Source organism: Ovis canadensis, chromosome 8 (assembly GCF_042477335.2).
Source record: "Ovis canadensis isolate MfBH-ARS-UI-01 breed Bighorn chromosome 8, ARS-UI_OviCan_v2, whole genome shotgun sequence".
NCBI lineage: Eukaryota > Metazoa > Chordata > Mammalia > Artiodactyla > Bovidae > Ovis > Ovis canadensis.
In genome coordinates, this window is record NC_091252.1 from 6328717 (window position 1) to 6398679 (window position 69963).

A 69963-nucleotide genomic window follows, 5' to 3' on the forward strand; every position below is an offset into this window, starting at 1 on the left:
CGAGTTCCTCGGGGGCCTCTCGGGATTCCTCTCCCGTCGATGCCGGGGCCTAAGACCTTGTGTGGAGTCGGGGCCGGAACCTGAGGTTTCTCTCCAGTGCTGACATGGATCTAGGGGTACTTCTGGAGTCTCCCAGGGGAGTCAGTCCTCGTCTCGAATGCGGGCATGCACTTGCGCTTTCCTCCAGAGCGGTAGCAGCAGTGTCACGCAGTCCGCCGCGTGGATCAAAGGATCTATGGTTTTCCCTCGAGTCTTTCCCACGAGGCTTTCCCACAGGGCTGTCCCACGTGCACACGTGGTGGGAGTCGATCCTCGGCTTGAACGTCAAGGCAGTGCAGGGAAAACAGGTTCCTCTGGAATGGACTGACACATCTGGGGAACTCTTGGAATGGTGGCACGACCCTGGAGTTCCTCTCGCCTTTCCTGTGGAGAGCGCCTCCTCTTGAGATGCGACGGGAACGCCGGGAATTCTTTCCCTACGAAACAGGGAAAGGATCCCTCATCTCGAGCGAGGAGGCGGAAACGGGGCTCCCCTGGATGTGTGCGGGACCCCACGTGCTTCCTCTCGAGTGCAGACGGGTATGTCGGGGAACTTCTTGAGTTGCAGCAAGGGTGTGAAGGACCCTTTGGAAATTCCAGTGGTTAGATGTGATTGGCCTCGAGAAGCCTCAGCGGAAATGGGCCTCATCTCGCCTGGGGGGCAAAACCTCCTGGATTTTCTCGAGTTGCGGCAGGTGCTCTCGACTTACGACGGTTACCTCGGGGACCCGCTCTGGTGGCCTCAGGAAAGGCCAGTCCCCATGCGAGTTCCTCGGGGGCCTCTCGGGATTCCTCTCCCGTCGATGCCGGGGCCTAAGACCTTGTGTGGAGTCGGGGCCGGAACCTGAGGATTCCTCTCCAGTGCTGACATGGATCTTGGGGTACTTCTGGAGTCTCCCCAGGGGAGTCAGTCCTCGTCTCGAATGCGGGCATGCACTTGCGCTTTCCTCCAGAGCGGTAGCAGCCGTGTCACGCAGTCCGCCGCGTGGATCAAAGGATCTATGGTTTTCCCTCGAGTGTTTCCCACGAGGCTTTCCCACGAGGCTTTCCCACAGGGCTGTCCCACGTGCACACGTGGTGGGAGTCGATCCTCGACTTGAACGTCAAGGCAGTGCAGGGAAAACAGGTTCCTCTGGAATGAACTGACACAACTGGGGGTCTCTTGGAATGGTGTCACGACCCTGGAGTTCCTCTCGCCTTTCCTGTGGAGAGCGCCTCCTCTTGAGATGCGACGGGAACGCCGGGAATTCTTTCCCTACGAATCAGGGAAAGGATCCCTCATCTCGAGCTAGGAGGCGGAAACGGGGCTCCCCTGGATGTGTGCGGGACCCCACGTTCTTCCTCTCGAGTGCAGACGGGTATGTCGGGAAACTTCTTGAGTTGCAGCAACGGTGTGAAGGACCCTTTGGAAGTTCCAGTGGTTAGATGTGATTGGCCTCGAGAAGCCTCAGCGGAAATGGGCCTCATCTCGCCTGGGGGGCAAAACCTCCTGGATTTTCTCGAGTTGCGGCAGGTGCTCTCTACTTACGACTGGGACCTCAGGTACCCGCTCTGGTGGCCTCAGGAAAGGCCAGTCCCCATGCGAGTTCCTCGGGGGCCTCTCAGGATTCCACTCCGTCGATGCCGGGGCTTAAGACCTTGTGTGGAGTCGGGGCCGGAACCTGAGGATTCCTCTCCAGTGCTGACATGGATCTTGGGGTACTTCTGGAGTCTCCCCAGGGGAGTCAGTCCTCGTCTCGAATGCGGGCATGCACTTGCGCTTTCCTCCAGAGCGGCAGCAGCAGTGTCACGCAGTCCGCCGCGTGGATCAAAGGATCTGTGGTTTTCCCTCGAGTCTTTCCCACGAGGCTTTCCCACGAGGCTTTCCCACAGGGCTGTCCCACGTGCACACCTGGTGGGAGTCGATCCTCGGCTTGAACGTCAAGGCAGTGAAGGGAAAACAGATTCCTCTGGAATGGACTGACACATCTGGGGGACTCTTGGTATGGTGTCACGACCCTGGAGTTCCTCTCGCTTTTCCTGTGGAGAGCGCCTCCTCTTGAGATGCGACGGGAAAGCCGGGAATTCTTTCCCTACGAAACAGGGAAAGGATCCCTCATCTCGAGCTAGGAGGCGGAAACGGTGCTCCCCTGGATGTGTGTGGGACTCCACGTGCTTCCTCTCGATTGGAGACGGGTATGTCGGGGACCTTCTTGAGTTGCAGCAAGGGAGTGAAGGACCCTTTGGAAGTTCCAGTGGTTAGATGTGATTGGCCTCGAGAAGCTTCAGCGGAAATGGGCCTCATCTCGCCTGGAGGGCAAAACCTCCTGGATTTTCTCGAGTTGCGGCAGGTGCTCTCGACTTACGACGAGGACCTCAGGGACCCGCTCTGGTGGCCTCAGGAAAGGCCAGTCCCCATGCGAGTTCCTCGGGGGCCTCTCGGGATTCCTGTCCCGTCGATGCCGGGCCTAAGACCTTGTGTGGAGTCGGGGCCGGAACCTGAGGATTCCTCTTCAGTGCTGACATGGATCTTGGGGTACTTCTGGAGTCTCCCCAGGGGAGTCAGTCCTCGTCTCGAATGCGGGCATGCACTTGCGCTTTCCTCCAGAGCGGTAGCAGCAGTGTCACGCAGTCCGCCGCGTGGATCAAAGGATGTATGCTTTTCCCTCGAGTCTTTCCCACGAGGCTTTCCCACGAGGCTTTCCCATAGGGCTGTCTCACGTGCACACGTGGTGGGAGTCGATCCTCGGCTTGAACGTCAAGGCAGTGCAGGGAAAACAGGTTCCTCTGGAATGGACTGACACATCTGGGGGACTCTTGGAATGGTGGCACGACCCTGGAGTTCCTCTCGCCTTTCCTGTGGAGAGCGCCTCCTCTTGAGATGCGACGGGAACGCCGGGAATTCTTTCCCTACGAAACAGGGAAAGGATCCCTCATCTCGAGCTAGGAGGCGCAAACGGGGCTCCCCTGGATGTGTGCGGGACACCACATGCTTCCTCTCGAGTGGAGACGGGTATGTCGGGGAACTTCTTGAGTTGCAGCAAGGGTGTGAAGGACCCTTTGGAAGTTCCAGTGGTTAGATGTGATTGGCCTCGAGAAGCCTCAGCGGAAATGGGCCTCATCTCGCCTGGAGGGCAAAACCTCCTGGATTTTCTCGAGTTGCGGCAGGTGCTCTCGACTTACGACGGGGACCTCAGGGACCCGCTCTGGTGGCCTCAGGAAAGGCCAGTCCCCATGCGAGTTCCTCCGGGGCATCTTGGCATTCCTCTCCCGTTGATGCCGGGGCCTAAGACCTTGTGTGGAGTCGGGGCCGGAACCTGAGGATTCCTCTCCAGTGCTGACATGGATCTTGGGGTAATTCTGGAGTCTCCCCAGGGGAGTCAGTCCTTGTCTCGAATGCGGGCATGCACTTGCGCTTTCCTCCAGAGCGGCAGCAGCAGTGTCACGCAGTCCGCCGCGTGGATCAAAGGATCTGTGGTTGTCCCTCGAGTCTTTCCCACGAGGCTTTCCCACGAGGCTTTCCCACAGGGCTGTCCCACGTGCACACCTGGTGGGAGTCGAACCTCGGCTTGAACCTCAAGGCAGTGAAGGGAAAACAGGTTCCTCTGGAATGGACTGACACATCTGGGGGACTCTTGGAATGGTGTCACGACCTTGGAGTTCCTCTCCCCTTACCTGTGGAGAGCGCCTCCTCTTGAGATGCGACGGGAACGCCGGGAATTCTTTCCCTACGAAACAGGGAAAGGATCCCTCATCTCGAGCTAGGAGGCGGAAACGGTGCTCCCCTGGATGTGTGCGGGACCCCACGTGCTTCCTCTCGAGTGGAGACGCGTATGTCGGGGACCTTCTTGAGTTGCAGCAAGGGTGTGAAGGACCCTTTGGAAGTTCCAGTGGTTACATGTGATTGGCCTCGAGAAGCCTCATCGGAAATGGGCCTCATCTCGCCTGGAGGGCAAAACCTCCTGGATTTTCTCGAGTTGCGGCAGGTGCTCTCGACTTACGACGAGGACCTCAGGGACCCGCTCTGGTGGCCTCAGGAAAGGCCAGTCCCCATGCGAGTTCCTCTGGGGATTCCTCTCCCGTCGATGCCGCGGCCTAAGACCTTGTGTGGAGTAGGGGCCGGAACCTGAGGATTCCTCTCCAGTGCTGACATGGATCTTGGGGTACTTCTGGAGTCTCCCCAGGGGAGTCAGTCCTCCTCTCGAATGCGGGCATGCACTTGCGCTTTCCTCCAGAGCGGTAGCAGCAGTGTCACGCAGTCCGCCGCGTGGATCAAAGGATGTATGGTTTTCCCTCGAGTCTTTCCCACGAGGCTTTCCCACGAGGCTTTCCCACAGGGCTGTCCCACGTGCACACGTGGTGGGAGTCGATCCTCGCCTTGAACGTCAAGGCAGTGCAGGGAAAACAGGTTCCTCTGGAATGGACTGACACATCTGGGGGACTCTTGGAATGGTGGCACGACCCTGGAGTTCCTCTCGCCTTTCCTGTGGAGAGCGCCTCCTCTTGAGATGCGACGGGAACGCCGGGAATTCTTTCCCTACGAAACAGGGAAAGGATCCCTCATCTCGAGCTAGGAGGCTGAAACGGGGCTCCCCTGGATGTGTGCGGGACCCACGTGCTTCCTCTCGAGTGGAGACGGGTATGTCGGGGAACTTCTTGAGTTGCAGCAAGGGTGTGAAGGACCCTTTGGAAGTTCCAGTGGTTTGACGTGATTAGCCACGAGAAGCCTCAGCGGAAATGGGCCTCATCTCGCCTGGAGGGCAAAACCTCCTGGATTTTCTCGAGTTGCGGCAGGTGCTCTCGACTTACGACGGGGACCTCAGGGACCCGGTCTGGTGGCCTCAGGAAAGGCCAGTCCCCATGCGAGTTCCTCGGGGGCCTCTCGGGATTCCTCTCCCGTCGATGCCGGGGCCTAAGACCTTGTGTGGAGTCGGGGCCGGAACCTGAGGTTTCTCTCCAGTGCTGACATGGATCTAGGGGTACTTCTGGAGTCTCCCAGGGGAGTCAGTCCTCGTCTCGAATGCGGGCATGCACTTGCGCTTTCCTCCAGAGCGGTAGCAGCAGTGTCACGCAGTCCGCCGCGTGGATCAAAGGATCTATGGATTTCCCTCGAGTCTTTCCCACGAGGCTTTCCCACAGGGCTGTCCCACGTGCACACGTGGTGGGAGTCGATCCTCGGCTTGAACGTCAAGGCAGTGCAGGGAAAACAGGTTCCTCTGGAATGGACTGACACATCTGGGGAACTCTTGGAATGGTGGCACGACCCTGGAGTTCCTCTCGCCTTTCCTGTGGAGAGCGCCTCCTCTTGAGATGCGACGGGAACGCCGGGAATTCTTTCCCTACGAAACAGGGAAAGGATCCCTCATCTCGAGCGAGGAGGCGGAAACGGGGCTCCCCTGGATGTGTGCGGGACCCCACGTGCTTCCTCTCGAGTGCAGACGGGTATGTCGGGGAACTTCTTGAGTTGCAGCAAGGGTGTGAAGGACCCTTTGGAAATTCCAGTGGTTAGATGTGATTGGCCTCGAGAAGCCTCAGCGGAAATGGGCCTCATCTCGCCTGGGGGGCAAAACCTCCTGGATTTTCTCGAGTTGCGGCAGGTGCTCTCGACTTACGACGGTGACCTCGGGGACCCGCTCTGGTGGCCTCAGGAAAGGCCAGTCCCCATGCGAGTTCCTCGGGGGCCTCTCGGGATTCCTCTCCCGTCGATGCCGGGGCCTAAGACCTTGTGTGGAGTCGGGGCCGGAACCTGAGGATTCCTCTCCAGTGCTGACATGGATCTTGGGGTACTTCTGGAGTCTCCCCAGGGGAGTCAGTCCTCGTCTCGAATGCGGGCATGCACTTGCGCTTTCCTCCAGAGCGGTAGCAGCCGTGTCACGCAGTCCGCCGCGTGGATCAAAGGATCTATGGTTTTCCCTCGAGTGTTTCCCACGAGGCTTTCCCACGAGGCTTTCCCACAGGGCTGTCCCACTTGCACACGTGGTGGGAGTCGATCCTCGACTTGAACGTCAAGGCAGTGCAGGGAAAACAGGTTCCTCTGGAATGAACTGACACAACTGGGGGTCTCTTGGAATGGTGTCACGACCCTGGAGTTCCTCTCGCCTTTCCTGTGGAGAGCGCCTCCTCTTGAGATGCGACGGGAACGCCGGGAATTCTGTCCCTACGACACAGGGAAAGGATCCCTCATCTCGAGCTAGGAGGCGGAAACGGGGCTCCCCTGGATGTGTGCGGGACCCCACGTTCTTCCTCTCGAGTGCAGACGGGTATGTCGGGAAACTTCTTGAGTTGCAGCAACGGTGTGAAGGACCCTTTGGAAGTTCCAGTGGTTAGATGTGATTGGCCTCGAGAAGCCTCAGCGGAAATGGGCCTCATCTCGCCTGGGGGGCAAAACCTCCTGGATTTTCTCGAGTTGCGGCAGGTGCTCTCTACTTACGACTGGGACCTCAGGTACCCGCTCTGGTGGCCTCAGGAAAGGCCAGTCCCCATGCGAGTTCCTCGGGGGCCTCTCAGGATTCCACTCCGTCGATGCCGGGGCTTAAGACCTTGTGTGGAGTCGGGGCCGGAACCTGAGGATTCCTCTCCAGTGCTGACATGGATCTTGGGGTACTTCTGGAGTCTCCCCAGGGGAGTCAGTCCTCGTCTCGAATGCGGGCATGCACTTGCGCTTTCCTCCAGAACGGTAGCAGCAGTGTCACGCAGTCCGCCGCGTGGATCAAAGGACCTATGGTTTTCCCTCGAGTCTTTCCCACGAGGCTTTCCCACGAGGCTTTCCCACAGGGCTGTCCCACGTGCACACGTGGTGGGAGTCGATCCTCGGCTTGAACGTCAAGGCAGTGCAGGGAAAACAGGTTCCTCTGGAATGGACTGACACATCTGGGGGACTCTTGGAATGATGACATGACCCTGGAGTTTCTCTCGCCTTTCCTGTGGAGAGCGCCTCCTCTTGAGATGCGACGGGAACGCCGGGAATTCTTTCCCTACGAAACAGGGAAAGGATCCCTCATCTCGAGCTAGGAGGCTGAAACGGGGCTCCCCTGGATGTGTGCGGGACCCACGTGCTTCCTCTCGAGTGGAGACGGGTATGTCGGGGAACTTCTTGAGTTGCAGCAAGGGTGTGAAGGACCCTTTGGAAGTTCCAGTGGTTTGACGTGATTAGCCACGAGAAGCCTCAGCGGAAATGGGCCTCATCTCGCCTGGAGGGCAAAACCTCCTGGATTTTCTCGAGTTGCGGCAGGTGCTCTCGACTTACGACGGGGACCTCAGGGACCCGGTCTGGTGGCCTCAGGAAAGGCCAGTCCCCATGCGAGTTCCTCGGGGGCCTCTCGGGATTCCTCTCCCGTCGATGCCGGGGCCTAAGACCTTGTGTGGAGTCGGGGCCGGAACCTGAGGTTTCTCTCCAGTGCTGACATGGATCTAGGGGTACTTCTGGAGTCTCCCAGGGGAGTCAGTCCTCGTCTCGAATGCGGGCATGCACTTGCGCTTTCCTCCAGAGCGGTAGCAGCAGTGTCACGCAGTCCGCCGCGTGGATCAAAGGATCTATGGTTTTCCCTCGAGTCTTTCCCACGAGGCTTTCCCACAGGGCTGTCCCACGTGCACACGTGGTGGGAGTCGATCCTCGGCTTGAACGTCAAGGCAGTGCAGGGAAAACAGGTTCCTCTGGAATGGACTGACACATCTGGGGAACTCTTGGAATGGTGGCACGACCCTGGAGTTCCTCTCGCCTTTCCTGTGGAGAGCGCCTCCTCTTGAGATGCGACGGGAACGCCGGGAATTCTTTCCCTACGAAACAGGGAAAGGATCCCTCATCTCGAGCGAGGAGGCGGAAACGGGGCTCCCCTGGATGTGTGCGGGACCCCACGTGCTTCCTCTCGAGTGCAGACGGGTATGTCGGGGAACTTCTTGAGTTGCAGCAAGGGTGTGAAGGACCCTTTGGAAATTCCAGTGGTTAGATGTGATTGGCCTCGAGAAGCCTCAGCGGAAATGGGCCTCATCTCGCCTGGGGGGCAAAACCTCCTGGATTTTCTCGAGTTGCGGCAGGTGCTCTCGACTTACGACGGTGACCTCGGGGACCCGCTCTGGTGGCCTCAGGAAAGGCCAGTCCCCATGCGAGTTCCTCGGGGGCCTCTCGGGATTCCTCTCCCGTCGATGCCGGGGCCTAAGACCTTGTGTGGAGTCGGGGCCGGAACCTGAGGATTCCTCTCCAGTGCTGACATGGATCTTGGGGTACTTCTGGAGTCTCCCCAGGGGAGTCAGTCCTCGTCTCGAATGCGGGCATGCACTTGCGCTTTCCTCCAGAGCGGTAGAAGCCGTGTCACGCAGTCCGCCGCGTGGATCAAAGGATCTATGGTTTTCCCTCGAGTGTTTCCCACGAGGCTTTCCCACGAGGCTTTCCCACAGGGCTGTCCCACGTGCACACGTGGTGGGAGTCGATCCTCGACTTGAACGTCAAGGCAGTGCAGGGAAAACAGGTTCCTCTGGAATGAACTGACACAACTGGGGGTCTCTTGGAATGGTGTCACGACCCTGGAGTTCCTCTCGCCTTTCCTGTGGAGAGCGCCTCCTCTTGAGATGCGACGGGAACGCCGGGAATTCTTTCCCTACGAAACAGGGAAAGGATCCCTCATCTCGAGCTAGGAGGCGGAAACGGGGCTCCCCTGGATGTGTGCGGGACCCCACGTTCTTCCTCTCGAGTGCAGACGGGTATGTCGGGAAACTTCTTGAGTTGCAGCAACGGTGTGAAGGACCCTTTGGAAGTTCCAGTGGTTAGATGTGATTGGCCTCGAGAAGCCTCAGCGGAAATGGGCCTCATCTCGCCTGGGGGGCAAAACCTCCTGGATTTTCTCGAGTTGCGGCAGGTGCTCTCTACTTACGACTGGGACCTCAGGTACCCGCTCTGGTGGCCTCAGGAAAGGCCAGTCCCCATGCGAGTTCCTCGGGGGCCTCTCAGGATTCCACTCCGTCGATGCCGGGGCTTAAGACCTTGTGTGGAGTCGGGGCCGGAACCTGAGGATTCCTCTCCAGTGCTGACATGGATCTTGGGGTACTTCTGGAGTCTCCCCAGGGGAGTCAGTCCTCGTCTCGAATGCGGGCATGCACTTGCGCTTTCCTCCAGAGCGGCAGCAGCAGTGTCACGCAGTCCGCCGCGTGGATCAAAGGATCTGTGGTTTTCCCTCGAGTCTTTCCCACGAGGCTTTCCCACGAGGCTTTCCCACAGGGCTGTCCCACGTGCACACCTGGTGGGAGTCGATCCTCGGCTTGAACGTCAAGGCAGTGAAGGGAAAACAGATTCCTCTGGAATGGACTGACACATCTGGGGGACTCTTGGTATGGTGTCACGACCCTGGAGTTCCTCTCGCTTTTCCTGTGGAGAGCGCCTCCTCTTGAGATGCGACGGGAAAGCCGGGAATTCTTTCCCTACGAAACAGGGAAAGGATCCCTCATCTCGAGCTAGGAGGCGGAAACGGTGCTCCCCTGGATGTGTGTGGGACTCCACGTGCTTCCTCTCGATTGGAGACGGGTATGTCGGGGACCTTCTTGAGTTGCAGCAAGGGAGTGAAGGACCCTTTGGAAGTTCCAGTGGTTAGATGTGATTGGCCTCGAGAAGCTTCAGCGGAAATGGGCCTCATCTCGCCTGGAGGGCAAAACCTCCTGGATTTTCTCGAGTTGCGGCAGGTGCTCTCGACTTACGACGAGGACCTCAGGGACCCGCTCTGGTGGCCTCAGGAAAGGCCAGTCCCCATGCGAGTTCCTCGGGGGCCTCTCGGGATTCCTGTCCCGTCGATGCCGGGCCTAAGACCTTGTGTGGAGTCGGGGCCGGAACCTGAGGATTCCTCTTCAGTGCTGACATGGATCTTGGGGTACTTCTGGAGTCTCCCCAGGGGAGTCAGTCCTCGTCTCGAATGCGGGCATGCACTTGCGCTTTCCTCCAGAGAGGTAGCAGCAGTGTCACGCAGTCCGCCGCGTGGATCAAAGGATGTATGCTTTTCCCTCGAGTCTTTCCCACGAGGCTTTCCCACGAGGCTTTCCCATAGGGCTGTCCCACGTGCACACGTGGTGGGAGTCGATCCTCGGCTTGAACGTCAAGGCAGTGCAGGGAAAACAGGTTCCTCTGGAATGGACTGACACATCTGGGGGACTCTTGGAATGGTGGCACGACCCTGGAGTTCCTCTCGCCTTTCCTGTGGAGAGCGCCTCCTCTTGAGATGCGACGGGAACGCCGGGAATTCTTTCCCTACGAAACAGGGAAAGGATCCCTCATCTCGAGCTAGGAGGCGCAAACGGGGCTCCCCTGGATGTGTGCGGGACACCACATGCTTCCTCTCGAGTGGAGACGGGTATGTCGGGGAACTTCTTGAGTTGCAGCAAGGGTGTGAAGGACCCTTTGGAAGTTCCAGTGGTTAGATGTGATTGGCCTCGAGAAGCCTCAGCGGAAATGGGCCTCATCTCGCCTGGAGGGCAAAACCTCCTGGATTTTCTCGAGTTGCGGCAGGTGCTCTCGACTTACGACGGGGACCTCAGGGACCCGCTCTGGTGGCCTCAGGAAAGGCCAGTCCCCATGCGAGTTCCTCCGGGGCATCTTGGCATTCCTCTCCCGTTGATGCCGGGGCCTAAGACCTTGTGTGGAGTCGGGGCCGGAACCTGAGGATTCCTCTCCAGTGCTGACATGGATCTTGGGGTAATTCTGGAGTCTCCCCAGGGGAGTCAGTCCTCGTCTCGAATGCGGGCATGCACTTGCGCTTTCCTCCAGAGCGGCAGCAGCAGTGTCACGCAGTCCGCCGCGTGGATCAAAGGATCTGTGGTTTTCCCTCGAGTCTTTCCCACGAGGCTTTCCCACGAGGCTTTCCCACAGGGCTGTCCCACGTGCACACCTGGTGGGAGTCGAACCTCGGCTTGAACCTCAAGGCAGTGAAGGGAAAACAGGTTCCTCTGGAATGGACTGACACATCTGGGGGACTCTTGGAATGGTGTCACGACCTTGGAGTTCCTCTCCCCTTACCTGTGGAGAGCGCCTCCTCTTGAGATGCGACGGGAACGCCGGGAATTCTTTCCCTACGAAACAGGGAAAGGATCCCTCATCTCGAGCTAGGAGGCGGAAACGGTGCTCCCCTGGATGTGTGCGGGACCCCACGTGCTTCCTCTCGAGTGGAGACGCGTATGTCGGGGACCTTCTTGAGTTGCAGCAAGGGTGTGAAGGACCCTTTGGAAGTTCCAGTGGTTACATGTGATTGGCCTCGAGAAGCCTCATCGGAAATGGGCCTCATCTCGCCTGGAGGGCAAAACCTCCTGGATTTTCTCGAGTTGCGGCAGGTGCTCTCGACTTACGACGAGGACCTCAGGGACCCGCTCTGGTGGCCTCAGGAAAGGCCAGTCCCCATGCGAGTTCCTCTGGGGATTCCTCTCCCGTCGATGCCGCGGCCTAAGACCTTGTGTGGAGTAGGGGCCGGAACCTGAGGATTCCTCTCCAGTGCTGACATGGATCTTGGGGTACTTCTGGAGTCTCCCCAGGGGAGTCAGTCCTCCTCTCGAATGCGGGCATGCACTTGCGCTTTCCTCCAGAGCGGTAGCAGCAGTGTCACGCAGTCCGCCGCGTGGATCAAAGGATGTATGGTTTTCCCTCGAGTCTTTCCCACGAGGCTTTCCCACGAGGCTTTCCCACAGGGCTGTCCCACGTGCACACGTGGTGGGAGTCGATCCTCGCCTTGAACGTCAAGGCAGTGCAGGGAAAACAGGTTCCTCTGGAATGGACTGACACATCTGGGGGACTCTTGGAATGGTGGCACGACCCTGGAGTTCCTCTCGCCTTTCCTGTGGAGAGCGCCTCCTCTTGAGATGCGACGGGAACGCCGGGAATTCTTTCCCTACGAAACAGGGAAAGGATCCCTCATCTCGAGCTAGGAGGCTGAAACGGGGCTCCCCTGGATGTGTGCGGGACCCACGTGCTTCCTCTCGAGTGGAGACGGGTATGTCGGGGAACTTCTTGAGTTGCAGCAAGGGTGTGAAGGACCCTTTGGAAGTTCCAGTGGTTTGACGTGATTAGCCACGAGAAGCCTCAGCGGAAATGGGCCTCATCTCGCCTGGAGGGCAAAACCTCCTGGATTTTCTCGAGTTGCGGCAGGTGCTCTCGACTTACGACGGGGACCTCAGGGACCCGCGCTGGTGGCCTCAGGAAAGGCCAGTCCCCATGCGAGTTTCTCGGGGGCCTCTCGGGATTCCACTCCCGTTGATGCCGGGGCCTAAGACCTTGTGTGGCGTCGGGGCTGGAACCTGAGGATTCCTCTCCAGTGCTGACATGGATCTTGGGGTACTTCTGGAGTCTCCCCAGGGGAGTCAGTCCTCGTCTCGAATGCGGGCATGCACTTGCGCTTTCCTCGAGAGCGGCAGCAGCAGTGTCACCCAGTCCGCCGCATGGATCAAAGGATCTGTGGTTTTCCCTCGAGTCTTTCCCACGAGGCTTTCCCACGAGGCTTTCCCACAGGGCTGTCCCACGTGCACACCTGGTGGGAGTCGATCCTCGGCTTGAACGTCAAGGCAGTGAAGGGAAAACAGGTTCCTCTGGAATGGACTGACACATCTGGGGGTCTCTTGGAATGGTGTCACGACCCTGGAGTTCCTCTCGCCTTTCCTGTGGAGAGTGCCTCGTCTTGAGATGCGACGGGAACGCCGGGAATTCTTTCCCTACGAAACAGGGAAAGGATCCCTCATCTCGAGCTAGGAGGCGGAAACGGGGCTCCCCTGGATGTGTGCTGGACACCACGTGCTTCCTCTCGAGTGGAGACGGGTATGTCGGGGAACTTCTTGAGTTGCAGCAATGGTGTGAAGGACCCTTTGGAAGTTCCAGTGGTTAGATGTGATTGGCCTCGAGAAGCCTCAGCGGAAATTTGCCTCATCTCGCCTGGAGGGCAAAAACTCCTGGATTTTCTCGAGTTGCGGCAGGTGCTCTCTACTTACGACTGGGACCTCAGGTACCCGCTCTGGTGGCCTCAGGAAAGGCCAGTCCCCATGCGAGTTCCTCGGGGGCCTCTCAGGATTCCACTCCGTCGATGCCGGGGCTTAAGACCTTGTGTGGAGTCGGGGCCGGAACCTGAGGATTCCTCTCCAGTGCTGACATGGATCTTGGGGTACTTCTGGAGTCTCCCCAGGGGAGTCAGTCCTCGTCTCGAATGCGGGCATGCACTTGCGCTTTCCTCCAGAGCGGTAGCAGCCGTGTCACGCAGTCCGCCGCGTGGATCAAAGGATCTATGGTTTTCCCTCGAGTGTTTCCCACGAGGCTTTCCCACGAGGCTTTCCCACAGGGCTGTCCCACGTGCACACGTGGTGGGAGTCGATCCTCGACTTGAACGTCAAGGCAGTGCAGGGAAAACAGGTTCCTCTGGAATGAACTGACACAACTGGGGGTCTCTTGGAATGGTGTCACGACCCTGGAGTTCCTCTCGCCTTTCCTGTGGAGAGCGCCTCCTCTTGAGATGCGACGGGAACGCCGGGAATTCTTTCCCTACGAAACAGGGAAAGGATCCCTCATCTCGAGCTAGGAGGCGGAAACGGGGCTCCCCTGGATGTGTGCGGGACCCCACGTTCTTCCTCTCGAGTGCAGACGGGTATGTCGGGAAACTTCTTGAGTTGCAGCAACGGTGTGAAGGACCCTTTGGAAGTTCCAGTGGTTAGATGTGATTGGCCTCGAGAAGCCTCAGCGGAAATGGGCCTCATCTCGCCTGGGGGGCAAAACCTCCTGGATTTTCTCGAGTTGCGGCAGGTGCTCTCTACTTACGACTGGGACCTCAGGTACCCGCTCTGGTGGCCTCAGGAAAGGCCAGTCCCCATGCGAGTTCCTCGGGGGCCTCTCAGGATTCCACTCCGTCGATGCCGGGGCTTAAGACCTTGTGTGGAGTCGGGGCCGGAACCTGAGGATTCCTCTCCAGTGCTGACATGGATCTTGGGGTACTTCTGGAGTCTCCCCAGGGGAGTCAGTCCTCGTCTCGAATGCGGGCATGCACTTGCGCTTTCCTCCAGAGCGGCAGCAGCAGTGTCACGCAGTCCGCCGCGTGGATCAAAGGATCTGTGGTTTTCCCTCGAGTCTTTCCCACGAGGCTTTCCCACGAGGCTTTCCCACAGGGCTGTCCCACGTGCACACCTGGTGGGAGTCGATCCTCGGCTTGAACGTCAAGGCAGTGAAGGGAAAACAGATTCCTCTGGAATGGACTGACACATCTGGGGGACTCTTGGTATGGTGTCACGACCCTGGAGTTCCTCTCGCTTTTCCTGTGGAGAGCGCCTCCTCTTGAGATGCGACGGGAAAGCCGGGAATTCTTTCCCTACGAAACAGGGAAAGGATCCCTCATCTCGAGCTAGGAGGCGGAAACGGTGCTCCCCTGGATGTGTGTGGGACTCCACGTGCTTCCTCTCGATTGGAGACGGGTATGTCGGGGACCTTCTTGAGTTGCAGCAAGGGAGTGAAGGACCCTTTGGAAGTTCCAGTGGTTAGATGTGATTGGCCTCGAGAAGCTTCAGCGGAAATGGGCCTCATCTCGCCTGGAGGGCAAAACCTCCTGGATTTTCTCGAGTTGCGGCAGGTGCTCTCGACTTACGACGAGGACCTCAGGGACCCGCTCTGGTGGCCTCAGGAAAGGCCAGTCCCCATGCGAGTTCCTCGGGGGCCTCTCGGGATTCCTGTCCCGTCGATGCCGGGCCTAAGACCTTGTGTGGAGTCGGGGCCGGAACCTGAGGATTCCTCTTCAGTGCTGACATGGATCTTGGGGTACTTCTGGAGTCTCCCCAGGGGAGTCAGTCCTCGTCTCGAATGCGGGCATGCACTTGCGCTTTCCTCCAGAGCGGTAGCAGCAGTGTCACGCAGTCCGCCGCGTGGATCAAAGGATGTATGCTTTTCCCTCGAGTCTTTCCCACGAGGCTTTCCCACGAGGCTTTCCCATAGGGCTGTCCCACGTGCACACGTGGTGGGAGTCGATCCTCGGCTTGAACGTCAAGGCAGTGCAGGGAAAACAGGTTCCTCTGGAATGGACTGACACATCTGGGGGACTCTTGGAATGGTGGCACGACCCTGGAGTTCCTCTCGCCTTTCCTGTGGAGAGCGCCTCCTCTTGAGATGCGACGGGAACGCCGGGAATTCTTTCCCTACGAAACAGGGAAAGGATCCCTCATCTCGAGCTAGGAGGCGCAAACGGGGCTCCCCTGGATGTGTGCGGGACACCACATGCTTCCTCTCGAGTGGAGACGGGTATGTCGGGGAACTTCTTGAGTTGCAGCAAGGGTGTGAAGGACCCTTTGGAAGTTCCAGTGGTTAGATGTGATTGGCCTCGAGAAGCCTCAGCGGAAATGGGCCTCATCTCGCCTGGAGGGCAAAACCTCCTGGATTTTCTCGAGTTGCGGCAGGTGCTCTCGACTTACGACGGGGACCTCAGGGACCCGCTCTGGTGGCCTCAGGAAAGGCCAGTCCCCATGCGAGTTCCTCCGGGGCATCTTGGCATTCCTCTCCCGTTGATGCCGGGGCCTAAGACCTTGTGTGGAGTCGGGGCCGGAACCTGAGGATTCCTCTCCAGTGCTGACATGGATCTTGGGGTAATTCTGGAGTCTCCCCAGGGGAGTCAGTCCTCGTCTCGAATGCGGGCATGCACTTGCGCTTTCCTCCAGAGCGGCAGCAGCAGTGTCACGCAGTCCGCCGCGTGGATCAAAGGATCTGTGGTTTTCCCTCGAGTCTTTCCCACGAGGCTTTCCCACGAGGCTTTCCCACAGGGCTGTCCCACGTGCACACCTGGTGGGAGTCGAACCTCGGCTTGAACCTCAAGGCAGTGAAGGGAAAACAGGTTCCTCTGGAATGGACTGACACATCTGGGGGACTCGTGGAATGGTGTCACGACCTTGGAGTTCCTCTCCCCTTACCTGTGGAGAGCGCCTCCTCTTGAGATGCGACGGGAACGCCGGGAATTCTTTCCCTACGAAACAGGGAAAGGATCCCTCATCTCGAGCTAGGAGGCGGAAACGGTGCTCCCCTGGATGTGTGCGGGACCCCACGTGCTTCCTCTCGAGTGGAGACGCGTATGTCGGGGACCTTCTTGAGTTGCAGCAAGGGTGTGAAGGACCCTTTGGAAGTTCCAGTGGTTACATGTGATTGGCCTCGAGAAGCCTCATCGGAAATGGGCCTCATCTCGCCTGGAGGGCAAAACCTCCTGGATTTTCTCGAGTTGCGGCAGGTGCTCTCGACTTACGACGAGGACCTCAGGGACCCGCTCTGGTGGCCTCAGGAAAGGCCAGTCCCCATGCGAGTTCCTCTGGGGATTCCTCTCCCGTCGATGCCGCGGCCTAAGACCTTGTGTGGAGTAGGGGCCGGAACCTGAGGATTCCTCTCCAGTGCTGACATGGATCTTGGGGTACTTCTGGAGTCTCCCCAGGGGAGTCAGTCCTCCTCTCGAATGCGGGCATGCACTTGCGCTTTCCTCCAGAGCGGTAGCAGCAGTGTCACGCAGTCCGCCGCGTGGATCAAAGGATGTATGGTTTTCCCTCGAGTCTTTCCCACGAGGCTTTCCCACGAGGCTTTCCCACAGGGCTGTCCCACGTGCACACGTGGTGGGAGTCGATCCTCGCCTTGAACGTCAAGGCAGTGCAGGGAAAACAGGTTCCTCTGGAATGGACTGACACATCTGGGGGACTCTTGGAATGGTGGCACGACCCTGGAGTTCCTCTCGCCTTTCCTGTGGAGAGCGCCTCCTCTTGAGATGCGACGGGAACGCCGGGAATTCTTTCCCTACGAAACAGGGAAAGGATCCCTCATCTCGAGCTAGGAGGCTGAAACGGGGCTCCCCTGGATGTGTGCGGGACCCACGTGCTTCCTCTCGAGTGGAGACGGGTATGTCGGGGAACTTCTTGAGTTGCAGCAAGGGTGTGAAGGACCCTTTGGAAGTTCCAGTGGTTTGACGTGATTAGCCACGAGAAGCCTCAGCGGAAATGGGCCTCATCTCGCCTGGAGGGCAAAACCTCCTGGATTTTCTCGAGTTGCGGCAGGTGCTCTCGACTTACGACGGGGACCTCAGGGACCCGCGCTGGTGGCCTCAGGAAAGGCCAGTCCCCATGCGAGTTTCTCGGGGGCCTCTCGGGATTCCACTCCCGTTGATGCCGGGGCCTAAGACCTTGTGTGGCGTCGGGGCTGGAACCTGAGGATTCCTCTCCAGTGCTGACATGGATCTTGGGGTACTTCTGGAGTCTCCCCAGGGGAGTCAGTCCTCGTCTCGAATGCGGGCATGCACTTGCGCTTTCCTCGAGAGCGGCAGCAGCAGTGTCACCCAGTCCGCCGCATGGATCAAAGGATCTGTGGTTTTCCCTCGAGTCTTTCCCACGAGGCTTTCCCACGAGGCTTTCCCACAGGGCTGTCCCACGTGCACACCTGGTGGGAGTCGATCCTCGGCTTGAACGTCAAGGCAGTGAAGGGAAAACAGGTTCCTCTGGAATGGACTGACACATCTGGGGGTCTCTTGGAATGGTGTCACGACCCTGGAGTTCCTCTCGCCTTTCCTGTGGAGAGTGCCTCGTCTTGAGATGCGACGGGAACGCCGGGAATTCTTTCCCTACGAAACAGGGAAAGGATCCCTCATCTCGAGCTAGGAGGCGGAAACGGGGCTCCCCTGGATGTGTGCTGGACACCACGTGCTTCCTCTCGAGTGGAGACGGGTATGTCGGGGAACTTCTTGAGTTGCAGCAATGGTGTGAAGGACCCTTTGGAAGTTCCAGTGGTTAGATGTGATTGGCCTCGAGAAGCCTCAGCGGAAATTTGCCTCATCTCGCCTGGAGGGCAAAAACTCCTGGATTTTCTCGAGTTGCGGCAGGTGCTCTCTACTTACGACTGGGACCTCAGGTACCCGCTCTGGTGGCCTCAGGAAAGGCCAGTCCCCATGCGAGTTCCTCGGGGGCCTCTCAGGATTCCACTCCGTCGATGCCGGGGCTTAAGACCTTGTGTGGAGTCGGGGCCGGAACCTGAGGATTCCTCTCCAGTGCTGACATGGATCTTGGGGTACTTCTGGAGTCTCCCCAGGGGAGTCAGTCCTCGTCTCGAATGCGGGCATGCACTTGCGCTTTCCTCCAGAGCGGCAGCAGCAGTGTCACGCAGTCCGCCGCGTGGATCAAAGGATCTGTGGTTTTCCCTCGAGTATTTCCCACGAGGCTTTCCCACGAGGCTTTCCCACAGGGCTGTCCCACGTGCACACCTGGTGGGAGTCGATCCTCGGCTTGAACGTCAAGGCAGTGAAGGGAAAACAGATTCCTCTGGAATGGACTGACACATCTGGGGGACTCTTGGTATGGTGTCACGACCCTGGAGTTCCTCTCGCTTTTCCTGTGGAGAGCGCCTCCTCTTGAGATGCGACGGGAAAGCCGGGAATTCTTTCCCTACGAAACAGGGAAAGGATCCCTCATCTCGAGCTAGGAGGCGGAAACGGTGCTCCCCTGGATGTGTGTGGGACTCCACGTGCTTCCTCTTGATTGGAGACGGGTATGTCGGGGACCTTCTTGAGTTGCAGCAAGGGAGTGAAGGACCCTTTGGAAGTTCCAGTGGTTAGATGTGATTGGCCTCGAGAAGCTTCAGCGGAAATGGGCCTCATCTCGCCTGGAGGGCAAAACCTCCTGGATTTTCTCGAGTTGCGGCAGGTGCTCTCGACTTACGACGAGGACCTCCGGGACCCGCTCTGGTGGCCTCAGGAAAGGCCAGTCCCCATGCGAGTTCCTCGGGGGCCTCTCGGGATTCCTGTCCCGTCGATGCCGGGCCTAAGACCTTGTGTGGAGTCGGGGCCGGAACCTGAGGATTCCTCTCCAGTGCTGACATGGATCTTGGGGTACTTCTGGAGTCTCCCCAGGGGAGTCAGTCCTCGTCTCGAATGCGGGCATGCACTTGCGCTTTCCTCCAGAGCGGTAGCAGCAGTGTCACGCAGTCCGCCGCGTGGATCAAAGGATCTATGGTTTTCCCTCGAGTCTTTCCCACGAGGCTTTCCCACGAGGCTTTCCCACAGGGCTGTCCCACGTGCACACGTGGTGGGAGTCGATCCTCGGCTTGAACGTCAAGGCAGTGCAGGGAAAACAGGTTCCTCTGGAATGGACTGACACATCTGGGGGACTCTTGGAATGATGACATGACCCTGGAGTTTCTCTCGCCTTTCCTGTGGAGAGCGCCTCCTCTTGAGATGCGACGGGAACGCCGGGAATTCTTTCCCTACGAAACAGGGAAAGGATCCCTCATCTCGAGCTAGGAGGCGGAACCCGGGCTCCCCTGGATGTGTGTGGGACACCACGTGCTTCCTCTCGAGTGCAGACGGGTATGTCGGGGAACTTCTTGAGTTGCAGCAATGGTGTGAAGGACCCTTTGGAAGTTCCAGTGGTTAGATGTGATTGGCCTCGAGAAGCCTCAGCGGAAATGGGCCTCATCTCGCCTGGAGGTGAAAACCTCCTGGATTTACTCGAGTTGCAGCAGGTGCTCTCGACTTACGACGGGGACCTCAGGGACGCGCTCTGGTGGCCTCAGGAAAGGCCAGTCCCCATGCGAGTTCCTCGGGGGCGTCTCGGGATTCCTCTCCCGTCGATGCCGGGGACTAAGACCTTGTGTGGAGTCGGGGCCGGAACCTGAGGATTCCTCTCCAGTGCTGACATGGATCTTGGGGTACTTCTGGAGTCTCCCCAGGGGAGTCAGTCCTCGTCTCGAATGCGGGCATGCACTTGCGCTTCCTCCAGAGCGGTAGCAGCAGTGTCACGCAGTCCGCCGCGTGGATCAAAGGATCTATGGTTTTCCCTCGAGTCTTTCCCACGAGGCTTTCCCACGAGGCTTTCCCACAGGGCTGTCCCACGTGCACACGTGGTGGGAGTCGATCCTCGGCTTGAACGTCAAGGCAGTGCAGGGAAAACAGGTTCCTCTGGAATGGACTGACACATCTGGGGGACTCTTGGAATGGTGGCATGACCCTGGAGTTCCTCTCGCCTTTCCTGTGGAGAGCGCCTCCTCTTGAGATGCGACGGGAACGCCGGGAATTCTTTCCCTATGAAACAGGGAAAGGATCCCTCATCTCGAGCTAGGAGGCGTAAACTGGGCTCCCCTGGATGTGTGCGGGACACCACGTGCTTCCTCTCGAGTGGAGACGGGTATGTCGGGGAACTTCTTGAGTTGCAGCAACGGTGTGAAGGACCCTTTGGAAGTTCCAGTGGTTAGATGTGATTGGCCTCGAGAAGCCTCAGCGGAAATGGGCCTCATCTCGCCTGGAGGGCAAAACCTCCTGGATTTTCTCGAGTTGCGGCAGGTGCTCTCGACTTACGACGGGGACCTCAGGGACCCGGTCTGGTGGCCTCAGGAAAGGCCAGTCCCCATGCGAGTTCCTCGGGGGCCTCTCGGGATTCCTCTCCCGTCGATGCCGGGGCCTAAGACCTTGTGTGGAGTCGGGGCCGGAACCTGAGGTTTCTCTCCAGTGCTGACATGGATCTAGGGGTACTTCTGGAGTCTCCCCAGGGGAGTCAGTCCTCGTCTCGAATGCGGGCATGCACTTGCGCTTTCCTCCAGAGCGGTAGCAGCAGTGTCACGCAGTCCGCCGCGTGGATCAAAGGATCTATGGTTTTCCCTCGAGTCTTTCCCACGAGGCTTTCCCACAGGGCTGTCCCACGTGCACACGTGGTGGGAGTCGATCCTCGGCTTGAACGTCAAGGCAGTGCAGGGAAAACAGGTTCCTCTGGAATGGACTGACACATCTGGGGAACTCTTGGAATGGTGGCACGACCCTGGAGTTCCTCTCGCCTTTCCTGTGGAGAGCGCCTCCTCTTGAGATGCGACGGGAACGCCGGGAATTCTTTCCCTACGAAACAGGGAAAGGATCCCTCATCTCGAGCGAGGAGGCGGAAACGGGGCTCCCCTGGATGTGTGCGGGACCCCACGTGCTTCCTCTCGAGTGCAGACGGGTATGTCGGGGAACTTCTTGAGTTGCAGCAAGGGTGTGAAGGACCCTTTGGAAATTCCAGTGGTTAGATGTGATTGGCCTCGAGAAGCCTCAGCGGAAATGGGCCTCATCTCGCCTGGGGGGCAAAACCTCCTGGATTTTCTCGAGTTGCGGCAGGTGCTCTCGACTTACGACGGTGACCTCGGGGACCCGCTCTGGTGGCCTCAGGAAAGGCCAGTCCCCATGCGAGTTCCTCGGGGGCCTCTCGGGATTCCTCTCCCGTCGATGCCGGGGCCTAAGACCTTGTGTGGAGTCGGGGCCGGAACCTGAGGATTCCTCTCCAGTGCTGACATGGATCTTGGGGTACTTCTGGAGTCTCCCCAGGGGAGTCAGTCCTCGTCTCGAATGCGAGCATGCACTTGCGCTTTCCTCCAGAGCGGTAGCAGCCGTGTCACGCAGTCCGCCGCGTGGATCAAAGGATCTATGGTTTTCCCTCGAGTGTTTCCCACGAGGCTTTCCCACGAGGCTTTCCCACAGGGCTGTCCCACGTGCACACGTGGTGGGAGTCGATCCTCGACTTGAACGTCAAGGCAGTGCAGGGAAAACAGGTTCCTCTGGAATGAACTGACACAACTGGGGGTCTCTTGGAATGGTGTCACGACCCTGGAGTTCCTCTCGCCTTTCCTGTGGAGAGCGCCTCCTCTTGAGATGCGACGGGAACGCCGGGAATTCTTTCCCTACGAAACAGGGAAAGGATCCCTCATCTCGAGCTAGGAGGCGGAAACGGGGCTCCCCTGGATGTGTGCGGGACCCCACGTGCTTCCTCTCGAGTGCAGACGGGTATGTCGGGAAACTTCTTGAGTTGCAGCAACGGTGTGAAGGACCCTTTGGAAGTTCCAGTGGTTAGATGTGATTGGCCTCGAGAAGCCTCAGCGGAAATGGGCCTCATCTCGCCTGGGGGGCAAAACCTCCTGGATTTTCTCGAGTTGCGGCAGGTGCTCTCTACTTACGACTGGGACCTCAGGTACCCGCTCTGGTGGCCTCAGGAAAGGCCAGTCCCCATGCGAGTTCCTCGGGGGCCTCTCAGGATTCCACTCCGTCGATGCCGGGGCTTAAGACCTTGTGTGGAGTCGGGGCCGGAACCTGAGGATTCCTCTCCAGTGCTGACATGGATCTTGGGGTACTTCTGGAGTCTCCCCAGGGGAGTCAGTCCTCGTCTCGAATGCGGGCATGCACTTGCGCTTTCCTCCAGAGCGGCAGCAGCAGTGTCACGCAGTCCGCCGCGTGGATCAAAGGATCTGTGGTTTTCCCTCGAGTCTTTCCCACGAGGCTTTCCCACGAGGCTTTCCCACAGGGCTGTCCCACGTGCACACCTGGTGGGAGTCGATCCTCGGCTTGAACGTCAAGGCAGTGAAGGGAAAACAGATTCCTCTGGAATGGACTGACACATCTGGGGGACTCTTGGTATGGTGTCACGACCCTGGAGTTCCTCTCGCTTTTCCTGTGGAGAGCGCCTCCTCTTGAGATGCGACGGGAAAGCCGGGAATTCTTTCCCTACGAAACAGGGAAAGGATCCCTCATCTCGAGCTAGGAGGCGGAAACGGTGCTCCCCTGGATGTGTGTGGGACTCCACGTGCTTCCTCTCGATTGGAGACGGGTATGTCGGGGACCTTCTTGAGTTGCAGCAAGGGAGTGAAGGACCCTTTGGAAGTTCCAGTGGTTAGATGTGATTGGCCTCGAGAAGCTTCAGCGGAAATGGGCCTCATCTCGCCTGGAGGGCAAAACCTCCTGGATTTTCTCGAGTTGCGGCAGGTGCTCTCGACTTACGACGAGGACCTCAGGGACCCGCTCTGGTGGCCTCAGGAAAGGCCAGTCCCCATGCGAGTTCCTCGGGGGCCTCTCGGGATTCCTGTCCCGTCGATGCCGGGCCTAAGACCTTGTGTGGAGTCGGGGCCGGAACCTGAGGATTCCTCTTCAGTGCTGACATGGATCTTGGGGTACTTCTGGAGTCTCCCCAGGGGAGTCAGTCCTCGTCTCGAATGCGGGCATGCACTTGCGCTTTCCTCCAGAGCGGTAGCAGCAGTGTCACGCAGTCCGCCGCGTGGATCAAAGGATGTATGCTTTTCCCTCGAGTCTTTCCCACGAGGCTTTCCCACGAGGCTTTCCCATAGGGCTGTCCCACGTGCACACGTGGTGGGAGTCGATCCTCGGCTTGAACGTCAAGGCAGTGCAGGGAAAACAGGTTCCTCTGGAATGGACTGACACATCTGGGGGACTCTTGGAATGGTGGCACGACCCTGGAGTTCCTCTCGCCTTTCCTGTGGAGAGCGCCTCCTCTTGAGATGCGACGGGAACGCCGGGAATTCTTTCCCTACGAAACAGGGAAAGGATCCCTCATCTCGAGCTAGGAGGCGCAAACGGGGCTCCCCTGGATGTGTGCGGGACACCACATGCTTCCTCTCGAGTGGAGACGGGTATGTCGGGGAACTTCTTGAGTTGCAGCAAGGGTGTGAAGGACCCTTTGGAAGTTCCAGTGGTTAGATGTGATTGGCCTCGAGAAGCCTCAGCGGAAATGGGCCTCATCTCGCCTGGAGGGCAAAACCTCCTGGATTTTCTCGAGTTGCGGCAGGTGCTCTCGACTTACGACGGGGACCTCAGGGACCCGCTCTGGTGGCCTCAGGAAAGGCCAGTCCCCATGCGAGTTCCTCCGGGGCATCTCGGCATTCCTCTCCCGTCGATGCCGGGGCCTAAGACCTTTAGTGGAGTCGGGGCCGGAACCTGAGGATTCCTCTCCAGTGCTGACATGGATCTTGGGGTACTTCTGGAGTCTCCCCAGGGGAGTCAGTCCTCGTCTCGAATGCGGGCATGCACTTGCGCTTTCCTCCAGAGCGGCAGCAGCAGTGTCACGCAGTCCGCCGCGTGGATCAAAGGATCTGTGGTTTTCCCTCGAGTCTTTCCCACGAGGCTTTCCCACGAGGCTTTCCCACAGGGCTGTCCCACGTGCACACCTGGTGGGAGTCGAACCTCGGCTTAAACGTCAAAGCAGTGAAGGGAAAACAGGTTCCTCTGGAATGGACTGACACATCTGGGGGACTCTTGGAATGGTGTCACGACCTTGGAGTTCCTCTCCCCTTTCCTGTGGAGAGCGCCTCCTCTTGAGATGCGACGGGAACGCCGGGAATTCTTTCCCTACGAAACAGGGAAAGGATCCCTCATCTCGAGCTAGGAGGCGGAAACGGGGCTCCCCTGGATGTGTGCGGGACCCCACGTGCTTCCTCTCGAGTGGAGACGCGTATGTCGGGGACCTTCTTGAGTTGCAGCAAGGGTGTGAAGGACCCTTTGGAAGTTCCAGTGGTTACATGTGATTGGCCTCGAGAAGCCTCAGCGGAAATGGGCCTCATCTCGCCTGGAGGGCAAAACCTCCTGGATTTTCTCGAGTTGCGGCAGGTGCTCCCGACTTACGACGAGGACCTCAGGGACCCGCTCTGGTGGCCTCAGGAAAGGCCAGTCCCCATGCGAGTTCCTCTGGGGATTCCTCTCCCGTCGATGCCGGGGCCTAAGACCTTGTGTGGAGTAGGGGCCGGAACCTGAGGATTCCTCTCCAGTGCTGACATGGATCTTGGGGTACTTCTGGAGTCTCCCCAGGGGAGTCAGTCCTCCTCTCGAATGCGGGCATGCACTTGCGCTTTCCTCCAGAGCGGTAGCAGCAGTGTCACGCAGTCCGCCGCGAGGATCAAAGGATGTATGGTTTTCCCTCGAGTCTTTCCCACGAGGCTTTCCCACGAGGCTTTCCCACAGGGCTGTCGCACGTGCACACGTGGTGGGAGTCGATCCTCGGCTTGAACGTCAAGGCAGTGCAGGGAAAACAGGTTCCTCTGGAATGGACTGACACATCTGGGGGACTCTTGGAATGGTGGCACGACCCTGGAGTTCCTCTCGCCTTTCCTGTGGAGAGCGCCTCCTCTTGAGATGCGACGGGAACGCCGGGAATTCTTTCCCTACGAAACAGGGAAAGGATCCCTCATCTCGAGCTATGAGGCGCAAACGGGGCTCCCCTGGATGTGTGCGGGACACCACATGCTTCCTCTCGAGTGGAGACGGGTATGTCGGGGAACTTCTTGAGTTGCAGCAAGGGTGTGAAGGACCCTTTGGAAGTTCCAGTGGTTAGATGTGATTGGCCTCGAGAAGCCTCAGCGGAAATGGGCCTCATCTCGCCTGGAGGGCAAAACCTCCTGGATTTTCTCGAGTTGCGGCAGGTGCTCTCGACTTACGACGGGGACCTCAGGGACCCGCTCTGGTGGCCTCAGGAAAGGCCAGTCCCCATGCGAGTTCCTCCGGGGCATCTCGGCATTCCTCTCCCGTCGATGCTGGGGCCTAAGACCTTGTGTGGAGTCGGGGCCGGAACCTGTGGATTCCTCTCCAGTGCTGACATGGAACTTGGGGTACTTCTGGAGTCTCCCCAGGGGAGTCAGTCCTCGTCTCGAATGCGGGCATGCACTTGCGCTTTCCTCCAGAGCGGCAGCAGCAGTGTCACCCAGTCCGCCGCATGGATCAAAGGATCTGTGGTTTTCCCTCGAGTCTTTCCCACGAGGCTTTCCCACGAGGCTTTCCCACAGGGCTGTCCCACGTGCACACCTGGTGGGAGTCGATCCTCGGCTTGAACGTCAAGGCAGTGAAGGGAAAACAGGTTCCTCTGGAATGGACTGACACATCTGGGGGACTCTTGGAATGGTGTCACGACCCTGGAGTTCCTCTCGCCTTTCCTGTGGAGAGTGCCTCCTCTTGAGATGCGACGGGAACGCCGGGAATTCTTTCCCTACGAAACAGGGAAAGGATCCCTCATCTCGAGCTAGGAGGCGGAAACGGGGCTCCCCTGGATGTGTGCGGGAACCCACTTGCTTCCTCTCGAGTGGAGACGGGTATGTCGGGGAACTTCTTGAGTTGCAGCAATGGTGTGAAGGACCCTTTGGAAGTTCCAGTGGTTAGATGTGATTGGCCTCGAGAAGCCTCAGCGGAAATGGGCCTCATCTCGCCTGGAGGGCTAAACCTCCTGGATTTTCTCAAGTTGCGGCAGGTGCTCTCCACTTACGACGGGGACCTCAGGGACCCGCTCTGGTGGCCTCAGGAAAGGCCAGTCCCCATGCGAGTTCCTTGGGGGCCTCTCGGGATTCCTCTCCCGTCGATGCCGGGCCTAAGACCTTGTGTGGAGTCGGGGCCGGAACCTCAGGATTCCTCTTCAGTGCTGACATGGATCTTGGGGTACTTCTGGAGTCTCCCCAGGGGAGTCATTCCTCGTCTCGAATGTGGGCATGCACTTGCGCTTTCCTCCAGAGCGGTAGCAGCAGTGTCACGCAGTCCGCCGCGTGGATCAAAGGATCTATGGTTTTCCCTCGAGTCTTTCCCACGAGGCTTTCCCACGAGGCTTTCCCACAGGGCTGTCCCACGTGCACACGTGGTGGGAATCGATCCTCCGCATGAACGTCAAGGCAGTGCAGGGAAAACAGGTTCCTCTGGAATGGACTGACACATCTGGGGGACTCTTGGAATGGTGGCACGACCCAGGAGTTCCTCTCGCCTTTCCTGTGGAGAGCGCCTCCTCTTGAGATGCGACGGGAACGCCGGGAATTCTTTCCCTACGAAACAGGGAAAGGATCCCTCATCTCGAGCTAGGAGGCGGAAACGGGGCTCCCCTGGATGGGTGCGGGACCCCACCTGCTTCCTCTCGAGTGGAGACGGGTATGTCGGGGAACTTCTTGAGTTGCAGCAATGGTGTGAAGGATCCTTTGGAAGTTCCAGTGGTTAGATGTGATTGGCCTAGAGAAGCCTCAGCGGAAATGGGCCTCATCTCGCCTGGAGGGCAAAACCTCCTGGATTTTCTCGAGTTGCGGCAGGTGCTCTCGACTTACGACGGGGACCTCAGGGACCCGCTCTTGTGGCCTCAGGAAAGGCCAGTCCCCATGCGAGTTCCTCGGGGGCCTCTCGGGATTCCTCTCCCGTCGATGCCGGGGCCTAAGACCTTGTGTGGAGTCGGGGCCGGAACCTGAGGATTCCTCTCCAGTGCTGACATGTATCTTGGGGTACTTCTGGAGTCTCCCCAGGGGAGTCAGTCCTCGTCTCGATTGCGGGCATGCACTTGCGCTTTCCTCCAGAGCGGTAGCAGCAGTGTCACGCAGTCCGCCGCGTGGATCAAAGGATCTATGGTTTTCCCTCGAGTCTTTCCCACGAGGCTTTCCCACGACGCTTTCCCACAGGGCTGTCCCACGTGCACACGTGGTGGGAGTCGATCCTCGGCTTGAACGTCAAGGCAGTGCAGGGAAAACAGGTTCCTCTGGAATGGACTGACACATCTGGGGGACTCTTGGAATGGTGGCATGACCCTGGAGTTCCTCTCGCCTTTCCTGTGGAGAGCGCCTCCTCTTGAGATGCGACGGGAACGCCGGGAATTCTTTCCCTACGAAACAGGGAAAGGATCCCTCATCTCGAGCTAGGAGGCGGAAACGGGGCTCCCCTGGATGTGTGCGGGACCCCACGTGCTTCCTCTCGAGTGGAGACGGGTATGTCGCGGAACTGCTTGAGTTGCAGCAAGGGTGTGAAGGACCCTTTGGAAGTTCCAGGGGTTAGATGTGATTAGCCTCGAGAAACCTCAGCGGAAATGGGCCTCATCTCGCCAGGAGGGCAAAACCTCCTGGATTTTCTCGAGTTGCGGCAGGTGCTCTCGACTTACGACGGGGACCTCAGGGACATGCTCTTGTGGCCTCAGGAAAGGCCAGTCCCCATGCGAGTTCCTCGGGGGCCTCTCGGTATTCCTCTCCCGTCGATGCCAGGGCCTAAGACCTTGTCTGGAGTCGGGGCCGGAACCTGAGGATTCCTCTCCAGTGGTTACATGGATCTTGGGGTACTTCTGGAGTCTCCCCAGGGGAGTCAGTCCTCGTCTCGAATGCGGGCATGCACCTGCGCTTTCCTCCAGAGAGGTAGCAGCAGTGTCACGCAGTCTGCCGCGTGGATCAAAGGATCTATGGTTTTCCCTCGAGTCTTTCCCACGAGGCTTTCCCACGAGGCTTTCCCACGAGGCTTTCCCACAAGGCTGTCCCACGTGCACACGTGGTGGGAGTCGATCCTCGGCTTGAACGTCAAGGCAGTGCAGGGAAAACAGGTTCCTCTGGAATGGACTGACACATCTGGGGGACTCTTGGAATGGTGGCACGACCCTGGAGTTCCTCTCCCCTTTCCTGTGGAGAGCGCCTCCTCTTGAGATGCGAAGGGAACGCCGGGAATTCTTTCCCTACGAAACAGGGAAAGGATCCCTCATCTCGAGCTAGGAGGCGGAAACAGGGCTCACCTGGATGTGTGCGGGACCCACGTGCTTCGTCTCGAGTGGAGACGGGTATGTCGGGGAACTTCTTGAGTTGCAGCAAGGGTGTGAATGACCCTTTGGAAGTTCCAGTGGTTAGACGTGATTGGCCTCGAGAAGCCTCAGCGGAAATGGGCCTCATCTCGCCTGGAGGGCAAAACCTCCTGGATTTTCTCGAGTTGCGGCAGGTGCTCTCGACTTACGACGGGGACCTCAGGGACCCGCTCTGGTGGCCTCAGGAAAGGCCAGTCCCCATGCGAGTTCCTCGGGGGCCTCTCGGCATTCCTCTCCCGTCGATGCTGGGGCCTAAGACCTTGTGTGGAGTCGGGGCCGGAACCTGAGGATTCCTCTCCAGTGCTGACATGGATCTTGGGGTACTTCTGGAGTCTCCCCAGGGGAGTCAGTCCTCGTCTCGAATGCGGGCATGCACTTGCGCTTTCCTCCACAGCGGTAGCAGCAGTGTCCCGCAGTCCGCCGCGTGGATCAAAGGATCTATGGTTTTCCCTCGAGTCTTTCCCACGAGTCTTTCCCACGAGGCTTTCCCACAGGGCTGTCCCACGTGCACACGTGGTGGGAGTCGATCCTCGGCTTGAACGTCAAGGCAGTGCAGGGAAAACAGGTTCCTCTGGAATGGACTGACACATCTGGGGGTCTCTTGGAATGGTGGCATGACCCTGGAGTTCCTCTCGCCTTTCCTGTGGAGAGCGCCTTCTCTTGAGATGCGACGGGAACGCCGGGAATTCTTTCCCTACGAAACAGGGAAAGGATCCCTCATCTCGAGCTAGGAGGCGGAAACGGGGCTCCCCTGGATGTGTGCGGGACCCTCGTGCTTCCTCTCGAGTGGAGACGGGTATGTCGGGGAACTTCTTGAGTTGCAGCAAGGGTGTGAAGGACCCTTTGGAAGTTCCAGTGGTTAGATGTGATTGGCCTCGAGAAGGCTAGGCGGAAATGGGCCTCATCTCGCCTGGAGGCCAAAACCTCCTGGATTTTCTCGAGTTGCGGCAGGTGCTCTCGACTTAGGACGGGGACCTCAGGGACCCGCTCTGGTGGCCTCAGGAAAGGCCAGTCCCCATGCGAGTTCCTCGGGGGCCTCTCGGCATTCCTCTCCCGTCGATGCCGGGGCCTAAGACCTTGTGTGGAGTCGGGGCCGGAACCTGAGGATTCCTCTCCAGTGCTGACATGGATCTTGGGGTACTTATGGAGTCTCCCCAGGGGAGTCAGTCCTCGTCTCGAATGCGGACATGCACTTGCGCTTTCCTCCACAGCGGTAGCAGCAGTGTTACGCAGTCCGCCGCGTGGATCAAAGGATCTATGGTTTTCCCTCGAGTCTTTCCCACGAGGCTTTCCTACGAGGCTTTCCCACAGGGCTGTCCCACGTGCACACGTGGTGGGAGTCGATCCTCGGCTTGAACGTCAAGGCAGTGCAGGGAAAACAGGTTCCTCTGGAATGGACTGACACATCTGGGGGACTCTTGGAATGGTGGCACGACCCTGGAGTTCCTCTCGCCTTTCCTGTGGAGAGCGCCTCCTCTTGAGATGCGACGGGAACGCCGGGAATTCTTTCCCTACGAAACAGGGAAAGGATCCCTCATCTCGAGCTAGGAGGCGGAAACGGGGCTCCCCTGGATGTGTGCGGGACCCCACGTGCTTCCTCTTGAGTGGAGACGGGTATGTCGGGGAACTTCTTGAGTTGCAGCAAGGGTGTGAAGGACCCTTTGGAAGTTCCAGTGGTTAGATGTGATTGGCCTCGTGAAGCCTCAGCGGAAATGGGCCTCATCTCCCCTGGAGGGCAAAACCTCCTGAATTTTCTCGAGTTGCGCCAGGTGCTCTCGACTTACGACGGGGACCTCAGGGACCCGCTCTGGTGGCCTCAGGAAAAGCCAGTCCCCATGTGAGTTCCTCGGGGGCGTCTCGGGATTCCTCTGCCGTCGATGCCCGGGCCTAAGACCTTGTGTGGAGTCGGGGCCGGAACCTGAGGATTCCTCTCCAGTGCTGACATGGATCTTGGGGTACTTCTGGAGTCTCCCCAGGGGAGTCAGTCCTCCTCTCGAATGCGGGCATGCACTTGCGCTTTCCTCCAGAGCGGTAGCAGCAGTGCCACGCAGTCCGCCGCGTGGATCAAAGGATCTATGGTTTTCCCTCGAGTCTTTCCCACGAGGCTTTCCCACGAGGCTTTCCCACAGGGTTGTCCCACGTGCACACGTGGTGGGAGTCGATCCTCGGCTTGAACATAAATGCAGTGCAGGGAAAACAGGTTCCTCTGGAATGGACTGACACATCTGGGGGACTCTTGGAATGGTGGCACGACCCTGGAGTTCCTCTCGCCTTTCCTGTGGAGAGCGCCTCCTCTTGAGATGCGACGGGAACGCCGGGAATTCTTTCCCTACGAAACAGGGAAAGGATCCCTCATCTCGAGCTAGGAGGCTGAAACAGGGCTCCCCTGGATGTGTGCGGGAGCCACGTGCTTCGTCTCGAGTGGAGACGGGTATGTCGGGGAACTTCTTGAGTTGCAGCAAGGGTGTGAATGACCCTTTGGAAGTTCCAGTGGTTAGACGTGATTGGCCTCGAGAAGCCTCAGCGGAAATGGGCCTCATCTCGCCTGGAGGGCAAAACCTCCAGGATTTTCTCGAGTTGCGGCAGGTGCTCTCGACTTACGACGGGGACCTCAGGGACCCGCTCTGGTGGCCTCAGGAAAGGCCAGTCCCCATGCGAGTTCCTCGGGGGCCTCTCGGGATTCCTCTCCCGTCGATGCTGGGGCCTAAGACCTTGTGTGGAGTCGGGGCCGGAACCTGAGGATTCCTCTCCAGTGCTGACATGGATCTTGGGGTACTTCTGGAGTCTCCCCAGGGGAGTCATTGCTCGTCTCGAATGCGGGCATGCACTTGCGCTTTCCTCCAGAGCGGTAGCAGCAGTGTCACGCAGTCCGCCGCGTGGATCAAAGGATGTATGGTTTTCCCTCGAGTCTTTCCCACGAGGCTTTCCCACGAGGCTTTCCCACAGGGCTGTCCCACGTGCACACGTGGTGGGAGTCGATCCTCGGCTTGAACGTCAAGGCAGTGCAGGGAAAACAGGTTCCTCTGGAATGGACTGACACATCTGGGGGTCTCTTGGAATGGTGGCATGACCCTGGAGTTCCTCTCGCCTTTCCTGTGGAGAGCGCCTCCTCTTGAGATGCGACGGAAACGCCGGGAATTCTTTCCCTACGAAACAGGGAAAGGATCCCTCATCTCGAGCTAGGAGGCGGAAACGGGGCTCCCCTGGATGTGTGCGGGACACCACGTGCTTCCTCTCGAGTGCAGACGGGTATGTCGGGGAACTTCTTGAGTTGCAGCAAGGGTGTGAAGGACCCTTTGGAAGTTCCAGTGGTTAGATGTGATTGGCCTCGAGAAGCCTCAGCGGAAATGGGCCTCATCTCGCCTGGAGGGCAAAACCTCCTGGATTTTCTCGAGTGGCGGCAGGTGCTCTCGACTTACGACGGGGACCTCAGGGACCCTCTCTGGTGGCCTCAGGAAAGGCCAGTACCCATGCGAGTTCCTCGGGGGCCTCTTGGGATTCCTCTCCCGTCGATGCCGGGGCCTAAGACCTTGTGTGGAGTCGGGGCTGGAACCTGAGGATTCCTCTCCAGTGCTGACATGGATCTTGGGGTACTTCTGGAGTCTCCCCAGGGGAGTCAGTCCTCTTCTCGAATGCGGGCATGCACTTGCGCTTTCCTCCAGAGCTGTAGCAGCAGTGCCACGCAGTCCGCCGCGTGGATCAAAGGATATATGGTTTTCCCTCGAGTCTTTCCCACGAGGCTTTCCCACGAGGCTTTCCCACAGGGCTGTCCCACGTGCACACGTGATGGGAGTCGATCCTCGGCTTGAACGTCAAGGCAGTGCAGGGAAAACAGGTTCCTCTGGAATGGACTGACACATCTGGGGGACTCTTGGAATGGTGGCACGATCCTGGAGTTCCTCTCGCCTTTCCTGTGGAGAGCGCCTCCTCTTGAGATGCGACGGGAACGCCGGGAATTCTTTCCCTACGAAACAGGGAAAGGATCCCTCATCTCGAGCTAGGAGGCGGAAACGGGGCTCCCCTGGATGTGTGCGGGACACCACGTGCTTCCTCTCGAGTGGAGACGGGTATGTCGGGGAACTTCTTGAGTTGCAGCAAGGGTGTGCAGGACCCTTTGGAAGTTCCAGTGGTTAGATGTGATTGGCCTCGAGAAGCCTCAGCGGAAATGGGCCTCATCTCGCCTGGAGGGCAAAACCTCCTGGATTTTCTCGAGTTGCGGCAGGTGCTCTCGACTTACGACGGGGACCTCAGGGAACCGCTCTGGTGTCCTCAGAAAAGCCAGTCCCCATGCGAGTTCCTCGGGGGCGTCTCGGGATTCCTCTCCCGTCGATGCCGGGGCCTAAGACCTTGTGTGGAGTAGGGGCCGGAACCTGAGGATTCCTCTCCAGTGCTGACATGGATCTTGGGGTACCTCTGGAGTCTCCCCAGGGGAGTCACTGCTCGTCTCGAATGCGGGCATGCACTTGCGCTTTCCTCCAGAGCGGTAGCAGCAGTGTCACGCAGTCCGCCGCGTGGATCAAAGGATGTATGCTTTTCCCTCGAGTCTTTCCCACGAGGTTTTCCCACGAGGCTTTCCCACGAGGCTTTCCCACAGGGCTGTCCCACGTGCACACGTGGTGGGAGTCGATCCTCGGCTTGAACGTCAAGGAAGTGCAGGGAAAACAGGTTCCTCTGGAATGGACTGACACATCTGGGGGACTCTTGGAATGGTGGCACGACCCTGGAGTTCCTCTCGCCTTTCCTGTGGAGAGCGCCTCCTCTTGAGATGCGACGGGAACTCCGGGAATTCTTTCCCTACGAAACAGGGAAAGGATCCCTCATCTCGAGCTAGGAGGCGGAATCGGGGCTCCCCTGGATATGTGCGGGACACCACGTGCTTCCTCTCGAGTGCAGACGGGTATGTCGAGGAACTTCTTGAGTTGCAGCAAGGGTGTGAAGGACCCTTTGGAAGTTCCAGTGGTTAGATGTGATTGGCCTAGAGAAGCCTCAGCGGAAATGGGCCTCATCTCGCCTGGAGGGCAAAACCTCCTGGATTTTCTCGAGTTGCGGCAGGTGCTCTCGACTTACGACGGGGACCTCAGGGACCCGCTCTTGTGGCCTCAGGAAAGGCCAGTCCCCATGCGAGTTCCTCGGGGGCCTCTCGGGATTCCTCTCCCGTCGATGCCGGGGCCTAAGACCTTGTGTGGAGTCGGGGCCGGAACCTGAGGATTCCTCTCCAGTGCTGACATGGATCTTGGGGTACTTCTGGAGTCTCCCCAGGGGAGTCAGTCCTCGTCTCGATTGCGGGCATGCACTTGCGCTTTCCTCCAGAGCGGTAGCAGCAGTGTCACGCAGTCCGCCGCGTGGATCAAAGGATCTATGGTTTTCCCTCGAGTCTTTCCCACGAGGCTTTCCCACGACGCTTTCCCACAGGGCTGTCCCACGTGCACACGTGGTGGGAGTCGATCCTCGGCTTGAACGTCAAGGCAGTGCAGGGAAAACAGGTTCCTCTGGAATGGACTGACACATCTGGGGGACTCTTGGAATGGTGGCATGACCCTGGAGTTCCTCTCGCCTTTCCTGTGGAGAGCGCCTCCTCTTGAGATGCGACGGGAACGCCGGGAATTCTTTCCCTACGAAACAGGGAAAGGATCCCTCATCTCGAGCTAGGAGGCGGAAACGGGGCTCCCCTGGATGTGTGCGGGACCCCACGTGCTTCCTCTCGAGTGGAGACGGGTATGTCGCGGAACTGCTTGAGTTGCAGCAATGGTGTGAAGGACCCTTTGGAAGTTCCAGGGGTTAGATGTGATTAGCCTCGAGAAGCCTCAGCGGAAATGGGCCTCATCTCGCCTGGAGGGCAAAACCTCCTGGATTTTCTCGAGTTGCGGCAGGTGCTCTCGACTTACGACGGGGACCTCAGGGACATGCTCTTGTGGCCTCAGGAAAGGCCAGTCCCCATGCGAGTTCCTCGGGGGCCTCTCGGCATTCCTCTCCCGTCGATGCCAGGGCCTAAGACCTTGTGTGGAGTCGGGGCCGGAACCTGAGGATTCCTCTCCAGTGGTTACATGGATCTTGGGGTACTTCTGGAGTCTCCCCAGGGGAGTCAGTCCTCGTCTCGAATGCGGGCATGCACCTGCGCTTTCCTCCAGAGCGGTAGCAGCAGTGTCCCGCAGTCCGCCGCGTGGATCAAAGGATGTATGGTTTTCCCTCGAGTCTTTCCCACGAGGCTTTCCCACGACGCTTTCCCACAGGGCTGTCCCACGTGCACACGTGGTGGGAGTCGATCCTCGGCTTGAACGTCAAGGCAGTGCAGGGAAAACAGGTTCCTCTGGAATGGACTGACACATCTGGGGGACTCTTGGAATGGTGTCACGACCCTGGAGTTCCTCTCGCCTTTCCTGTGGAGAGCGCCTCCTCTTGAGATGCGACGGGAACGCCGGGAATTCTTTCCCTATGAAACAGGGAAAGGATCCCTCATCTCGAGCTAGGAGGCGGAAACGGGGCTCCCCTGGATGTGTGCGGGACCCCACGTGCTTCCTCTTGAGTGGAGACGGGTATGTCGGGGAACTTCTTGAGTTGCAGCAATGGTGTGAAGGACCCTTTGGAAGTTCCAGTGGTTAGATGTGATTGGCCTCGTGAAGCCTCAGCGGAAATGGGCCTCATCTCGCCTGGAGGGCAAAACCTCCTGAATTTTCTCGAGTTGCGGCAGGTGCTCTCGACTTACGACGGGGACCTCAGGGACCCACTCTGGTGGCCTCAGGAAAAGCCAGTCCCCATGCGAGTTCCTCGGGGGCGTCTCGGCATTCCTCTCCCGTCGATGCCGGGGCCTAAGACCTTGTGTGGAGTCGGGGCCGGAACCTCAGGATTCCTCTCCAGTGCTGACATGGTTCTTGGGGTACTTCTGGAGTCTCCCCAGGGGAGTCAGTCCTCGTCTCGAATGCGGGCATGCATTGCGCTTTCCTCCAGAGCGGTAGCAGCAGTGTCACGCAGTCCGCCGCGTGGATCAAAGGATCTATGGTTTTCCCTCGAGTCTTTCCCACGAGGCTTTCCCACAGGGCTGTCCCACGTGCACACGTGGTGGGAGTCGATCCTCGGCTTGAACGTCAAGGCAGTGCAGGGAAAACAGGTTCCTCTGGAATGGACTGACACATCTGGGGGTCTCTTGGAATGGTGGCATGACCCTGGAGTTCCTCTCGCCTTTCCTGTGGAGAGCGCCTTCTCTTGAGATGCGACGGGAACGCCGGGAATTCTTTCCCTACGAAACAGGGAAAGGATCCCTCATCTCGAGCTAGGAGGCGGAAACGGGGCTCCCCTGGATGTGTGCGGGACCCTCCTGCTTCCTCTCGAGTGGAGACGGGTATGTCGGGGAACTTCTTGAGTTGCAGCAAGGGTGTGAAGGACCCTTTGGAAGTTCCAGTGGTTAGATGTGATTGGCCTCGAGAAGGCTAGGCGGAAATGGGCCTCATCTCGCCTGGAGGCCAAAACCTCCTGGATTTTCTCGAGTTGCGGCAGGTGCTCTCGACTTAGGACGGGGACCTCAGGGACCCGCTCTGGTGGCCTCAGGAAAGGCCAGTCCTCATGCGAGTTCCTCGGGGGCCTCTCGGGATTCCTCTCCCGTCGATGCTGGGGCCTAAGACCTTGTGTGGAGTCGGGGCCGGAACCTGAGGATTCCTCTCCAGTGCTGACATGGATCTTGGGGTACTTCTGGAGTCTCCCCAGGGGAGTCAGTGCTCGTCTCGAATGCGGGCATGCACTTGCGCTTTCCTCCAGAGCGGTAGCAGCAGTGTCACGCAGTCCGCCGCGTGGATCAAAGGATGTATGGTTTTCCCTCGAGTCTTTCCCACGAGGCTTTCCCACGAGGCTTTCCCACAGGGCTGTCCCACGTGCACACGTGGTGGGAGTCGATCCTCGGCTTGAACGTCAAGGCAGTGCAGGGAAAACAGGTTCCTCTGGAATGGACTGACACATCTGGGGGTCTCTTGGAATGGTGGCATGACCCTGGAGTTCCTCTCGCCTTTCCTGTGGAGAGCGCCTCCTCTTGAGATGCGACGGGAACGCCGGGAATTCTTTCCCTACGAAACAGGGAAAGGATCCCTCATCTCGAGCTAGGAGGCGGAAACGGGGCTCCCCTGGATGTGTGCGGGACACCACGTGCTTCCTCTCGAGTGCAGACGGGTATGTCGGGGAACTTCTTGAGTTGCAGCAAGGGTGTGAAGGACCCTTTGGAAGTTCCAGTGGTTAGATGTGATTGGCCTGGAGAAGCCTCAGCGGAAATGGGCCTCATCTCGCCTGGAGGGCAAAACCTCCTGGATTTTCTCGAGTGGCGGCAGGTGCTCTCGACTTACGACGGGGACTTCAGGGACCCTCTCTGGTGGCCTCAGGAAAGGCCAGTACCCATGCGAGTTCCTCGGGGGCCTCTTGGGATTCCTCTCCCGTCGATGCCGGGGCCTAAGACCTTGTGTGGAGTCGGGGCTGGAACCTGAGGATTCCTCTCCAGTGCTGACATGGATCTTGGGGTACTTCTGGAGTCTCCCCAGGGGAGTCAGTCCTCTTCTCGAATGCGGGCATGCACTTGCGCTTTCCTCCAGAGCTGTAGCAGCAGTGCCACGCAGTCCGCCGCGTGGATCAAAGGATATATGGTTTTCCCTCGAGTCTTTCCCACGAGGCTTTCCCACGAGGCTTTCCCACAGGGCTGTCCCACGTGCACACGTGATGGGAGTCGATCCTCGGCTTGAACGTCAAGGCAGTGCAGGGAAAACAGGTTCCTCTGGAATGGACTGACACATCTGGGGGACTCTTGGAATGGTGGCACGACCCTGGAGTTCCTCTCGCCTTTCCTGTGGAGAGCGCCTCCTCTTGAGATGCGACGGGAACGCCGGGAATTCTTTCCCTACGAAACAGGGAAAGGATCCCTCATCTCGAGCTAGGAGGCGGAAACGGGGCTCCCCTGGATGTGTGCGGGACACCACGTGCTTCCTCTCGAGTGGAGACGGGTATGTCGGGGAACTTCTTGAGTTGCAGCAAGGGTGTGCAGGACCCTTTGGAAGTTCCAGTGGTTAGATGTGATTGGCCTCGAGAAGCCTCAGCGGAAATGGGCCTCATCTCGCCTGGAGGGCAAAACCTCCTGGATTTTCTCGAGTTGCGGCAGGTGCTCTCGACTTACGACGGGGACCTCAGGGAACCGCTCTGGTGTCCTCAGGAAAGCCAGTCCCCATGCGAGTTCCTCGGGGGCCTCCCGGGATTCCTCTCCCGTCGATGCCGGGGCCTAAGACCTTGTCTGGAGTCGGGGCCGGAACCTGAGGATTCCTCTCCAGTGGTTACATGGATCTTGGGGTACTTCTGGAGTCTCCCCAGGGGAGTCAGTCCTCGTCTCGAATGCGGGCATGCACCTGCGCTTTCCTCCAGAGAGGTAGCAGCAGTGTCACGCAGTCTGCCGCGTGGATCAAAGGATCTATGGTTTTCCCTCGAGTCTTTCCCACGAGGCTTTCCCCCGAGGCTTTCCCACGAGGCTTTCCCACAAGGCTGTCCCACGTGCACACGTGGTGGGAGTCGATCCTCGGCTTGAACGTCAAGGCAGTGCAGGGAAAACAGGTTCCTCTGGAATGGACTGACACATCTGGGGGACTCTTGGAATGGTGGCACGACCCTGGAGTTCCTCTCCCCTTTCCTGTGGAGAGCGCCTCCTCTTGAGATGCGAAGGGAACGCCGGGAATTCTTTCCCTACGAAACAGGGAAAGGATCCCTCATCTCGAGCTAGGAGGCGGAAACAGGGCTCACGTGGATGTGTGCGGGACCCACGTGCTTCGTCTCGAGTGGAGACGGGTATGTCGGGGAACTTCTTGAGTTGCAGCAAGGGTGTGAATGACCCTTTGGAAGTTCCAGTGGTTAGACGTGATTGGCCTCGAGAAGCCTCAGCGGAAATGGGCCTCATCTCGCCTGGAGGGCAAAACCTCCTGGATTTTCTCGAGTTGCGGCAGGTGCTCTCGACTTACGACGGGGACCTCAGGGACCCGCTCTGGTGGCCTCAGGAAAGGCCAGTCCCCATGCGAGTTCCTCGGGGGCCTCTCGGCATTCCTCTCCCGTCGATGCTGGGGCCTAAGACCTTGTGTGGAGTCGGGGCCGGAACCTGAGGATTCCTCTCCAGTGCTGACATGGATCTTGGGGTACTTCTGGAGTCTCCCCAGGGGAGTCAGTCCTCGTCTCGAATGCGGGCATGCACTTGCGCTTTCCTCCACAGCGGTAGCAGCAGTGTCCCGCAGTCCGCCGCGTGGATCAAAGGATCTATGGTTTTCCCTCGAGTCTTTCCCACGAGGCTTTCCCACGAGGCTTTCCCACAGGGCTGTCCCACGTGCACACGTGGTGGGAGTCGATCCTCGGCTTGAACGTCAAGGCAGTGCAGGGAAAACAGGTTCCTCTGGAATGGACTGACACATCTGGGGGTCTCTTGGAATGGTGGCATGACCCTGGAGTTCCTCTCGCCTTTCCTGTGGAGAGCGCCTTCTCTTGAGATGCGACGGGAACGCCGGGAATTCTTTCCCTACGAAACAGGGAAAGGATCCCTCATCTCGAGCTAGGAGGCGGAAACGGGGCTCCCCTGGATGTGTGCGGGACCCTCGTGCTTCCTCTCGAGTGGAGACGGGTATGTCGGGGAACTTCTTGAGTTGCAGCAAGGGTGTGAAGGACCCTTTGGAAGTTCCAGTGGTTAGATGTGATTGGCCTCGAGAAGGCTAGGCGGAAATGGGCCTCATCTCGCCTGGAGGCCAAAACCTCCTGGATTTTCTCGAGTTGCGGCAGGTGCTCTCGACTTAGGACGGGGACCTCAGGGACCCGCTCTGGTGGCCTCAGGAAAGGCCAGTCCCCATGCGAGTTCCTCGGGGGCCTCTCGGCATTCCTCTCCCGTCGATGCCGGGGCCTAAGACCTTGTGTGGAGTCGGGGCCGGAACCTGAGGATTCCTCTCCAGTGCTGACATGGATCTTGGGGTACTTATGGAGTCTCCCCAGGGGAGTCAGTCCTCGTCTCGAATGCGGACATGCACTTGCGCTTTCCTCCACAGCGGTAGCAGCAGTGTTACGCAGTCCGCCGCGTGGATCAAAGGATCTATGGTTTTCCCTCGAGTCTTTCCCACGAGGCTTTCCTACGAGGCTTTCCCACAGGGCTGTCCCACGTGCACACGTGGTGGGAGTCGATCCTCGGCTTGAACGTCAAGGCAGTGCAGGGAAAACAGGTTCCTCTGGAATGGACTGACACATCTGGGGGACTCTTGGAATGGTGGCACGACCCTGGAGTTCCTCTCGCCTTTCCTGTGGAGAGCGCCTCCTCTTGAGATGCGACGGGAACGCCGGGAATTCTTTCCCTACGAAACAGGGAAAGGATCCCTCATCTCGAGCTAGGAGGCGGAAACGGGGCTCCCCTGGATGTGTGCGGGACCCCACGTGCTTCCTCTTGAGTGGAGACGGGTATGTCGGGGAACTTCTTGAGTTGCAGCAAGGGTGTGAAGGACCCTTTGGAAGTTCCAGTGGTTAGATGTGATTGGCCTCGTGAAGCCTCAGCGGAAATGGGCCTCATCTCGCCTGGAGGGCAAAACCTCCTGAATTTTCTCGAGTTGCGCCAGGTGCTCTCGACTTACGACGGGGACCTCAGGGACCCGCTCTGGTGGCCTCAGGAAAAGCCAGTCCCCATGTGAGTTCCTCGGGGGCGTCTCGGGATTCCTCTGCCGTCGATGCCCGGGCCTAAGACCTTGTGTGGAGTCGGGGCCGGAACCTGAGGATTCCTCTCCAGTGCTGACATGGATCTTGGGGTACCTCTGGAGTCTCCCCAGGGGAGTCACTGCTCGTCTCGAATGCGGGCATGCACTTGCGCTTTCCTCCAGAGCGGTAGCAGCAGTGTCACGCAGTCCGCCGCGTGGATCAAAGGATGTATGCTTTTCCCTCGAGTCTTTCCCACGAGGCTTTCCCACGAGGCTTTCCCACAGGGCTGTCCCACGTGCACACGTGGTGGGAGTCGATCCTCGGCTTGAACGTCAAGGAAGTGCAGGGAAAACAGGTTCCTCTGGAATGGACTGACACATCTGGGGGACTCTTGGAATGGTGGCACGACCCTGGAGTTCCTCTCGCCTTTCCTGTGGAGAGCGCCTCCTCTTGAGATGCGACGGGAACTCCGGGAATTCTTTCCCTACGAAACAGGGAAAGGATCCCTCATCTCGAGCTAGGAGGCGGAATCGGGGCTCCCCTGGATATGTGCGGGACACCACGTGCTTCCTCTCGAGTGCAGACGGGTATGTCGAGGAACTTCTTGAGTTGCAGCAAGGGTGTGAAGGACCCTTTGGAAGTTCCAGTGGTTAGATGTGATTGGCCTAGAGAAGCCTCAGCGGAAATGGGCCTCATCTCGCCTGGAGGGCAAAACCTCCTGGATTTTCTCGAGTTGCGGCAGGTGCTCTCGACTTACGACGGGGACCTCAGGGACCCGCTCTTGTGGCCTCAGGAAAGGCCAGTCCCCATGCGAGTTCCTCGGGGGCCTCTCGGGATTCCTCTCCCGTCGATGCCGGGGCCTAAGACCTTGTGTGGAGTCGGGGCCGGAACCTGAGGATTCCTCTCCAGTGCTGACATGGATCTTGGGGTACTTCTGGAGTCTCCCCAGGGGAGTCAGTCCTCGTCTCGATTGCGGGCATGCACTTGCGCTTTCCTCCAGAGCGGTAGCAGCAGTGTCACGCAGTCCGCCGCGTGGATCAAAGGATCTATGGTTTTCCCTCGAGTCTTTCCCACGAGGCTTTCCCACGACGCTTTCCCACAGGGCTGTCCCACGTGCACACGTGGTGGGAGTCGATCCTCGGCTTGAACGTCAAGGCAGTGCAGGGAAAACAGGTTCCTCTGGAATGGACTGACACATCTGGGGGACTCTTGGAATGGTGGCATGACCCTGGAGTTCCTCTCGCCTTTCCTGTGGAGAGCGCCTCCTCTTGAGATGCGACGGGAACGCCGGGAATTCTTTCCCTACGAAACAGGGAAAGGATCCCTCATCTCGAGCTAGGAGGCGGAAACGGGGCTCCCCTGGATGTGTGCGGGACCCCACGTGCTTCCTCTCGAGTGGAGACGGGTATGTCGCGGAACTGCTTGAGTTGCAGCAATGGTGTGAAGGACCCTTTGGAAGTTCCAGGGGTTAGATGTGATTAGCCTCGAGAAGCCTCAGCGGAAATGGGCCTCATCTCGCCTGGAGGGCAAAACCTCCTGGATTTTCTCGAGTTGCGGCAGGTGCTCTCGACTTACGACGGGGACCTCAGGGACATGCTCTTGTGGCCTCAGGAAAGGCCAGTCCCCATGCGAGTTCCTCGGGGGCCTCTCGGCATTCCTCTCCCGTCGATGCCAGGGCCTAAGACCTTGTGTGGAGTCGGGGCCGGAACCTGAGGATTCCTCTCCAGTGGTTACATGGATCTTGGGGTACTTCTGGAGTCTCCCCAGGGGAGTCAGTCCTCGTCTCGAATGCGGGCATGCACCTGCGCTTTCCTCCAGAGCGGTAGCAGCAGTGTCCCGCAGTCCGCCGCGTGGATCAAAGGATGTATGGTTTTCCCTCGAGTCTTTCCCACGAGGCTTTCCCACGACGCTTTCCCACAGGGCTGTCCCACGTGCACACGTGGTGGGAGTCGATCCTCGGCTTGAACGTCAAGGCAGTGCAGGGAAAACAGGTTCCTCTGGAATGGACTGACACATCTGGGGGACTCTTGGAATGGTGTCACGACCCTGGAGTTCCTCTCGCCTTTCCTGTGGAGAGCGCCTCCTCTTGAGATGCGACGGGAACGCCGGGAATTCTTTCCCTATGAAACAGGGAAAGGATCCCTCATCTCGAGCTAGGAGGCGGAAACGGGGCTCCCCTGGATGTGTGCGGGACCCCACGTGCTTCCTCTTGAGTGGAGACGGGTATGTCGGGGAACTTCTTGAGTTGCAGCAATGGTGTGAAGGACCCTTTGGAAGTTCCAGTGGTTAGATGTGATTGGCCTCGTGAAGCCTCAGCGGAAATGGGCCTCATCTCGCCTGGAGGGCAAAACCTCCTGAATTTTCTCGAGTTGCGGCAGGTGCTCTCGACTTACGACGGGGACCTCAGGGACCCACTCTGGTGGCCTCAGGAAAAGCCAGTCCCCATGCGAGTTCCTCGGGGGCGTCTCGGCATTCCTCTCCCGTCGATGCCGGGGCCTAAGACCTTGTGTGGAGTCGGGGCCGGAACCTCAGGATTCCTCTCCAGTGCTGACATGGTTCTTGGGGTACTTCTGGAGTCTCCCCAGGGGAGTCAGTCCTCGTCTCGAATGCGGGCATGCATTGCGCTTTCCTCCAGAGCGGTAGCAGCAGTGTCACGCAGTCCGCCGCGTGGATCAAAGGATCTATGGTTTTCCCTCGAGTCTTTCCCACGAGGCTTTCCCACAGGGCTGTCCCACGTGCACACGTGGTGGGAGTCGATCCTCGGCTTGAACGTCAAGGCAGTGCAGGGAAAACAGGTTCCTCTGGAATGGACTGACACATCTGGGGGTCTCTTGGAATGGTGGCATGACCCTGGAGTTCCTCTCGCCTTTCCTGTGGAGAGCGCCTTCTCTTGAGATGCGACGGGAACGCCGGGAATTCTTTCCCTACGAAACAGGGAAAGGATCCCTCATCTCGAGCTAGGAGGCGGAAACGGGGCTCCCCTGGATGTGTGCGGGACCCTCCTGCTTCCTCTCGAGTGGAGACGGGTATGTCGGGGAACTTCTTGAGTTGCAGCAAGGGTGTGAAGGACCCTTTGGAAGTTCCAGTGGTTAGATGTGATTGGCCTCGAGAAGGCTAGGCGGAAATGGGCCTCATCTCGCCTGGAGGCCAAAACCTCCTGGATTTTCTCGAGTTGCGGCAGGTGCTCTCGACTTAGGACGGGGACCTCAGGGACCCGCTCTGGTGGCCTCAGGAAAGGCCAGTCCCCATGCGAGTTCCTCGGGGGCCTCTCGGGATTCCTCTCCCGTCGATGCTGGGGCCTAAGACCTTGTGTGGAGTCGGGGCCGGAACCTGAGGATTCCTCTCCAGTGCTGACATGGATCTTGGGGTACTTCTGGAGTCTCCCCAGGGGAGTCAGTGCTCGTCTCGAATGCGGGCATGCACTTGCGCTTTCCTCCAGAGCGGTAGCAGCAGTGTCACGCAGTCCGCCGCGTGGATCAAAGGATGTATGGTTTTCCCTCGAGTCTTTCCCACGAGGCTTTCCCACGAGGCTTTCCCACAGGGCTGTCCCACGTGCACACGTGGTGGGAGTCGATCCTCGGCTTGAACGTCAAGGCAGTGCAGGGAAAACAGGTTCCTCTGGAATGGACTGACACATCTGGGGGTCTCTTGGAATGGTGGCATGACCCTGGAGTTCCTCTCGCCTTTCCTGTGGAGAGCGCCTCCTCTTGAGATGCGACGGGAACGCCGGGAATTCTTTCCCTACGAAACAGGGAAAGGATCCCTCATCTCGAGCTAGGAGGCGGAAACGGGGCTCCCCTGGATGTGTGCGGGACACCACGTGCTTCCTCTCGAGTGCAGACGGGTATGTCGGGGAACTTCTTGAGTTGCAGCAAGGGTGTGAAGGACCCTTTGGAAGTTCCAGTGGTTAGATGTGATTGGCCTGGAGAAGCCTCAGCGGAAATGGGCCTCATCTCGCCTGGAGGGCAAAACCTCCTGGATTTTCTCGAGTGGCGGCAGGTGCTCTCGACTTACGACGGGGACCTCAGGGACCCTCTCTGGTGGCCTCAGGAAAGGCCAGTACCCATGCGAGTTCCTCGGGGGCCTCTTGGGATTCCTCTCCCGTCGATGCCGGGGCCTAAGACCTTGTGTGGAGTCGGGGCTGGAACCTGAGGATTCCTCTCCAGTGCTGACATGGATCTTGGGGTACTTCTGGAGTCTCCCCAGGGGAGTCAGTCCTCTTCTCGAATGCGGGCATGCACTTGCGCTTTCCTCCAGAGCTGTAGCAGCAGTGCCACGCAGTCCGCCGCGTGGATCAAAGGATATATGGTTTTCCCTCGAGTCTTTCCCACGAGGCTTTCCCACGAGGCTTTCCCACAGGGCTGTCCCACGTGCACACGTGATGGGAGTCGATCCTCGGCTTGAACGTCAAGGCAGTGCAGGGAAAACAGGTTCCTCTGGAATGGACTGACACATCTGGGGGTCTCTTGGAATGGTGGCATGACCCTGGAGTTCCTCTCGCCTTTCCTGTGGAGAGCGCCTCCTCTTGAGATGCGACGGGAACGCCGGGAATTCTTTCCCTACGAAACAGGGAAAGGATCCCTCATCTCGAGCTAGGAGGCGGAAACGGGGCTCCCCTGGATGTGTGCGGGACACCACGTGCTTCCTCTCGAGTGGAGACGGGTATGTCGGGGAACTTCTTGAGTTGCAGCAAGGGTGTGCAGGACCCTTTGGAAGTTCCAGTGGTTAGATGTGATTGGCCTCGAGAAGCCTCAGCGGAAATGGGCCTCATTTCGCCTGGAGGGCAAAACCTCCTGGATTTTCTCGAGTTGCGGCAGGTGCTCTCGACTTACGACGGGGACCTCAGGGAACCGCTCTGGTGTCCTCAGGAAAGCCAGTCCCCATGCTAGTTCCTCGGGGGCCTCTCGGGATTCCTCTCCCGTCGATGCCGGGGCCTAAGACCTTGTCTGGAGTCGGGGCCGGAACCTGAGGATTCCTCTCCAGTGGTTACATGGATCTTGGGGTACTTCTGGAGTCTCCCCAGGGGAGTCAGTCCTCGTCTCGAATGCGGGCATGCACCTGCGCTTTCCTCCAGAGAGGTAGCAGCAGTGTCACGCAGTCTGCCGCGTGGATCAAAGGATCTATGGTTTTCCCTCGAGTCTTTCCCACGAGGCTTTCCCCCGAGGCTTTCCCACGAGGCTTTCCCACAAGGCTGTCCCACGTGCACACGTGGTGGGAGTCGATCCTCGGCTTGAACGTCAAGGCAGTGCAGGGAAAACAGGTTCCTCTGGAATGGACTGACACATCTGGGGGACTCTTGGAATGGTGGCACGACCCTGGAGTTCCTCTCCCCTTTCCTGTGGAGAGCGCCTCCTCTTGAGATGCGAAGGGAACGCCGGGAATTCTTTCCCTACGAAACAGGGAAAGGATCCCTCATCTCGAGCTAGGAGGCGGAAACAGGGCTCACCTGGATGTGTGCGGGACCCACGTGCTTCGTCTCGAGTGGAGACGGGTATGTCGGGGAACTTCTTGAGTTGCAGCAAGGGTGTGAATGACCCTTTGGAAGTTCCAGTGGTTAGACGTGATTGGCCTCGAGAAGCCTCAGCGGAAATGGGCCTCATCTCGCCTGGAGGGCAAAACCTCCTGGATTTTCTCGAGTTGCGGCAGGTGCTCTCGACTTACGACGGGGACCTCAGGGACCCGCTCTGGTGGCCTCAGGAAAGGCCAGTCCCCATGCGAGTTCCTCGGGGGCCTCTCGGCATTCCTCTCCCGTCGATGCTGGGGCCTAAGACCTTGTGTGGAGTCGGGGCCGGAACCTGAGGATTCCTCTCCAGTGCTGACATGGATCTTGGGGTACTTCTGGAGTCTCCCCAGGGGAGTCAGTCCTCGTCTCGAATGCGGGCATGCACTTGCGCTTTCCTCCACAGCGGTAGCAGCAGTGTCCCGCAGTCCGCCGCGTGGATCAAAGGATCTATGGTTTTCCCTCGAGTCTTTCCCACGAGGCTTTCCCACGAGGCTTTCCCACAGGGCTGTCCCACGTGCACACGTGGTGGGAGTCGATCCTCGGCTTGAACGTCAAGGCAGTGCAGGGAAAACAGGTTCCTCTGGAATGGACTGACACATCTGGGGGTCTCTTGGAATGGTGGCATGACCCTGGAGTTCCTCTCGCCTTTCCTGTGGAGAGCGCCTTCTCTTGAGATGCGACGGGAACGCCGGGAATTCTTTCCCTACGAAACAGGGAAAGGATCCCTCATCTCGAGCTAGGAGGCGGAAACGGGGCTCCCCTGGATGTGTGCGGGACCCTCGTGCTTCCTCTCGAGTGGAGACGGGTATGTCGGGGAACTTCTTGAGTTGCAGCAAGGGTGTGAAGGACCCTTTGGAAGTTCCAGTGGTTAGATGTGATTGGCCTCGAGAAGGCTAGGCGGAAATGGGCCTCATCTCGCCTGGAGGCCAAAACCTCCTGGATTTTCTCGAGTTGCGGCAGGTGCTCTCGACTTAGGACGGGGACCTCAGGGACCCGCTCTGGTGGCCTCAGGAAAGGCCAGTCCCCATGCGAGTTCCTCGGGGGCCTCTCGGCATTCCTCTCCCGTCGATGCCGGGGCCTAAGACCTTGTGTGGAGTCGGGGCCGGAACCTGAGGATTCCTCTCCAGTGCTGACATGGATCTTGGGGTACTTATGGAGTCTCCCCAGGGGAGTCAGTCCTCGTCTCGAATGCGGACATGCACTTGCGCTTTCCTCCACAGCGGTAGCAGCAGTGTTACGCAGTCCGCCGCGTGGATCAAAGGATCTATGGTTTTCCCTCGAGTCTTTCCCACGAGGCTTTCCTACGAGGCTTTCCCACAGGGCTGTCCCACGTGCACACGTGGTGGGAGTCGATCCTCGGCTTGAACGTCAAGGCAGTGCAGGGAAAACAGGTTCCTCTGGAATGGACTGACACATCTGGGGGACTCTTGGAATGGTGGCACGACCCTGGAGTTCCTCTCGCCTTTCCTGTGGAGAGCGCCTCCTCTTGAGATGCGACGGGAACGCCGGGAATTCTTTCCCTACGAAACAGGGAAAGGATCCCTCATCTCGAGCTAGGAGGCGGAAACGGGGCTCCCCTGGATGTGTGCGGGACCCCACGTGCTTCCTCTTGAGTGGAGACGGGTATGTCGGGGAACTTCTTGAGTTGCAGCAAGGGTGTGAAGGACCCTTTGGAAGTTCCAGTGGTTAGATGTGATTGGCCTCGTGAAGCCTCAGCGGAAATGGGCCTCATCTCGCCTGGAGGGCAAAACCTCCTGAATTTTCTCGAGTTGCGCCAGGTGCTCTCGACTTACGACGGGGACCTCAGGGACCCGCTCTGGTGGCCTCAGGAAAAGCCAGTCCCCATGTGAGTTCCTCGGGGGCGTCTCGGGATTCCTCTGCCGTCGATGCCCGGGCCTAAGACCTTGTGTGGAGTCGGGGCCGGAACCTGAGGATTCCTCTCCAGTGCTGACATGGATCTTGGGGTACTTCTGGAGTCTCCCCAGGGGAGTCAGTGCTCGTCTCGAATGCGGGCATGCACTTGCGCTTTCCTCCAGAGCGGTAGCAGCAGTGCCACGCAGTCCGCCGCGTGGATCAAAGGATCTATGGTTTTCCCTCGAGTCTTTCCCACGAGGCTTTCCCACGAGGCTTTCCCACAGGGTTGTCCCACGTGCACACGTGGTGGGAGTCGATCCTCGGCTTGAACATAAATGCAGTGCAGGGAAAACAGGTTCCTCTGGAATGGACTGACACATCTGGGGGACTCTTGGAATGGTGGCACGACCCTGGAGTTCCTCTCGCCTTTCCTGTGGAGAGCGCCTCCTCTTGAGATGCGACGGGAACGCCGGGAATTCTTTCCCTACGAAACAGGGAAAGGATCCCTCATCTCGAGCTAGGAGGCTGAAACAGGGCTCCCCTGGATGTGTGCGGGAGCCACGTGCTTCGTCTCGAGTGGAGACGGGTATGTCGGGGAACTTCTTGAGTTGCAGCAAGGGTGTGAATGACCCTTTGGAAGTTCCAGTGGTTAGACGTGATTGGCCTCGAGAAGCCTCAGCGGAAATGGGCCTCATCTCGCCTGGAGGGCAAAACCTCCAGGATTTTCTCGAGTTGCGGCAGGTGCTCTCGACTTACGACGGGGACCTCAGGGACCCGCTCTGGTGGCCTCAGGAAAGGCCAGTCCCCATGCGAGATCCTCGGGGGCCTCTCGGGATTCCTCTCCCGTCGATGCTGGGGCCTAAGACCTTGTGTGGAGTCGGGGCCGGAACCTGAGGATTCCTCTCCAGTGCTGACATGGATCTTGGGGTACTTCTGGAGTCTCCCCAGGGGAGTCATTGCTCGTCTCGAATGCGGGCATGCACTTGCGCTTTCCTCCAGAGCGGTAGCAGCAGTGTCACGCAGTCCGCCGCGTGGATCAAAGGATGTATGGTTTTCCCTCGAGTCTTTCCCACGAGGCTTTCCCACGAGGCTTTCCCACAGGGCTGTCCCAAGTGCACACGTGGTGGGAGTCGATCCTCGGCTTGAACGTCAAGGCAGTGCAGGGAAAACAGGTTCCTCTGGAATGGACTGACACATCTGGGGGTCTCTTGGAATGGTGGCATGACCCTGGAGTTCCTCTCGCCTTTCCTGTGGAGAGCGCCTCCTCTTGAGATGCGACGGAAACGCCGGGAATTCTTTCCCTACGAAACAGGGAAAGGATCCCTCATCTCGAGCTAGGAGGCGGAAACGGGGCTCCCCTGGATGTGTGCGGGACACCACGTGCTTCCTCTCGAGTGCAGACGGGTATGTCGGGGAACTTCTTGAGTTGCAGCAAGGGTGTGAAGGACCCTTTGGAAGTTCCAGTGGTTAGATGTGATTGGCCTCGAGAAGCCTCAGCGGAAATGGGCCTCATCTCGCCTGGAGGGCAAAATCTCCTGGATTTTCTCGAGTGGCGGCAGGTGCTCTCGACTTACGACGGGGACCTCAGGGACCCTCTCTGGTGGCCTCAGGAAAGGCCAGTACCCATGCGAGTTCCTCGGGGGCCTCTTGGGATTCCTCTCCCGTCGATGCCGGGGCCTAAGACCTTGTGTGGAGTCGGGGCTGGAACCTGAGGATTCCTCTCCAGTGCTGACATGGATCTTGGGGTACTTCTGGAGTCTCCCCAGGGGAGTCAGTCCTCTTCTCGAATGCGGGCATGCACTTGCGCTTTCCTCCAGAGCTGTAGCAGCAGTGCCACGCAGTCCGCCGCGTGGATCAAAGGATATATGGTTTTCCCTCGAGTCTTTCCCACGAGGCTTTCCCACGAGGCTTTCCCACAGGGCTGTCCCACGTGCACACGTGATGGGAGTCGATCCTCGGCTTGAACGTCAAGGCAGTGCAGGGAAAACAGGTTCCTCTGGAATGGACTGACACATCTGGGGGACTCTTGGAATGGTGGCACGATCCTGGAGTTCCTCTCGCCTTTCCTGTGGAGAGCGCCTCCTCTTGAGATGCGACGGGAACGCCGGGAATTCTTTCCCTACGAAACAGGGAAAGGATCCCTCATCTCGAGCTAGGAGGCGGAAACGGGGCTCCCCTGGATGTGTGCGGGACACCACGTGCTTCCTCTCGAGTGGAGACGGGTATGTCGGGGAACTTCTTGAGTTGCAGCAAGGGTGTGCAGGACCCTTTGGAAGTTCCAGTGGTTAGATGTGATTGGCCTCGAGAAGCCTCAGCGGAAATGGGCCTCATCTCGCCTGGAGGGCAAAACCTCCTGGATTTTCTCGAGTTGCGGCAGGTGCTCTCGACTTACGACGGGGACCTCAGGGAACCGCTCTGGTGTCCTCAGAAAAGCCAGTCCCCATGCGAGTTCCTCGGGGGCCTCTCGGGATTCCTCTCCCGTCGATGCCGGGGCCTAAGACCTTGGGTGGAGTCGGGGCCGGAACCTGAGGATTCCTCTCCAGTGCTGACATGGATCTTGGGGTACCTCTGGAGTCTCCCCAGGGGAGTCACTGCTCGTCTCGAATGCGGGCATGCACTTGCGCTTTCCTCCAGAGCGGTAGCAGCAGTGTCACGCAGTCCGCCGCGTGGATCAAAGGATGTATGCTTTTCCCTCGAGTCTTTCCCACGAGGCTTTCCCACGAGGCTTTCCCACAGGGCTGTCCCACGTGCACACGTGGTGGGAGTCGATCCTCGGCTTGAACGTCAAGGAAGTGCAGGGAAAACAGGTTCCTCTGGAATGGACTGACACATCTGGGGGACTCTTGGAATGGTGGCACGACCCTGGAGTTCCTCTCGCCTTTCCTGTGGAGAGCGCCTCCTCTTGAGATGCGACGGGAACTCCGGGAATTCTTTCCCTACGAAACAGGGAAAGGATCCCTCATCTCGAGCTAGGAGGCGGAATCGGGGCTCCCCTGGATATGTGCGGGACACCACGTGCTTCCTCTCGAGTGCAGACGGGTATGTCGAGGAACTTCTTGAGTTGCAGCAAGGGTGTGAAGGACCCTTTGGAAGTTCCAGTGGTTAGATGTGATTGGCCTAGAGAAGCCTCAGCGGAAATGGGCCTCATCTCGCCTGGAGGGCAAAACCTCCTGGATTTTCTCGAGTTGCGGCAGGTGCTCTCGACTTACGACGGGGACCTCAGGGACCCGCTCTTGTGGCCTCAGGAAAGGCCAGTCCCCATGCGAGTTCCTCGGGGGCCTCTCGGGATTCCTCTCCCGTCGATGCCGGGGCCTAAGACCTTGTGTGGAGTCGGGGCCGGAACCTGAGGATTCCTCTCCAGTGCTGACATGGATCTTGGGGTACTTCTGGAGTCTCCCCAGGGGAGTCAGTCCTCGTCTCGATTGCGGGCATGCACTTGCGCTTTCCTCCAGAGCGGTAGCAGCAGTGTCACGCAGTCCGCCGCGTGGATCAAAGGATCTATGGTTTTCCCTCGAGTCTTTCCCACGAGGCTTTCCCACGACGCTTTCCCACAGGGCTGTCCCACGTGCACACGTGGTGGGAGTCGATCCTCGGCTTGAACGTCAAGGCAGTGCAGGGAAAACAGGTTCCTCTGGAATGGACTGACACATCTGGGGGACTCTTGGAATGGTGGCATGACCCTGGAGTTCCTCTCGCCTTTCCTGTGGAGAGCGCCTCCTCTTGAGATGCGACGGGAACGCCGGGAATTCTTTCCCTACGAAACAGGGAAAGGATCCCTCATCTCGAGCTAGGAGGCGGAAACGGGGCTCCCCTGGATGTGTGCGGGACCCCACGTGCTTCCTCTCGAGTGGAGACGGGTATGTCGCGGAACTGCTTGAGTTGCAGCAATGGTGTGAAGGACCCTTTGGAAGTTCCAGGGGTTAGATGTGATTAGCCTCGAGAAGCCTCAGCGGAAATGGGCCTCATCTCGCCTGGAGGGCAAAACCTCCTGGATTTTCTCGAGTTGCGGCAGGTGCTCTCGACTTACGACGGGGACCTCAGGGACATGCTCTTGTGGCCTCAGGAAAGGCCAGTCCCCATGCGAGTTCCTCGGGGGCCTCTCGGCATTCCTCTCCCGTCGATGCCAGGGCCTAAGACCTTGTGTGGAGTCGGGGCCGGAACCTGAGGATTCCTCTCCAGTGGTTACATGGATCTTGGGGTACTTCTGGAGTCTCCCCAGGGGAGTCAGTCCTCGTCTCGAATGCGGGCATGCACCTGCGCTTTCCTCCAGAGCGGTAGCAGCAGTGTCCCGCAGTCCGCCGCGTGGATCAAAGGATGTATGGTTTTCCCTCGAGTCTTTCCCACGAGGCTTTCCCACGACGCTTTCCCACAGGGCTGTCCCACGTGCACACGTGGTGGGAGTCGATCCTCGGCTTGAACGTCAAGGCAGTGCAGGGAAAACAGGTTCCTCTGGAATGGACTGACACATCTGGGGGACTCTTGGAATGGTGTCACGACCCTGGAGTTCCTCTCGCCTTTCCTGTGGAGAGCGCCTCCTCTTGAGATGCGACGGGAACGCCGGGAATTCTTTCCCTATGAAACAGGGAAAGGATCCCTCATCTCGAGCTAGGAGGCGGAAACGGGGCTCCCCTGGATGTGTGCGGGACCCCACGTGCTTCCTCTTGAGTGGAGACGGGTATGTCGGGGAACTTCTTGAGTTGCAGCAATGGTGTGAAGGACCCTTTGGAAGTTCCAGTGGTTAGATGTGATTGGCCTCGTGAAGCCTCAGCGGAAATGGGCCTCATCTCGCCTGGAGGGCAAAACCTCCTGAATTTTCTCGAGTTGCGGCAGGTGCTCTCGACTTACGACGGGGACCTCAGGGACCCACTCTGGTGGCCTCAGGAAAAGCCAGTCCCCATGCGAGTTCCTCGGGGGCGTCTCGGCATTCCTCTCCCGTCGATGCCGGGGCCTAAGACCTTGTGTGGAGTCGGGGCCGGAACCTCAGGATTCCTCTCCAGTGCTGACATGGTTCTTGGGGTACTTCTGGAGTCTCCCCAGGGGAGTCAGTCCTCGTCTCGAATGCGGGCATGCATTGCGCTTTCCTCCAGAGCGGTAGCAGCAGTGTCACGCAGTCCGCCGCGTGGATCAAAGGATCTATGGTTTTCCCTCGAGTCTTTCCCACGAGGCTTTCCCACAGGGCTGTCCCACGTGCACACGTGGTGGGAGTCGATCCTCGGCTTGAACGTCAAGGCAGTGCAGGGAAAACAGGTTCCTCTGGAATGGACTGACACATCTGGGGGTCTCTTGGAATGGTGGCATGACCCTGGAGTTCCTCTCGCCTTTCCTGTGGAGAGCGCCTTCTCTTGAGATGCGACGGGAACGCCGGGAATTCTTTCCCTACGAAACAGGGAAAGGATCCCTCATCTCGAGCTAGGAGGCGGAAACGGGGCTCCCCTGGATGTGTGCGGGACCCTCCTGCTTCCTCTCGAGTGGAGACGGGTATGTCGGGGAACTTCTTGAGTTGCAGCAAGGGTGTGAAGGACCCTTTGGAAGTTCCAGTGGTTAGATGTGATTGGCCTCGAGAAGGCTAGGCGGAAATGGGCCTCATCTCGCCTGGAGGCCAAAACCTCCTGGATTTTCTCGAGTTGCGGCAGGTGCTCTCGACTTAGGACGGGGACCTCAGGGACCCGCTCTGGTGGCCTCAGGAAAGGCCAGTCCCCATGCGAGTTCCTCGGGGGCCTCTCGGGATTCCTCTCCCGTCGATGCTGGGGCCTAAGACCTTGTGTGGAGTCGGGGCCGGAACCTGAGGATTCCTCTCCAGTGCTGACATGGATCTTGGGGTACTTCTGGAGTCTCCCCAGGGGAGTCAGTGCTCGTCTCGAATGCGGGCATGCACTTGCGCTTTCCTCCAGAGCGGTAGCAGCAGTGTCACGCAGTCCGCCGCGTGGATCAAAGGATGTATGGTTTTCCCTCGAGTCTTTCCCACGAGGCTTTCCCACGAGGCTTTCCCACAGGGCTGTCCCACGTGCACACGTGGTGGGAGTCGATCCTCGGCTTGAACGTCAAGGCAGTGCAGGGAAAACAGGTTCCTCTGGAATGGACTGACACATCTGGGGGTCTCTTGGAATGGTGGCATGACCCTGGAGTTCCTCTCGCCTTTCCTGTGGAGAGCGCCTCCTCTTGAGATGCGACGGGAACGCCGGGAATTCTTTCCCTACGAAACAGGGAAAGGATCCCTCATCTCGAGCTAGGAGGCGGAAACGGGGCTCCCCTGGATGTGTGCGGGACACCACGTGCTTCCTCTCGAGTGCAGACGGGTATGTCGGGGAACTTCTTGAGTTGCAGCAAGGGTGTGAAGGACCATTTGGAAGTTCCAGTGGTTAGATGTGATTGGCCTGGAGAAGCCTCAGCGGAAATGGGCCTCATCTCGCCTGGAGGGCAAAACCTCCTGGATTTTCTCGAGTGGCGGCAGGTGCTCTCGACTTACGACGGGGACCTCAGGGACCCTCTCTGGTGGCCTCAGGAAAGGCCAGTACCCATGCGAGTTCCTCGGGGGCCTCTTGGGATTCCTCTCCCGTCGATGCCGGGGCCTAAGACCTTGTGTGGAGTCGGGGCTGGAACCTGAGGATTCCTCTCCAGTGCTGACATGGATCTTGGGGTACTTCTGGAGTCTCCCCAGGGGAGTCAGTCCTCTTCTCGAATGCGGGCATGCACTTGCGCTTTCCTCCAGAGCTGTAGCAGCAGTGCCACGCAGTCCGCCGCGTGGATCAAAGGATATATGGTTTTCCCTCGAGTCTTTCCCACGAGGCTTTCCCACGAGGCTTTCCCACAGGGCTGTACCACGTGCACACGTGGTGGGAGTCGATCCTCGGCTTGAACGTCAAGGCAGTGCAGGGAAAACAGGTTCCTCTGGAATGGACTGACACATCTGGGGGACTCTTGGAATGGTGGCACGACCCTGGAGTTCCTCTCGCCTTTCCTGTGGAGAGCGCTTCCTCTTGAGATGCGACGGGAACGCCGGGAATTCTTTCCCTACGAAACAGGGAAAGGATCCCTCATCTCGAGCTAGGAGGCGGAAACGGGGCTCCCCTGGATGTGTGCGGGACACCACGTGCTTCCTCTCGAGTGGAGACGGGTATGTCGGGGAACTTCTTGAGTTGCAGCAAGGGTGTGCAGGACCCTTTGGAAGTTCCAGTGGTTAGATGTGATTGGCCTCGAGAAGCCTCAGCGGAAATGGGCCTCATCTCGCCTGGAGGGCAAAACCTCCTGGATTTTCTCGAGTTGCGGCAGGTGCTCTCGACTTACGACGGGGACCTCAGGGAACCGCTCTGGTGTCCTCAGGAAAGCCAGTCCCCATGCGAGTTCCTCGGGGGCCTCTCGGGATTCCTCTCCCGTCGATGCCGGGGCCTAAGACCTTGTGTGGAGTCGGGGCCGGAACCTGAGGATTCCTCTCCAGTGCTGACATGGATCTTGGGGTACTTCTGGAGTCTCCCCAGGGGAGTCAGTCCTCGTCTCGAATGCGGGCATGCACTTGCGCTTTCCTCCAGAGCGGTAGCAGCAGTGTCACGCAGTCCGCCGCGTGGATCAAAGGATGTATGCTTTTCCCTCGAGTCTTTCCCACGAGGCTTTCCCACGAGGCTTTCCCACAGGGCTGTCCCACGTGCACACGTGGTGGGAGTCGATCCTCGGCTTGAACGTCAAGGAAGTGCAGGGAAAACAGGTTCCTCTGGAATGGACTGACACATCTGGGGGACTCTTGGAATGGTGGCACGACCCTGGAGTTCCTCTCGCCTTTCCTGTGGAGAGCGCCTCCTCTTGAGATGCGACGGGAACTCCGGGAATTCTTTCCCTACGAAACAGGGAAAGGATCCCTCATCTCGAGCTAGGAGGCGGAATCGGGGCTCCCCTGGATATGTGCGGGACACCACGTGCTTCCTCTCGAGTGCAGACGGGTATGTCGAGGAACTTCTTGAGTTGCAGCAAGGGTGTGAAGGACCCTTTGGAAGTTCCAGTGGTTACATGTGATTGGCCTAGAGAAGCCTCAGCGGAAATGGGCCTCATCTCGCCTGGAGGGCAAAACCTCCTGGATTTTCTCGAGTTGCGGCAGGTGCTCTCGACTTACGACGGGGACCTCAGGGACCCGCTCTTGTGGCCTCAGGAAAGGCCAGTCCCCATGCGAGTTCCTCGGGGGCCTCTCGGGATTCCTCTCCCGTCGATGCCGGGGCCTAAGACCTTGTGTGGAGTCGGGGCCGGAACCTGAGGATTCCTCTCCAGTGCTGACATGGATCTTGGGGTACTTCTGGAGTCTCCCCAGGGGAGTCAGTCCTCGTCTCGATTGCGGGCATGCACTTGCGCTTTCCTCCAGAGCGGTAGCAGCAGTGTCACGCAGTCCGCCGCGTGGATCAAAGGATCTATGGTTTTCCCTCGAGTCTTTCCCACGAGTCTTTCCCACGAGGCTTTCCCACAGGGCTGTCCCACGTGCACACGTGGTGGGAGTCGATCCTCGGCTTGAACGTCAAGGCAGTGCAGGGAAAACAGGTTCCTCTGGAATGGACTGACACATCTGGGGGACTCTTGGAATGGTGGCATGACCCTGGAGTTCCTCTCGCCTTTCCTGTGGAGAGCGCCTCCTCTTGAGATGCGACGGGAACGCCGGGAATTCTTTCCCTACGAAACAGGGAAAGGATCCCTCATCTCGAGCTAGGAGGCGGAAACGGGGCTCCCCTGGATGTGTGCGGGACACCACGTGCTTCCTCTCGAGTGCAGCCGGGTATGTCGGGGAACTTCTTGAGTTGCAGCAAGGGTGTGAAGGACCCTTTGGAAGTTCCAGTGGTTAGATGTGATTGGCCTCGGGAAGCCTCAGCGGAAATGGGCCTCATCTCGCCTGGAGGGCAAAACCTCCTGGATTTTCTCGAGTTGCGGCAGGTGCTCTCGACTTACGACGGGGGCCTCAGGGACCCGCTCTGGTGGCCTCAGGAAAGGCCAGTCCCCATGCGAGTTCCTCGGGGGCCTCTCGGGATTCCTCTCCCGTCGATGCCGGGACCTAAGACCTTGTGTGGAGTCGGGGCCGGAACCTGAGGATTCCTCTCCACTGCTGACATGGATCTTGGGGTACTTCTGGAGTCTCCCCAGGGGAGTCAGTCCTCGTCTCGAATGCGGGCATGCACTTGCGCTTTCCTCCAGAGAGGTAGCAGCAGTGTCACGCAGTCTGCCGCGTGGATCAAAGGATCTATGGTTTTCCCTCGAGTCTTTCCCACGAGGCTTTCCCACGAGGCTTTCCCACGAGGCTTTCCCACAAGGCTGTCCCACGTGCACACGTGGTGGGAGTCGATCCTCGGCTTGAACGTCAAGGCAGTGCAGGGAAAACAGGTTCCTCTGGAATGGACTGACACATCTGGGGGACTCTTGGAATGGTGGCACGACCCTGGAGTTCCTCTCCCCTTTCCTGTGGAGAGCGCCTCCTCTTGAGATGCGAAGGGAACGCCGGGAATTCTTTCCCTACGAAACAGGGAAAGGATCCCTCATCTCGAGCTAGGAGGCGGAAACAGGGCTCACCTGGATGTGTGCGGGACCCACGTGCTTCGTCTCGAGTGGAGACGGGTATGTCGGGGAACTTCTTGAGTTGCAGCAAGGGTGTGAATGACCCTTTGGAAGTTCCAGTGGTTAGACGTGATTGGCCTCGAGAAGCCTCAGCGGAAATGGGCCTCATCTCGCCTGGAGGGCAAAACCTCCTGGATTTTCTCGAGTTGCGGCAGGTGCTCTCGACTTACGACGGGGACCTCAGGGACCCGCTCTGGTGGCCTCAGGAAAGGCCAGTCCCCATGCGAGTTCCTCGGGGGCCTCTCGGCATTCCTCTCCCGTCGATGCTGGGGCCTAAGACCTTGTGTGGAGTCGGGGCCGGAACCTGAGGATTCCTCTCCAGTGCTGACATGGATCTTGGGGTACTTCTGGAGTCTCCCCAGGGGAGTCAGTCCTCGTCTCGAATGCGGGCATGCACTTGCGCTTTCCTCCACAGCGGTAGCAGCAGTGTCCCGCAGTCCGCCGCGTGGATCAAAGGATCTATGGTTTTCCCTCGAGTCTTTCAAAGGAGTCTTTCCCACGAGGCTTTCCCACAGGGCTGTCCCACGTGCACACGTGGTGGGAGTCGATCCTCGGCTTGAACGTCAAGGCAGTGCAGGGAAAACAGGTTCCTCTGGAATGGACTGACACATCTGGGGGTCTCTTGGAATGGTGGCATGACCCTGGAGTTCCTCTCGCCTTTCCTGTGGAGAGCGCCTTCTCTTGAGATGCGACGGGAACGCCGGGAATTCTTTCCCTACGAAACAGGGAAAGGATCCCTCATCTCGAGCTAGGAGGCGGAAACGGGGCTCCCCTGGATGTGTGCGGGACCCTCGTGCTTCCTCTCGAGTGGAGACGGGTATGTCGGGGAACTTCTTGAGTTGCAGCAAGGGTGTGCAGGACCCTTTGGAAGTTCCAGTGGTTAGATGTGATTAGCCTCGAGAAGCCTCAGCGGAAATGGGCCTCATCTCGCCTGGAGGGCAAAACCTCCTGGATTTTCTCGAGTTGCGGCAGGTGCTCTCGACTTACGACGGGGACCTCGGGGACCCGCTCTGGTGGCCTCAGGAAAGGACAGTCCCCATGGGAGTTCCTTGGGGGCCTCTCTGGATTCCTCTCCCGTCGATGCCGGGGCCTAAGACCTTGAGTGGTCTCGGGGCCGGAACCTGAGGATTCCTCTCCAGTGCTGACATGGATCTTGGGGTACTTGTGGAATCTCCCCAGGGGAGTCAGTCCTCGTCTCGAATGCGGGCATGCACTTGCGCTTTCCTCCAGAGCGGTAGCAGCAGTGTACCGCAGTCCTCCGCGTGGATCAAAGGATGTATGGTTTTCCCTCGAGTCTTTCCCACAAGGCTTTCCCACGAGGCTTTCCCACAGGGCTGTCCCACGTGCACACGTGGTGGGAGTCGATCCTCGGCTTGAATATAAATGCAGTGCAGGGAAAACAGGTTCCTCTGGAATGGACTGACACATCTGGGGGTCTCTTGGAATGGTGCCACGACCCTGGAGTTCCTCTCGCCTTTCCTGTGGAGAGTGCCACCTCTTCGGGAACGCCGGGAATTCTTTCCCTACGAAACAGGGAAAGGATCCCTCATCTCGAGCTAGGAGGCGGAAACGGGGCTCCCCTGGATGTGTGCGGGACCCCACTTGCTTCCTCTCGAGTGGAGACGGGTATGTCGCGGAACTGCTTGAGTTGCAGCAAGGGTGTGAAGGACCCTTTGGAAGTTCCAGGGGTTAGATGTGATTAGCCTCGAGAAGCCTCAGCGGAAATGGGCCTCATCTCGCCTGGAGGGCAAAACCTCCTGGATTTTCTCGAGTTGCGGCAGGTGCTCTCGACTTACGACGGGGACCTCAGGGACCCGCTCTTGTGGCCTCAGGAAAGGCCAGTCCCCATGCGAGTTCCAAGGGGGCCTCTCGGCATTCCTCTCCCGCCGATGCCGGGGCCTAAGACCTTGTGTGGGGTCGGGGCCGGAACCTCAGGATTCCTCTCCAGTGCTGACATGGATCTTGGGGTACTTCTGGAGTCTCCCCAGGGGAGTCAGTCCTCGTCTCGAATGCGGGCATGCATTGCGCTTTCCTCCAGAGCGGGAGCAGCAGTGTCACGCAGTCCGCCGCGTGGATCAAAGGATCTATGGTTTTCCCTCGAGTCTTTCCCACGAGGCTTTCCCACGAGGCTTTCCCACAGGGCTGTCCCACGTGCACACGTGATGGGAGTCGATCCTCGGCTTGAACGTCAAGGCAGTGCAGGGAAAACAGGTTCCTCTGGAATGGACTGACACATCTGGGGGACTCTTGGAATGGTGTCACGACCCTGGAGTTCCTCTCGCCTTTCCTGTGGAGAGCGCCTCCTCTTGAGATGCGACGGGAACGCCGGGAATTCTTTCCCTAGGAAACAGGGAAAGGATCCCTCATCTCGAGCTAGGAGGCGGAAACGGGGCTCCCCTGGATGTGTGCGGGACACCACATGCTTCCTCTCGAGTGGAGACGGGTATGTCGGGGAACTTCTTGAGTTGCAGCAAGGGTGTGAAGGACCCTTTGGAAGTTCCAGTGGTTAGATGTGATTGGCCTCGAGAAGCCTCAGTGGAAATGGGCCTCATCTCGCCTGGAGGGCAAAACCTCCTGGATTTTCTCGAGTTGCGGCAGGTGCTCTCGACTTACGACGGGGACCTCAGGGACCCGCTCTTGTGGCCTCAGGAAAGGCCAGTCCCCATGCGAGTTCCAAGGGGGCCTCTCGGCATTCCTCTCCCGCCGATGCCGGTGCCTAAGACCTTGTGTGGAGTCGGGGCCGGAACCTGAGGATTCCTCTCCAGTGCTGACATGGATCTTGGGGTACTTCTGGAGTCTCCCCAGGGGAGTCAGTGCTCGTCTCGAATGCGGGCATGCACTTGCGCTTTCCTCCAAAACGGTAGCAGCAGTGTCACGCAGTCCGCCGCGTGGATCAAAGGATGTATGATTTTCCCTCGAGTCTTTCCCACGAGGCTTTCCCACGAGGCTTTCCCACAGGGCTGTCCCACGTGCACACGTGGTGGGAGGCGATCCTCGGCTTGAACGTCAAGGCAGTGCAGGGAAAACAGGTTCCTCTGGAATGGACTGACACATCTGGGGGACTCTTGGAATGGTGGCATGACCCTGGAGTTCCTCTCGCCTTTCCTGTGGAGAGCGCCTCCTCTTGAGATGCGACGGGAACTCCGGGAATTCTTTCCCTACGAAACAGGGAAAGGATCCCTCATCTCGAGCTAGGAGGCGGAAACGGGGCTCCCCTGGATATGTGCGGGACACCACGTGCTTCCTCTCGAGTGCAGACGGGTATGTCGAGGAACTTCTTGAGTTGCAGCAAGGGTGTGAAGGACCCTTTGGAAGTTCCAGTGGTTAGATGTGATTGGCCTCGAGAAGCCTCATCGGAAATGGGCCTCATCTCGCCTGGAGGTGAAAACCTCCTGGATTTTCTCGAGTTGCGGCAGGTGCTCTCGACTTACGAAGGGGACCTCAGGGACCCGCTCTTGTGGCCTCAGGAAAGGCCAGTCCCCATGCGAGTTCCTCGGGGGCCTCTCGGGATTCCTCTCCCGTCGATGCCGGGGCCTAAGACCTTGTGTGGAGTCGGGGCCGGAACCTGAGGATTCCTCTCCAGTGCTGACATGGATCTTGGGGTACTTCTGGAGTCTCCCCAGGGGAGTCAGTCCTCGTCTCGAATGCGGGCATGCACTTGCGCTTTCCTCCAGAGCGGTAGCAGCAGTGTCACGCAGTCCGCCGCGTGGATCAAAGGATCTATGGTTTTCCCTCGAGTCTTTCCCACGAGGCTTTCCCACGAGGCTTTCCCACAGGGCTGTCCCACGTGCACACGTGGTGGGAGTCGATCCTCGGCTTGAACGTCAAGGCAGTGCAGGGAAAACAGGTTCCTCTGGAATGGACTGACACATCTGGGGGACTCTTGGAATGGTGGCATGACCCTGGAGTTCCTCTCGCCTTTCCTGTGGAGAGCGCCTCCTCTTGAGATGCGACGGGAACGCCGGGAATTCTTTCCCTACGAAACAGGGAAAGGATCCCTCATCTCGAGCTAGGAGGCGGAAACGGGGCTCCCCTAGATGTGTGCGGGACCCCACGTGCTTCCTCTTGATTGGAGACGGGTATGTCGGGGAACTTCTTGAGTTGCAGCAATGGTGTGAAGGACCCTTTGGAAGTTCCAGTGGTTAGATGTGATTGGCCTCGTGAAGCCTCAGCGGAAATGGGCCTCATCTCGCCTGGAGGGCAAAACCTCCTGAATTTTCTCGAGTTGCGGCAGGTGCTCTCGACTTACGACGGGGACCTCAGGGACCCACTCTGTTGGCCTCAGGAAAAGCCAGTCCCCATGCGAGTTCCTCGGGGGCGTCTCGGGATTCCTCTCCCGTCGATGCCGGGGCCTAAGACCTTGTGTGGAGTCGGGGCCGGAACCTCAGGATTCCTCTCCAGTGCTGACATGGATCTTGGGGTACTTCTGGAGTCTCCCCAGGGGAGTCAGTCCTCGTCTCGAATGCGGGCATGCATTGCGCTTTCCTCCAGAGCGGTAGCAGCAGTGTCACGCAGTCCGCCGCGGGGATCAAAGGATCTATGGTTTTCCCTCGAGGCTTTCCCACGAGGCTTTCCCACGAGGCTTTCCCACAGGGCTGTCCCACGTGCACACGTGGTGGGAGTCGATCCTCGGCTTGAACGTCAAGGCAGTGCAGGGAAAACATGTTCCTCTGGAATGGACTGACACATCTGGGGGACTCTTGGAATGGTGGCATGACCCTGGAGTTCCTCTCGCCTTTCCTGTGGAGAGCGCCTCCTCTTGAGATGCGACGGGAACGCCGGGAATTCTTTCCCTACGAAACAGGGAAAGGATCCCTCATCTCGAGCTAGGAGGCGGAAACGGGGCTCCCATGGGTGTGTGCAGGACACCACGTGCTTCCTCTCGAGTGGAGACGGGTATGTCAGGGAACTTCTTGAGTTGCAGCAAGGGTGTGAAGGACCCTTTGGAAGTTCCAGTGGTTAGATGTGATTGGCCTCGAGAAGCCTCATCGGAAATGGGCCTCATCTCGCCTGGAGGGCAAAACCTCCTGGATTTTCTCGAGTGGCGGCAGGTGCTCTCGACTTACGACGGGGACCTCAGGGACCCGCTCTGGTGGCCTCAGGAAAGGCCAGTCCCCATGCGAGTTCCACGGGGGCCTCTCGGGATTCCTCTCCCGTCGATGCCGGGGCCTAAGACCTTGTGTGGAGTCGGGGCCCGAACCTGAGGATTCCTCTCCAGTGCTGACATGGATCTTGGGGTACTTCTGGAGTCACCCCAGGGGAGTCAGTCCTCGTCTCGAATGCGGGCATGCACTTGCGCTTTCCTCCACAGCGGTAGCAGCAGTGTCACGCAGTCCGCCGCGTGGATCAAAGGATCTATGGTTTTCCCTCGAGTCTTTCCCACGAGGCTTTCCCACGAGGCTTTCCCACAGGGCTGTCCCACGTGCACACGTGGTGGGAGTCGATCCTCGGCATGAACGTCAAGGCAGTGCAGGGAAAACAGGTTCCTCTGGAATGGACTGACACATCTGGGGGTCTCTTGGAATGGTGGCATGACCCTGGAGTTCCTCAAGCCTTTCCTGTGGAGAGCGCCTCCTCTTGAGATGTGACGGAAACGCCGGGAATTCTTTCCCTACGAAACAGGGAAAGGATCCCTCATCTCGAGCTAGGAGGCGGAAACGGGGCTCCCCTGGATGTGTGCGGGACACCACGTGCTTCCTCTCGAGTGCAGACGGGTATGTCGGGGAACTTCTTGATTTGCAGCAATGGTGTGAAGGACCCTTTGGAAGTTCCAGTGGTTAGATGTGATTGGCCTCGAGAAGCCTCAGCGGAAATGGGCCTCATCTCGCCTGGAGGGCAAAACCTCCTGGATTTTCTCGAGTTGCGGCAGGTGCTCTCGACTTACGACGGGGACCTCAGGGAACCGCTCTGGTGTCCTCAGGAAAGCCAGTCCCCATGCGAGTTCCTCGGGGGCCTCTCGGGATTCCTCTCCCGTCGATGCCGGGGCCTAAGACCTTGTGTGGAGTCGGGGCCGGAACCTGAGGATTCCTCTCCAGTGCTGACATGGATCTTGGGGTACTTCTGGAGTCTCCCCAGGGGAGTCAGTGCTCGTCTCGAATGCGGGCATGCACTTGCGCTTTCCTCCAGAGCGGTAGCAGCAGTGTCACGCAGTCCGCAGCGTGGATCAAAGGATGTATGTTTTTCCCTCGAGTCTTTCCCACGAGGCTTTCCCACGAGGCTTTCCCACAGGGCTGTCCCACGTGCACACGTGGTGGGAGTCGATCCTCGGCTTGAACGTCAAGGCAGTGCAGGGAAAACAGGTTCCTCTGGAATGGACTGACACATCTGGGGGACTCTTGGAATGGTGGCACGACCCTGGAGTTCCTCTCCCCTTTCCTGTGGAGAGCGCCTCCTCTTGAGATGCGAAGGGAACGCCGGGAATTCTTTCCCTACGAAACAGGGAAAGGATCCCTCATCTCGAGCTCGGAGGCGGAAACAGGGCTCCCCTGGATGTGTGCGGGAGCCACGTGCTTCGTCTCGAGTGGAGACGGGTATGTCGGGGAACTTCTTGAGTTGCAGCAAGGGTGTGAAGGACCCTTTGGAAGTTCCAGTGGTTAGACGTGATTGGCCTCGAGAAGCCTCAGTGGAAATGGGCCTCATCTCGCCTGGAGGGCAAAACCTCCTGGATTTTCTCAAGTTGCGGCAGGTGCTCTCGACTTACGACGGGGACCTCAGGGACCCGCTCTGGTGGCCTCAGGAAAGGCCAGTCCCCATGCGAGTTCCTCGGGGGCCTCTCGGGATTCCTCGCCGTCGATGCTGGGGCCTAAGACCTTGTGTGGAGTCGGGGCCGGAACCTGAGGATTCCTCTCCAGTGCTGACATGTATCTTGGGGTACTTCTGGAGTCTCCCCAGGGGAGTCAGTCCTCGTCTCGAATGCGGGCATGCACTTGCGCTTTCCTCCAGAGCGGTAGCAGCAGTGTCACGCAGTCTGCCGCGTGGATCAAAGGATCTATGGTTTTCCCTCGAGTCTTTCCCACGAGGCTTTCCCACGAGGCTTTCCCACAGGGCTGTCCCACGTGCACACGTGGTGGGAGTCGATCCTCGGCTTGAACGTCAAGGCAGTGCAGGGAAAACAGGTTCCTCTGGAATGGACTGACACATCTGGGGGACTCTTGGAATGGTGGCATGACCCTGGAGTTCCTCTCGCCTTTCCTGTGGAGAGCGCCTCCTCTTGAGATGCGACGGGAACTCCGGGAATTCTTTCCCTACGAAACAGGGAAAGGATCCCTCATCTCGAGCTAGGAGGCGGAAACGGGGCTCCCCTGGATATGTGCGGGACACCACGTGCTTCCTCTCGAGTTCAGACGGGTATGTCGAGGAACTTCTTGAGTTGCAGCAAGGGTGTGAAGGACCCTTTGGAAGTTCCAGTGGTTAGATGTGATTGGCCTCGAGAAGCCTCAGCGGAAATTGGCCTCATCTCGCCTGGAGGTGAAAACCTCCTGGATTTTCTCGAGTTGCGGCAGGTGCTCTCGACTTACGACGGGGACCTCAGGGACCCGCTTTGGTGGCCTCAGGAAAGGCCAGTCCCCATGCGAGTTCCTCGGGGGCCTCTCGGGATTCCTCTCCCGTCGATGCCGGGACCTAAGACCTTGTGTGGAGTCGGGGCCGGAACCTGAGGATTCCTCTCCACTGCTGACATGGATCTTGGGGTACTTCTGGAGTCACCCCAGGGGAGTCAGTCCTCGTCTCGAATGCGGGCATGCACTTGCGCTTTCCTCCAGAGAGGTAGCAGCAGTGTCACGCAGTCCGCCGCGTGTATCAAAGGATCTATGGTTTTCCCTCGAGTCTTTCCCACGAGGCTTTCCCACGAGGCTTTCCCACAGGGCTGTCCCACGTGCACACGTGATGGGAGTCGATCCTCGGCTTGAACGTCAAGGCAGTGCAGGGAAAACAGGTTCCTCTGGAATGGACTGACACATCTGGGGGACTCTTGGAATGGTGGCACGACCCTGGAGTTCCTCTCGCCTTTCCTGTGGAGTGCGCCTCCTCTTGAGATGAGACGGGAACGCCGGGAATTCTTTCCCTACGAAACAGGGAAAGGATCCCTCATCTCGAGCTAGGAGGCGGAAACGGGGCTCCCCTGGATGTGTGCGGGACACCACGTGCTTCCTCTCGAGTGGAGACGGGTATGTCGGGGAACTTCTTGAGTTGCAGCAAGGGTGTGAAGGACCCTTTGGAAGTTCCAGTGGTTAGATGTGATTGGCCTCGAGAAGCCTCAGCGGAAATGGGCCTCATCTCGCCTGGAGGGCAAAACCTCCTGGATTTTCTCGAGTTGCGGCAGGTGCTCTCGACTTACGACGGGGACCTCACGGAACCGCTCTGGTGTCCTCAGGAAAGCCAGTCCCCATGCGAGTTCCTCGGGGGCCTCTCGGGATTCCTCTCCCGTCGATGCCGGGGCCTAAGACCTTGTGTGGAGTCGGGGCCGGAACCTGAGGATTCCTCTCCAGTGCTGACATGGATCTTGGGGTACTTCTGGAGTCTCCCCAGGGGAGTCAGTGCTCGTCTCGAATGCGGGCATGCACTTGCGCTTTCCTCCAGAGCGGTAGCAGCAGTGTCACGCAGTCCGCCGCGTGGATCAAAGGATGTATGTTTTTCCCTCGAGTCTTTCCCACGAGGCTTTCCCACGAGGCTTTCCCACAGGGCTGTCCCTCGTGCACACGTGGTGGGAGTCGATCCTCGGCTTGAACGTCAAGGCAGTGCAGGGAAAACAGGTTCCTCTGGAATGGACTGACACATCTGGGGGACTCTTGGAATGGTGGCACGACCCTGGAGTTCCTCTCCCCTTTCCTGTGGAGAGCGCCTCCTCTTGAGATGCGACGGGAACGCCGGGAATTCTTTCCCTACGAAACAGGGAAAGGATCCCTCATCTCGAGCTCGGAGGCGGAAACAGGGCTCCCCTGGATGTGTGCGGGAGCCACGTGCTTCGTCTCGAGTGGAGACGGGTATGTCGGGGAACTTCTTGAGTTGCAGCAAGGGTGTGAATGACCCTTTGGAAGTTCCAGTGGTTAGACGTGATTGGCCTCGAGAAGCCTCAGTGGAAATGGGCCTCATCTCGCCTGGAGGGCAAAACCTCCTGGATTTTCTCGAGTTGCGGCAGGTGCTCTCGACTTACGACGGGGACCTCAGGGACCCGCTCTGGTGGCCTCAGGAAAGGCCAGTCCCCATGCGAGTTCCTCGGGGGCCTCTCGGGATTCCTCTCCCGTCGATGCTGGGGCCTAAGACTTTGTGTGGAGTCGGGGCCGGAACCTGAGGATTCCTCTCCAGTGCTGACATGGATCTTGGGGTACTTCTGGAGTCTCCCCAGGGGAGTCAGTCCTCGTCTCGAATGCGGGCATGCACTTGCGCTTTCCTCCAGAGCGGTAGCAGCAGTGTCACGCAGTCTGCCGCGTGGATCAAAGGATGTATGCTTTTCCCTCGAGTCTTTCCCACGAGGCTTTCCCACGAGGCTTTCCCACAGGGCTGTCCCACGTGCACACGTGGTGGGAGTCGATCCTCGGCTTGAACGTCAAGGCAGTGCAGGGAAAACAGGTTCCTCTGGAATGGACTGACACATCTGGGGGTCTCTTGGAATGGTGGCATGACCCTGGAGTTCCTCTCGCCTTTCCTGTGGAGAGCGCCTCCTCTTGAGATGCGACGGAAACGCCGGGAATTCTTTCCCTACGAAACAGGAAAAGGATCCCTCATCTCGAGCTAGGAGGCGGAAACGGGGCTCCCCTGGATGTGTGCGGGACACCACGTGCTTCCTCTCGAGTGCAGACGGGTATGTCGGGGAACTTCTTGAGTTGCAGCAAGGGTGTGAAGGACCCTTTGGAAGTTCCAGTGGTTAGATGTGATTGGCCTCGAGAAGCCTCAGCGGAAATCGGCCTCATCTCGCCTGGAGGGCAAAACCTCCTGGATTTTCTCGAGTTGCGGCAGGTGCTCTCGACTTACGACGGGGACCTCAGGGAACCGCTCTGGTGTCCTCAGGAAAGCCAGTCCCCATGCGAGTTCCTCGGGGGCCTCTCGGGATTCCTCTCCCGTCGATGCCGGGGCCTATGACCTTGTGTGGAGTCGGGGCCGGAACCTGAGGATTCCTCTCCAGTGCTGACATGGATCTTGGGGTACTTCTAGAGTCTCCCCAGGGGAGTCAGTCCTCGTCTCGAATGCGGGCATGCACTTGCGCTTTCCTCCAGAGCGGTAGCAGTAGTGTCACGCAGTCCGCCGCGTGGATCAAAGGATGTATGGTTTTCCCTCGAGTCTTTCCCACGAGGCTTTCCCACGAGGCTTTCCCACAGGGCTGTCCCACGTGCACACGTGGTGGGAGTCGATCCTGGGCTTGACGTCAAGGCAGTGCAGGGAAAACAGGTTCCTCTGGAATGGACTGACACATCTGGGGGACTCTTGGAATGGTGTCACGACCCTGGAGTTCCTCTCCCCTTTCCTGTGGAGAGCGCCTCCTCTTGAGATGCGACGGGAACGCCGGGAATTCTTTCCCTACGAAACAGGGAATGGATCCCTCATCTCGAGCTAGGAGGCGGAAACGGGGCTCCCCTGGATGTGTGCGGGACACCACGTGCTTCCTCTCGAGTGCAGACGGGTATGTCGGGGAACTTCTTGATTTGCAGCAATGGTGTGAAGGACCCTTTGGAAGTTCCAGTGGTTAGATGTGATTGGCCTCGAGAAGCCTCAGCGGAAATGGGCCTCATCTCGCCTGGAGGGCAAAACCTCCTGGATTTTCTCGAGTGGCGGCAGGTGCTCTCGACTTACGAAGGGGACCTCAGGGACCCTCTCTGGTGGCCTCAGGAAAGGCCAGTACCCATGCGAGTTCCTCGGGGGCCTCTCGGGATTCCTCTCCCGTCGATGCCGGGGCCTAAGACCTTGTGTGGAGTCGGGGCTGGAACCTGAGGATTCCTCTCCAGTGCTGACATGGATCTTGGGGTACTTCTGGAGTCTCCCCAGGGGAGTCAGTCCTCGTCTCGAATGCGGGCATGCACTTGCGCTTTCCTCCAGAGCTGTAGCAGCATTGCCACGCAGTCCGCCGCTTGGATCAAAGGATCTATGGTTTTCCCTCGAGTCTTTCCCACGAGGCTTTCCCACGTGGCTTTCCCACAGGGCTGTCCCACGTGCACACGTGATGGGAGTCGATCCTCGGCTTGAACGTCAAGGCAGTGCAGGGAAAACAGTTTCCTCTGGAATGGACTGACACATCTGGGGGACTCTTGGAATGGTGGCACGACCCTGGAGTTCCTCTCGCCTTTCCTGTGGAGAGCGCCTCCTCTTGAGATGCGACGGGAACGCCGGGAATTCTTTCCCTACGAAACAGGGAAAGGATCCCTCATCTCGAGCTAGGAGGCGGAAACGGGGCTCCCCTGGATGTGTGCGGGACACCACGTGCTTCCTCTCGAGTGGAGACGGGTATGTCGGGGAACTTCTTGAGTTGCAGCAAGGGTGTGAAGGACCCTTTGGAAGTTCCAGTGGTTAGATGTGATTGGCCTCGAGAAGCCTCATCGGAAATGGGCCTCATCTCGCCTGGAGGGCAAAACCTCCTGGATTTTCTCGAGTTGCGGCAGGTGCTCTCGACTTACGACGGGGACCTCAGGGAACCGCTCTGGTGTCCTCAGGAAAGCCAGTCCCCATGCGAGTTCCTCGGGGGCCTCTCGGGATTCCTCTCCCGTCGATGCCGGGGCCTAAGACCTTGTGTGGAGTCGGGGCCGGAACCTGAGGATTCCTCTCCAGTGCTGACATGGATCTTGGGGTACTTCTGGAGTCTCCCCAGGGGAGTCAGTGCTCGTCTCAAATGCGGGCATGCACTTGCGCTTTCCTCCAGAGCGGTAGCAGCAGTGTCACGCAGTCCGCCGCGTGGATCAAAGGATGTATGGTTTTCCCTCGAGTCTTTCCCACGAGGCTTTCCCTCGAGGCTTTCCCACAGGGCTGTCCCACGTGCACACGTGGTGGGAGTCGATCCTCGGCTTGAACGTCAAGGCAGTGCAGGGAAAACAGGTTCCTCTGGAATGGACTGACACATCTGGGGGACTCTTGGAATGGTGGCAAGACCCTGGAGTTCCTCTCGCCTTTCCTGTGGAGAGCGCCTCCTCTTGAGATGCGACGGGAACTCCGGGAATTCTTTCCCTACGAAACAGGGAAAGGATCCCTCATCTCGAGCTAGGAGGCGGAAACGGGGCTCCCCTGGATATGTGCGGGACACCACGTGCTTCCTCTCGAGTGCAGACGGGTATGTCGAGGAACTTCTTGAGTTGCAGCAAGGGTGTGAAGGACCCTTTGGAAGTTCCAGTGGTTAGATGTGATTGGCCTCGAGAAGCCTCAGCGGAAATTGGCCTCATCTCGCCTGGAGGTGAAAACCTCCTGGATTTTCTCGAGTTGCGGCAGGTGCTCTCGACTTACGACGGGGACCTCAGGGACCCGCTCTGGTGGCCTCAGGAAAGGCCAGTCCCCATGCGAGTTCCTCGGGGGCCTCTCGGGATTCCTCTCCCGTCGATGCCGGGACCTAAGACCTTGTGTGGAGTCGGGGCCGGAACCTGAGGATTCCTCTCCACTGCTGACATGGATCTTGGGGTACTTCTGGAGTCTCCCCAGGGGAGTCAGTCCTCGTCTCGAATGCGGGCATGCACTTGCGCTTTCCTCCAGAGAGGTAGCAGCAGTGTCACGCAGTCTGCCGCGTGGATCAAAGGATCTATGGTTTTCCCTCGAGTCTTTCCCACGAGGCTTTCCCACGAGGCTTTCCCACAGGGCTGTCCCACGTGCACACGTGATGGGAGTCGATCCTCGGCTTGAACGTCAAGGCAGTGCAGGGAAAACAGGTTCCTCTGGAATGGACTGACACATCTGGGGGACTCTTGGAATGGTGGCACGACCCTGGAGTTCCTCTCGCCTTTCCTGTGGAGAGCGCCTCCTCTTGAGATGCGACGGGAACGCCGGGAATTCTTTCCCTACGAAACAGGGAAAGGATCCCTCATCTCGAGCTAGGAGGCGGAAACGGGGCTCCCCTGGATGTGTGC